Genomic DNA, 72,089 nt, shown 5'->3' with positions numbered 1-72,089 from the left:
TTTTGTTTCATTTCTCTTTTTTCTTTCCCTTTAATATTTGGGTAATTTTTGTCTTCATTTATATTAAATTTTCCTTTAATTTATTTGTTTGTCTACAGTTTTCCATTATTAGCTTGCTTGTTTATGGCTCTTAATGGAATGCATTTCACTTGAATTTCAGTGTTGCTCTTTTAAAGTATCCCACTACTTCCCTCATTTTTCAAGGCTTTTTTAACCACGATTTTCTTTTTGTTACTTCACCCTCAATAAAAATTGCCGAGGGTCAACAGGGACAAGCCAAATTTCTTTAGCCTCCTGGGTAAATAGAAGTACTGGTGTTTATGTGATCGCACGAGGACAGGCTATTCATGATTTTTATCCTTAGGAACTTGAAGCTAAGCTCGTAAGCATGTGCACAACCATGCTTCCTGAAGTGAATGACCAGCTGTTCTGTTTCGTTGACATAGATGGAAAAGTTCACGAAAGGTTGATGCTGATGAAAATGCTCACCTACACTTGTCCTTTCTGCCCCCATTTGGTCCCATCCCACCTTAAACCTGTCCTATCATGTATCTAATTCCAAGTGCCTTTTAAATGCTGTTAATGATCTTAAAAAGGACTAAAAAGGAGTAAGGATATTGTCAAATTAAAAATAAATGTAAAATCTCAAGTCCAGATAGTGCCTGTACATAATCAGAGAAACTGAGAGAAGAAAGCAAAGATATTGTTTCATACACAGATGATAATATTGCCAGAAAATTAGTGGACGGTTGATAAATTTACCTCACTGCAATAGAGGCATGAGAAAGGATTATAGACCAATCAACTTAAAATATCTGTTATGGGAACGAAATTGTTGCATTTATTTATGGCATATCATTGTTACTGGCAATTTACTGTTATTGCTTTCTCACTGCCCCATGAAGGTAATGTAGATCTATTTTATAAAACCTCCATAACTCTTCTGATGAATGTCCTCCTATGTTGCTGCTCAGATGCAAGATTTACACCCAGTGAAGATGAAGGAAAAATTTGTTTGCGCTAAAAGTATAAGGGACCTGTGGTGATGAAGTTCCATTATCTGTCCTTCTTAGGGTAGTGATCTTGGGCTTTAGAGGAATTACTGGGATAGCTTTGACAAAGGCATTTTCTACCAGGTATACAGTGCAGCTGTTATGTTGCTAGAGGGCGGTAAATAGATTCTGATAAAATTGGCTGTTTTTCTGGATGCTTTTGTGTTTCTTCACTGTTACTCTACATTGAACCAAGCAATTGAGAGTCATGATTCATGTCTCAAAGATTGCGGATATTAGAAATAATGGCGTTTATGATTATATACATACAATACTCTTGTAGCCATAGTGTTCACCTAGCTATTCTATGTAAGTTCTGGGTCTGTTGTAATGCCATAAGGCCATAAGATATAGCAGCAGAATTAGGCTATTTAGCCCACTGAGTTTGCTTCACTGTTCAAACGTGGCTAATTTTTTTTTAGATTCTGTTCTCCCACCTTCTCCCTATAACACTTAAACCCCCCCCCCCCCCACCAATTGAGAAACCATTGCTCTTTGCCTTAAAGGCACCAAATGACGTGGCCTCCACAACACTCTGTGACATCAAATTCCGCAGATGGACCTCTGCCTGACTGAAGAAAAGCTTCTGCAACTCAGTTTTAAAGTAACATCCCATTATTCTGATTTAGGTCCTGGGATCCTAAATCCTCCAACCAATTGAAATGTCCTTTCCACTTCCATTCTATCAAGTGGAGATAGTCACTGCCCGAGATGGACATTAGCTCATAATGGGAATTTGTCGGGATCTTATATTGGAGAAAGGATAGTGAAGACACTGCTGAAGATGTTTGGGCCTTGGACACCACCTTGAGAAACACTTCTAGTGATGTTTTAAGGATGAAGATTGACCTCCTCATGGGAATTCAAAGTTCAAATTAAAATTTATTATCAGAGTACATACACCACACACAACCCTGAGATTCTTTTTCTGCAGGAATACTTAGCAAATACATAGAACAGTAACTGTAAACAGGATCAATGGACAACAAACTGTGCAAATGCAGATAACTAATAATTAGCAATAAATAAAGAGCATGGAATAACAAGATAAAAGAGCCTTTAAGTGAGTGTAGTTATCCCGTTTTGTTCAAGAACCTGATGGCTGAGGGGTAGTAACTGTTCTTGAACCTGGTGGTGTGAGTCCTGAGGCACTTGTACCTTCTACCTGATGGGAACAGCAAGAAAGAGCATGACTTGAGTGGTGAGAATCTTTGATAATGGATGCTGCTTTCTTACAAAAGCGTTTCATGTAAATGTGCTCACTGGTTAGGAGGGTTTTACTCGCAATGTACTGGGCTGAATCCATTACCTTTTTTAGGATGTTCTGTTCAAAGTCATTGGTGTTCCCATACCAGGCTGTAATGCAGCCAGTCAGCACACTTTCCACCGCACATCTACAGAAGTTTGCCAAGGTTTTGGTGGTATGCCCTATCTCCAAATATTCCTGAGGAAGTAGAGGCATTGTCATGCTTTCTTCACAATTATATTACACGATGGGTCCAGGATAGGTCTTCTGAATTTTGACTCTAGCTAGAGAAGATTTGTGCCCTGATTCTCACGGACTTCCATTTTGCCAGGGCTCCTGAATAGCAGACTTGATCTAGCGAAGCATTAATCTCGAGGGCAATCATTCTTAACTCACCTCTACAATTCAGTCTCTTTGTCCACATACGAAGCGAGGCTACAATAAGGTCTCAGGTTAGATATATGAGCTCTTAACAACACCTGATGTGTGCAGTGGTGACATTATTTCAAATAAACTTATAGAGAAGGATCTTCCAAAATATAAACAGGAATAATTTATATGTTTTGAAAACTCAGTTCATGCTTGACTAAACTGATGCTGTGATAGTATTGGCTTCCCTGTCTGCAAAGTCCGAGACTCAAATCCTTATCTGATATAGGCATCTATGTGTACCTACATTGCAAGAGCTAGCTAACTTCCCTGTCTATCCTCTGTGGTGAGGTTTTGCTGCCAATACCCACTGCTTGAGTGGTGGGTACCCCTCCATACAAACGAGCAGATATTTCCAGCTTGTTGTGACTGGGATTGAAGTCACTGGAGAGACACAGAAGCTGGTTATGCAGAAGTCTTTATTTTTCACAAGAAGCAGACATCATTGTGGAGACACTCTCAACAGGGGCTCATAAACCCAAAGTTACTTAATATTTTTATACCCTTAAGATCAAAAGTAATAGTTGCTGATACAATACAATTCCAATAGTTACAATGACATAATTTCCTTCAATAAATTAGATTGGTAACGCTTCCTTTGATTTACATATCTAGAGTAAAAGGTGCCTCTGAATGTTCAAACAACTTCATCACAAGGTAATTCACACAGATATTCTAAAAGCTTACTAGAGGTAGAAATCCCAGACACCCAAAATTAATGTTGTCAGGTCAGTCGCAGATTACACAAATATCATAAGTATACAAAATTTATTGATTGCCTATACCTGTGACACTGAGACACAGTGATAAATAACTTAGCCATGTTGCCTGGTTTAATGCAAGCCAATTAACACAACCCCACTGTCTTAACACTTGGCTATTGCATATGCAATCTCTTAGTTTATGCAGCAGCCTGTACTTTTAACTTCAATTTACTGCTTGTAGTTTACAAAAAATGGAAGGCTAATTACAAGCTTCCTGAATTTATTTACACTTACAATAAGAACTGAAGACTGGTTCTTGTTTGAATTACTATCTGCTATGTTCACAGAACTCCATAATGCTTCCTAGCACAGCCAACAAAGTCATTTAAACAGTTATTTTATTTTTAATGGTACACATTTATAGTCAGACAAATAATTGTTAATACACATTTAACACGCAGAGGGGATTTTTAATTTACAAAAGATTTCCAAATTACAAAAGATTTACAAACTATAAAAGTATTTCTAAATGCAGGGAAAAATTCTTATGAACTGGAAAAACAAAGCAATGATTTGTAGACTAATGAGTCATCCTCACAGAAACTAAAAACTGAGGAATGAATTCTAGTTCTTCTATCTGTAAATCCCTTTTCCTGTTGTTTTTCTTATCATTTCTAACAATCTACAATGTTGCTGATATTTATACTGTTTTCTACTAGATAATTTTATTTGCATGTGACTTTTTCTGGAATCCTTTCCTGGGATAATGTAAGTCACACAGATGATCGTCAAAGCTTCTTCAACAGAGATCCCATACATCCACAACTAATGCTGTGAGATAGATAGATAGATAGATAGATAGATAGATAGATAGATAGATAGATAGATAGATAGATAGATACTTTATTCATCCCCATGGGGAAATTCAACATTTTTTCCAATGTCCCATACACTTGTTGTAGCAAAAACTCATTACATACAATACTTAACTCAGTAATAATATGATATGCATCTAAATCACTAACTCAAAAAGCATTAATAATAGCTTTAAAAAAAAAGTTCTTAAGTCCTGGCAGTTGAATTGTAAAGCCTAATGGCATTGGGGAGTATTGACCTCTTCATCCTGTCTGAGGAGCATTGCATCGACAGTAACCTGTCGCTGAAACTGCTTCTCTGTCTCTGGATGGTGCTATGTAGAGGATGTTCAGGGTTTTCCATCCTCTACATAGCAGAGGGTTGACCTCCCCCCCCCCCCCCCCTTAGTGCACAAACGTCCTTCTTGTAACCATGTTTGATGTGCTAAGTGACATAACTCCATTGTTTTGCATTTGGCTAATAGAAATGTCTCCTGGTCACTTTCCTTTTACAAAGCTATGCCTCCAATGTCAAACTGATTGTTCTTTGAAATTTATATTGAGAACTGGGGATTGGTTCTTGTTTACAACATAAAGCTGAGCAAAGAATATTTGTTAAAGGTTTAACTTCATCACCAACAACTTTGAACCTTTGGAAAGGTCATACAGCTGTGCTAGAAAGTTGAGTTTATCCACAGGGCTCTTGGGCCCTGGAGAATGAATATCCATCACAATAACAACTAGGCAGCAGAGTGATCCCAATAATGCCACTGAATCACAGCGCCAGAGATTCAGCTTCAATCTTGATCTTGGGTCCTGTCTGTGTGAAATTTGCACACAATGAAAATGTGTGTTTTTCCTCATTTTAGATAGATAGATAGATAGATAGATAGATACTTTATTCATCCCCATGGGGAAATTCAACATTTTTTCCAATGTCCCATACACTTGTTGTAGCAAAAACTCATTACATACAATACTTAACTCAGTAATAATATGATATGCATCTAAAATCACTAACTCAAAAAGCATTAATAATAGCTTTAAAAAAAAAGTTCTTAAGTCCTGGCAGTTGAATTGTAAAGCCTAATGGCATTGGGGAGTATTGACCTCTTCATCCTGTCTGAGGAGCATTGCATCAACAGTAACCTGTCGCTGAAACTGCTTCTCTGTCTCTGGATGGTGCTATGTAGAGGATGTTCAGGGTTTTCCATAATTGACCATAGCCTACTCAGCGCCCTTCGCTCATAGGCCACTGTAAATTGCTCCTTGTGTGTATATGACTAGTAGGATCTGGGTTGGGGGTGACGATGAGAATGTGGGGAGAATAAATAATGGAATTAATTTAGGATTAGTATAAATAGGTGGTTGAAAATAGGTACATACTGCAGGGCTGAAGGGCCTATTTCCACATGGTTTGGCTCCATGACTCTATGACTCAGTGATTCTTTGAAGAGACAATGGGAGATGCAGGCACATGCAATGCTAGAAATATCCAGCCCTTGAATTTTCAAAACATGACTTTGTTAAGGATTCAAACAAGTGCTGATCATGAGGTTATCATTCAAATTATCAGAGGATAAGTAATTACATCTAGATCAAATGTAAAACATATAAAATCAGGAATGAGGAATGAATGATAAATATCCAGATTTTTGGTAAATAATGCAACACTAGCTTTGATGCTAGTATTCAAAATTGAAAATTGTTTTGATTCAGGAATAAATAGCTGACCAGCATCTGTAGATAGTGTCAAACAGTTATAAATGGTACCTTACTAGAAGCTGAGAAAGAATTTAATATGATACAAGACTACATATACATTGCAGGTGAACTCTTACAGTGGGAAATGTGAAATGGTCTTCTACTGTGGCAGAAAATAGAAAGATGGAAGGGAAAGGCAAATAATTATAGGGTGCACAAATCACCAGAAGTAGCATAGCTAAGCAAGCACCAAATGCATCAGCAAATTACTGGGAATTATTTGAGGAGATGTGGAAGTCAGAATCAAAAAACAGCAAATGTGCTGGACTAGCTTGTGTTTCATTGAGGGTGACATAGCCAAACCTTCAGCAAAGAAATGTGACAACAGAACTGCATGGAGACTGAGTGTGAATGGTGGGTCAGATCAACTACACCCTGGCCCAATATTAAGCATATACGGTAGTATGAGTCCAGTGTACTCCACATCGTGAAACAAAATCTAAAAGCACTGTAAAAGCACACACATCAGTTTGAAGGACTAGACCAGAGCTGAAACTATCAGGAAAGATTTAACTGCTTGGACCACTTTTTTCACACTTTCTTAAGGGAAAACTTGAAGATAAGAATGGACTTCAGAGTTTTCATTAGGAAAAATCTATTTCACAGATTGATTCCACCACATGGGCGAACACAACTCGTATTTTAGAAACTGGGTAACAACACAGATCTGGAGTGGATACTAATAGACATCAGCCATTCCAGAAGAGGCAACACAGAAGAGACAACATCTTGTTATAAAACAAAGATGCACACTTGTTCTGATAACAAGTTAGTAAAGGATTTGGTGGGCCTTCAGAATGAAGCATATGCATTCATCGAAGTTAATTACTGATTATGCAGTGTCTCTTTAAGTTGGATGCACAGAGCACTAGAGAAACTCAGAAGGTCAGGCAGCATCCATTGAAATTAATAAACTGTTTCAGACCAAGACCCTTCTTCAGGGCAGAAAAGGAATTGGGAAGATGTCAGAATAAAAAGGTGGAGGAGGGGAAAGAGGATTGTTAAAAGGTGATAGGTGAAGCCAAGTGGGTGGGAAAAGGTAAGGGGCTGGAGAAAAGGGAACCTGATAGCAGAGGAGAGATGACTGTGGGAGTACAGGAAGGAGGAGGGACACCAGGAGGTTAGGCAGGTGCGAAGAGCTAAAAATTCAGAGTGGGGAATAGAAGTAGAGGTGAAGGAGAGATAATTTTTTTACTGGAAGGAGGAATTGATATTCATGCCATCAGGTTGGAGGCTACCCAGACAGAATATAAGGTGTTGCACCCCCAACCTGAGGGTGGCCTCTTTTTGGCACAAGAGGAGGCCATGGACCAAAATGTTGGAATGGGAATGCGAGTAGGAATTAAAATGTTTGGCCTCCGTGAGGTTACACTTTTGGTGTATCGGAGGTGCTTGACGAAGCAGTCTCCCAATTTAAGATGGGTCTCACCAATATAGAGAAGGCTACCTCGGGAGCACGAGATTCTATGGCAACCTCAGCAGATTTGTTGGTGAAATCTCTTCGAGTTTATGGACATGGGCTGGAGATATCCAGCTGGAGCCCAGTGATGAGTGTCTGGCCAAAAGTAATTCCTCAAATTATTGAACTCAATATCACGCAACATCTGATAACTAAGATAAAGATTTCTTTTATAAAAGAAAATGTCGTGCAATGGAAGCTGAAGCTCATACCACCATGGTTCTGATGAAAAGTACAGGTACAATGTCTGTGGTAACAAGAAGTCTATCCAGCACCAGATAGAAGACTGGCTTAAGTTGTGTGGCAATCATCTCTCCAGACTGCAGGATTTCTACTCCCTACACTGTCACTGCAGCATTGCCTATGGTGATGTCAATCTGCCAGATGGCCTAGACTATTGAAGCCCATTCTGAGACAGTGCAGTCTAAGGTGGGAGCCACAGCACAGAAACGCATTGTTGAATAACATCAGAACTGCTCTTTACTAGATCTTATTTACGTATTGTTACGTATTGTTGAATAGAGAGAACCAAAAAACCAAAAAAACTGAACAGCTTCACAGTTCTTATATATTCATTGAGTTTTCTGTTAATGAAGAATGATTGTGGGAAATGTTCCCTGTGCAAACGGCATTTGTTTCATTTTGATCTGCATGGGGAGTGACTTTTGAGGATTCATATGAACTGCCTTATCTCAGTCATGAAAGTTTGAAGCACTGGCAATCTGAAGTGAGATATTGGAGGAAAATCTCTGAATAGAGCTCATCAGCTAATGAGAAGCAGCATTCTACTGGCAATAGATCTTCAACTTGGAATCTTCAGACCATCTCAATATTCTTCATAGCATTCTCTCCAGACTTTCAAGAATCACTAGAATCCAGAATAATTTCAGAGGACTGGAAAATTGCAGATAACACTCTACTCTTTATGAAGGGAGGGAGTCCAAAAGCAGGAAATTATAGCCAAGATAGACTGACATCAGTGGTTGGCAAGATATAAAGGATAGGTTTGTGTTACCTGAAGTCACATGATAAAATAGGCCAAAGTCAGCATAGTGTCCTTAAGTGGAATTTTTGCCTGACAAATCTGTTGAAATTCTTTGAGGAAATAGCAGGCAGGATAGACAAAGGAGAGTCAGTGGATGTTGTTTACTTGGATTTTCAGAAGACCTTTGACAAGGTACCACTCATGAGGGTGCTTAACAAGATAAAGGCACATGGCATTACATGAAAGATACTAATGTGGAAAGAAGATTGGCTGACTGGCAGGAGGCAGAGAGTAGGATTAAAAGGGGCTTTCTGGTTGGCTGCTAGTGACTAGTGGTGTTCCACAGGGGTTGGTATTGGGACTGCTTCTTTTCCCGTTATTTGTCAATGATATAGATGACTGAATTGATGGCTTTGTGGTCAAGTTTGCAGGTGATACAAAGTTAGGTGGAGGGGTAGGGGTGTTGAGGTTCTAAGGTCCAATTTAATGTCAGAGAAATGTATAATGTCAGAGGTAGCAGGAAGTCTGCAGAAGGAGTTAGACAAATTAGGAAAATGCACAAGGAAGTGACAGATGGAATACACTGCAGGGAAGTGTATGATTATGTGCTTTGGTAGAAGGAATAAAAGCATAGACTATTTCCTAAACGGTGCAAAGGGACTTCAAAGGTTCAAAGGTTTAACAGTACAATTTAATGCCAAAGAAATATATACAATATACATCCTGAAATGTTTTTTCTTTGCAACCATCCATGAAAACAGAGGAGTGCCCCAAAGAATGAACGACAGTTAAATGTTAGAACCCCAAAGTACCCCCCCAGCTCCCCTCCCTCCTGTGCGTAAGTGGCAGCAAGCAACAACCCCCCCCCCCCCCACTCCGGCAAAAAATGCATCGGCACCACCACCGAGCACTCAAGTGTGAGCAAAGCAATAGCAAAGACACAGACTTGCAGTTACCCCGAAAACTTCGCATTTCACCCAGTATTCGATATACTGCAGGTTTTCTCACTCCCTGATAAGGGAGAAAGAGGTATCTCTGTTTTACCAGTGAGCAGGGAGACATAACAAAAAAATCACTGGTTTACGATGTTAAAAATCCGTTACGTCACTTTTTTAGAGCTCTGTGCCTGAAAATCACAAAGATCCCGGGTCTCCAGGCACACAGTATATATCCAACTCCCCCAAAGACACACAGGTCTCCTGTCATGACGCCGATGTCAAGAGCCCCGAGATTTTAGGCTTCCGAATTCGAGCCTAACTTTTAGGCCGAGCCTTTGGAATGCTGAACGACAATGGCCGGTTATGAAACCCCGAGAGCGGGTCCCATTCCCGCAAAGAACCGGAGTCAGCGTGTAACTCCAGGTCAGAGTCTTCAAAAGAACCCTGAAAGGGAAAAATAAAGATATTAAAGATGGAAATAGAGCTGTTTCCGAAGATGTAAACCAAGGAGATACTGTTAGGCGCCATTAACTCTGCCTTCTTTGGCAGTCCCTGTGCAGGATTCCCTAAAGATTAATTTGCAGCTTGAGCTGGTGGGAAGGAAAGCAAAAGCAGTGGTTGCATTCATTTTGAGAAGACTAGAATACAAGACCAAGGATGAAATGCTGAGCCTTTATAAGACATTGGTCAACCCATACTTGGAGTATTGTAAGCAGTTTTGGGCCCCTTATCTAAGAAAGGATATGCTGGCATACGAGATGGTCCGGAGGAGGTTCACAAAAACGATTCAGGCAATAAAAGGGTTAATGTATGTGAAGCATTTGATGGCTCTGGGCCTGTACCCACTAGAACTTAGAAGAATGAGGGGTGATCTCATTGAAAACTATCGAATATTGAAAGGCCTAGATAGAGTGGATGTGGTGAAGGTGTTCCCTATAGTGTGTGAGTCTTTGACTAGAGGGCACAGCTTCAAAATAGAGGAATATCCATTTCAAACAGAGATGAGAAAGAATTTCTTTATCCAAAAGGTGGTGAATCTGTGGAATTTAATGCCATGGATGGTTGTGGAGGCCATTGTTATTGAGTGTATTTAAAGTGTAAGTACATAGGTCTCTGTTTAGTCAGGACATCAAAGGTTATTTGGAAAAGACAGGAGAATGGGGTTGAGAGGGAAAATAAATCAACCAAATGGACTATTCTGTTCCTATGTCTTATTGTCCTATTTTCTTATGGACTGCAGATCCTGGTGATGTTCTCTGGCACTCGCAGATACAATGTATTCTAGTAACAAATATGTTGGAGGAAGAGAGAAATTTCAATTGCAGGAGGAAACCAAGGTTACATAGCATGTCATGTGCTGAGCCTCATATCTTGCTCCTCTGGCTAATTGTTGAAGAATACTCAAGAATTGGGTAGAAGGAGCTCATCAGCCTGGGAAGGCAGTCCATCTAAGAGAGGGAAAACTCTGATTTCAAACATCCGCTGCCTTGCGGCCATACCCACTCATGGGAAAGGCTTTGGGAGTAAACCCTGAGGACAAATCTGGAGCTGGAGTCTCTAAGGCAGTCCGACATTGCCTTCAACCTCGTTCTGGCAACTCCTGCGACGACACTGGTGCCAAGCTGTATCGGCCCTTGCCCTTCCCTTGGACAACATCGGTGTTGTGGAGAGGGGAGACTTGCTGCACGGGCAACTGCTGGTCTCCCATACAACCATGCCCAGGCCTGTGCCCTGGAAACCATTCCAAGATCAAATCCATGGCCTCGCGAGACTAACAGATGTCACCAGTCAAGAGGACCACACAATTCTATTTTCTATATTTAAATGATTTCCTGATGATTTTTAAGAGGCTCCAATATCCAACAAACCATTTGGTTATTGTAACCACTTCTCATTTACATTTTTGTTTAGGAAATGTTTTGCTTTCTCTATCATACATGAGTGTATTAATTCACTATATATTCATGTATTATTTTGAATCTTTCTGTCATATTATTCAGTCCCTTTGAATGGTCACCTATGTTACTTCTAACCCATTCAAATGCTTTTCATCATGCATTGACACCTAAACTTAATGATGCATTGGCGTGTCTTTTATCTTTCATACCACACATGTAATCAGGAGCTGATTGATGCATCTACTTGCAATTGAACCAGAGACGCAAACATGAGGGTAAAATAAAGTCAGTTGAACATATCATGAGTCTCAGATTCAATCAGATTTTTATCATTAATCTAAATACGCATTGATAGTTAAACCTTAAAGGCTTCTTAATGTTCTCAATGTTTGCTTGCAAGAACAGGAAAACAGATTATTATCTGAATGGTGGCCGATTAGGAAAAGGGGAGGTGCAATGAGACCTGGGTGTCATTGTACACCAGTCATTGAAGGTGGGCATGCAGGTACAGCAGGTGGTGAAAAAGGCAAATGCATATGAAAAAGGCATTCATAGCACAAGGATTTGAGTACAGGAGCAGGGAGGTTCTACTGCAGTTGTACAAGGCCTTGGTGAGACCACACCTAGAGTATTGTGTGCAGTTTTGGTCCCCTAATCTGAGGAAAGACATTCTTGCCATAGAGGGAGTACAAAGAAGGTTCACCAGATTGATTCCTGGGATGGCAGGACTTTCATATGAAGAAAGACTGGATCGACTAGGCTTATACTCACTGGAATTTAGAAGATTGAGGGGGGATCTTATTGAAACGTATAAAATTCTAAAGGGATTGGACAGGCTAGATGCAGAAAGATTGTTTCTGATGTTGGGGAAGTCCAGAACGAGGGGTCACAGTTTAAGGATAAAGGGGAAGCATTTTAGGACCGAGATGAGGAAAAACTTCTTCACACAGAGAGTGGTGAATCTGTGGAATTCTCTGCCACAGGAAACAGTTGAGGCCGGTTCATTGGCTATATTTAAGAGGAAGTTAGATATGGCCCTTGTGGCTAAAGGGATCAGGGGTTATGGAGAGAAAGCAGGTACAGGGTTCTGAGTTGGATGATCAGCTATGATCATACTGAACGGCGGTGCAGGCTCGAAGGGCCGAATGGCCTACTCCTGCACCTATTTTCTATGTTTCTATGTTTTTATGTTCCTGAAACCAAGGAAACATCTCTACAGATCTTTCAGATGTAGAGCACCCCTTTCCTTAAGCTGCTTATCAGAGCCTATGACTGCCTGCAACAAAAGGATCTTATTTTGCTAAGTTGACTTCCAATTGTCAAGTTTATTGACATAGGCACACTATACATACACAGGATATAAATGCCATGGAAATTAGATTACTGCAGCAGCACATTACATTACATTATAAACACAAGTTAACATAAACTTACATTAACATAACTTATACAAAACCCACATGACAAAATATATATAACATCACTAACACAAGCTAAGAGACAGAAAAAGAAATATTGTCCAAGGTAGGTTTAAGGTTCTTCAGGTCAGCACAAAGACATAATGGCAGTGGAGAAGAAGGTGTTGTTGAACCTTGAAGTATTGGTCTTCAGAATCCTACACCTCCTGCCTGTTGGCAGCTTTGAAAGGAGGGCATAACCAGCATGAGATGATGCCTTCCTGAGACGTGTGGATGGGAGTGATGTGGGAAGAGCTATGTCCATGATGGAGCTGGCAGAGTCCGCCACTCTCTCTTTAGACTCTTTTGTTCCTGTGCATTGGAATTTATATTACATTCCATGATGTGACTAGTCAGAGTGCTGTTAGTCAAGATCTTCAGTGGCATGCTGAATCTTCTTAAACTTCTCCCAAAGTAGAGATTGGCATGCCTTCTTCATGGTTTCATCTTTGTGCTGGGCCCAGGACAGATCCTCTGAGATGTTAATATCCAGGAAACTGAAACTCCTCACACTTGTACTGCACAGCCTTTAACATGGATATGCCATGTGTTTGCCTGGCTCTCTCTTCCAAAGGTCCACAATTGGTTCCTTGGTTTTGCTGATGCTGCGGGCAAGGTTGTTCTTACCAGCAGGCCTATCTCATTCCTGCATGCCACTTGATCACCATCATTAATTCTGCCAACAACAATAGTGCCTTCAGCAAATTTGTAGAAGCCACTGGGGAGTAGAGCAGGGAACTAAGCGTACAGCCCTGAAGTATGCCAATGATGGCAGTCAGAGAGGAAGTGACGATACTTCCCAGTCAGGAATTCGAGGATCCAATTGCAGGGGAAGATATAGAAACTGGACAAAAATTGGGTTAGTCGGGACATTCCGGAGTTCGAAATGCAATTGCGGTGCTGTTCCATGGAATGCGTGGGCTTTCTCTGGGTGCTCCAGTTTCCTCCCACAGTCTAAAGAGATTCCAGGTAGTTTAATTTCTCATTGTAAATTGTCCTGTGATTAGGTTGTGGGGCTGCTGGGAAAGGTCTACTTCATGCTGAGAAGAAGAAGAAAGCCCTTAACTCCGAGCAGAGTCATCAGGACGCTGTCGTGACAGCGTTTTTTTTAGCAGGCTTTCCTGTTTTTATGAGGCTGAGTTGCTAGCTCGACGCGCAACCCAGCACGGATGGAAAGCGTGCAAGGGAACCGGCTGGATTCGAACTCAGGAGCCTTTGCTCCGAAGTCCGGCACTGATGCCACTACACCACCAGCTGGCTGCTTCATGCTGTATCACCAAATAAATAAATAAATAAAACTGTTCGTAAAAACTCCCATATGCATCTTTTCTCAAACGACCCTGGTTCATCCAAAACTCTTCCATCCCTATTCTAACTTGTATCATTTCCACACTCACACAGATCTAATTGCTCTTGTCACCAAAACATATTGTTCTTATAATTTACTAACTGTGATATCTTGAGGTGTAGCACAGTGGAGTTCTGTTCTACAATATATAGTTGCTTAGATTGAAAGAAAAGCTTTTAATCACAAATTATTCCTTCTAGAATTTACTCTCCCTTTAATTATGCAACTTTCCCCACAATTTTCCATGCAATTAAAACAGTATGCACTTATCCTTCTATATTTCTGCTGCAGAAAATGAATTGTAAACTGTAATTTCCCAGCCATGGTAATGCTTTAGTTGTTGTCTGACTGTTTCCATGATCCTTTTAATGTCACTCACAGCTTACAATTAAATGCCACAGCAATAAACAAAAAATCTTCCAGTGTCTGACCCTTGTCGCATTTATCAGAGCAGTGTAACTTGTACTGCATTGTACAATATATACTGTAGCTACGATGCGTGTGGTTTCAATGACCACGCCTTGCAGTTCTAATGCACTAAGCAAGTTTTGATTGTGGATTTATTTCACAATATACTACTTATTTAGTTCTGTCTCAATCAAATGTGGCTTTAATCAGTGGTCCCTGTCATTAAAGAAACATTCCAGTGAAGATTACAGAAATAGCTGTTACAATCCATATTCTTGAATCTTCTCATAGAATCATAGAACCAAAGAAACATACAGCACAGCATAAAGGTTCTTTTGGTCCAACTCATCCATGTCATTCTCCATGTTGGCTTCCTCTAATTGCATTTGCCACTTCCCATTTTAATTGTACCTGCCTCCACTACCTCATCTAGCCGCTTATTCTAGAAATCCACCTCCCTCTGTTTGAAAGACTTTTCTTTTCTGGTGTGGTATACTTTAATTTCTCTCTCCTCTCTCATCTTCAACTTGTGCCCTCTAATTCTAGACTCCTTTGCCCTGGGGAAAAAAGATAGTGATTATCTGTCCTAGCTATGTCCCTCGTAAATTTGAAAAACCTCTGTAAGGTTGCCCATCAGCCTCCTTTGTTTCGATGGGAATAAACCCATACTATCCAATCTGTCCTTATATCTACATGGATTTGTAGAGTCATAGAACACCACAGCACAGAAACAGGCCCATTGGCCCATCTAGTCTGTGCAGAAATGTTATTCTTCCTAGTCCCATCAACTCACACGTGGAACATCATTCTCCATACCCCTCCCATCCATGTACTTATTCAAACTTTTCCTAAATGTTGTAATCGAACCCACACCCACCATTTCTGCTGGCAGCTTTTTCCATACTCTCACCACCCTGTGAGTGACGAATTTCCCCCTAAGATTCCCCTTAAATGTTTCACCTTTCATCCTTAACCTATGAACTCTAGTTTTAGTCATACCAACTTCAGCAGAAAAAAGCTTTCTTGCATTTACCCTATCTATATCCCTCATTTTGTATACCTCTGTCAAATCTTTCCACATTCTCTTGTACTCCAGAGAGTGAAGTCCTAATTTACTCAGCCTTTCCCTATAACTCAGGTCGAGGCCCAGCAACATTGTTGTAAATTTTCTCTGTACTCCTTCAATCATTCTGATACCTTTCCTATAGTTAGGTGACCAAAATTGCACATGATACTCCAAACTTCTATGCCTGCTTTGAAAGGAAGAGCATCACTACAGCTATGAAGATCCCTACTGCATTCAGTGAGCCTGAGATCTCTGTCTCAATGTTAGACTATCTTTAAGAAGGGTGAACCCTTGCCAGATGGCAGGCCCTGGTGAAGTATATCTGGTAAGGCTCTGAAAACTTGTGCCACCAACTGGTGCTCAAGGACACTTTCAACCTCTCAGTGCTACTGTTGTAAGTTCCCACTCGCTTCAAAAAGGCAACAATTATACCAGTGCCGAAGAAGAGTAATGTGAGCTGCCTTAGTGACTATCGCCCGCTAGCACCCACATCTGCGGTGATGAAATGCTTTGAGAGGTTGGTCATGGCTAGAATGAACTCCTGCTTCAGCATGGCCTGGACTCAATGCAATTTGTGTATCACCACAATTGGACCAGGGCAGAAGCAATCTCCATCTCAATCTCTTCACGCAGCCTTAGATCACCTGGACAATACAAACAACTATGTCAGCATGCTGTTCGTTGACAATAGCTCAGCATTTAACACCATTATTCCCATAGTCTTGATCAATAAACTACAGAATCTGGGCCTCTGTACCTCCCTCTGTAATTGGATCCTCGTCTTTGTAACTGGAAAACCACAATCTGTGCAGATTGGTGATAATATCTCCTCCTCGCTGATGATCAACACTGACGCACTACAGGAGTGTGCACTTAGCCCGCTGCTCTACTCTCTCTATACCCATGACTGTGTGGCTAGGTATAGCTCAAATACCATCTGTAAATTTGCTGATGGTGCAACTGTTGTTGGTAGAACCTCAGGTGGTGATGAGAGGGCGTACAGGTGTGAGATATACCAGATTATTGAGTGGAGTTGCAGCAACAGCCTTGCACTCAATGTCAGTAAGATGAAAGAGGTGATTGTGGACTTCAAAAATGGTAGGATGAGGGAACACAAACCAATCCTCATAGAGGGATCAGAAGTGGAAAGAATGAGCAATATCAAGTTCCTAGGTGTCAAAATCTCTGAGGATCTAACCTGTTCCCAACATATTGATGCATCTATAAAGAAGGGAAGGCAGTAGCTATACTTCATTAGGTGCTTGAAGAGATTTAGTTTGTCACCTAAAACACTCAAAGTCTTCTATAGATGTACTATGCAGAGCATTCTGACTGTCTGCATCACTGTCTAGTATGTAAGGCTACTGCACAGGACTGAAAGAAGCTACAGAAAGTTGTAAAATTAGTCATCTCCATCTTGGGTACTAGCCTCCGCAATATCCAAGACTTCTTCAAGGAGCAGTGCCTCAGAAAGGCGACGTCCATTATTAAGGACCTCTATCACCCAGGGCATGCCCTCTTCTCATTGTTACAGTCAGGAAGGAGGTACAGAAGCCTGAAGACACACACACAGTGATTCAGGGACAGCTTCGTTCCTTCTGCCACATGATTCCTAACTGGAGATTGACCCTATGAACATTACCCCACTCTTTTTTAATATATATTACTTCAATTTTTGATCTACTTTTGATTAGTTTAATATACATACTCACTGTAATTGATTTACTTATTTATTACTTTTTCTTTATATATTATCATGTATTGCATTGAACTGCTGCGGCAAAGTTTACAAATTTTACGATACATGTTGCTGATAATAAACCCGATTCTGCCTCTGAAATTAGGCCTCATCAATATCTCATACAACTTCAACATAACATCCCAATTACTGTACTCAGTACTCTGATTTATGAAGGTCAATGTGCAAAAGCTCTCTTTACAACCATATCTACGTGAAACATCACTTTCAAGGAATGTCCGCTTAAATAAGTAAGTCAAGGTTAATTATAGTTGCAAATTATTGTCTGTGAGTCACATTATTACCCAATCCCTATCCCCTGATTCAGTGTAATACAGTGTTAAGAATTCAAAGTCAAAACTAAATTTATTGTCACCATATATAACTCTGAGATTCGTTTTCTTGCGGGCATTCTCAGTACATCGATAGACCATAATAGAATCAATGAAAGACTCCAGCCAACAGAGCAGGCTGACAACCGATGTGCAAAAGACAACAAACTGTGTAAATACAAAAGAAAAAATGAATAATAAAATAAATAAGCCATAAATATTGGGAATATGCGATGAAGTGTTCTTAAATGTGAGTCCACAGGTTGTAGGAACAATTCATGATGAGGCAAGTGAAGTGAAGTTAAGTTCTCACTGGCTGAAGTGTCTGATAGTTGAGTGTTGTGAGTGCTGAGGCTCCTGTACCTTCTTCCTGATGGTAACAGCGAGAAGAGAGCATTTCGTAGGTGGTGGGGGTCATTGATGAAGGATCCTGCTTTCCTGTAGATGTGCTCGATGTTGTGGAGGGCTTTACCCATGATGAACTGGGCTGTATCCGCTGCTTTCTGTAGGATTTTCCATTTAAGAGATAGGTGTTTCCATACCATGTTGTGATGCAACCAATCAATATACTCATCACCAGACATCTGTCAAAGTTTGTCAAAGATTCAGATGTAGACTATATCTTTGCTACAGTTTGGAGGTCTGTATATAGCTCCAATCAGGATCTTTTTACCCTTAAGAATCTGCAAGGCTAAAAAAAACCCTTATGGGAGTTATATACAGATCTCCAAACAGTAACAAATTTGTGAAGTACAAATTACAACTGGAGATATAAAATGCATGCCAAAAGGACAAATATTACAATAGCCATGGGGAAACTCAATACAAAGTAGATTGGAAAAATCAAGTTGGTGCTAGATCCTATGAATTCCTTCAAGATGGCTTTTTAGAGCAGCTTGTGGGAGAGCCCACTAGAGGATCAGTTATTCTGGATTGCGTGTTGTGCAATGAACTGGAATTGATTAGAAAGCGTAAGGTAAAGGAGCACTTATGGGCCAGTGGTCATAATATGATAGAGTTCACCTGAAATTTGAGAAGCAGAAACTAAAGTCAGATCTATCAGATTTACAGTGGAGTTAAAAGAATGCATGAGAGAGGAGCTGACCAAATTTGGAAAGGAACACTAGTATGGATGACAGCAGAGCAGCAATGTCTGGAGTTTCTGGGAGCAATTTGGAAGGCACAGGATACCTACATCACAAAGAAGATGAAGTATTTGAAAGGCAGGATGATGCAACTGTGGCTGACAAGGTAAGTCAAAGACAGCATAAAAGCCAATGAGAGGGCATATAATAAAACAAAAATTAGTGGGAAGTTAGAGGATTTGGAAGATATAAAAACCAAAAGAAAGCAACTAACAAAATCTGAGGTGCAAAGGGACTTGGGAATCCTTGTACAGAATTCCCTCAAGGTTAATTTGTAGGTTGAGTCAGTGGTGAGGAAGGCAAATGTGATGTTAGCATTCTTTTCAAGAGGACTAGAATATAAAAGCAAGGATATAATGTTGAGGCTTTATAAAGCAGTAGTGGGGCCTCACTTGGAGTATTATGAGTAGTTTGGGCCACTTATCTAAAAAAAGTGGTGCTGACATTGGAGAAGGTTCAAATGAAGTTCACGAAAATGATCCCAGGTTTGAAGGCTTATCACAGGTGAAGCGTTTGATGGTTCTTGGGCCTGTACTCACTGGAATTCAGAAGAAAGAGTAGAGATCGCATTGAAACCCATTGGAAAAACCTTGATAGAGTGGGTGTGGAAAGGTTGTTTCTCATGGTGGGGGAATCTAAGACCAGAGGACACAGCCTCAGAACTGAGGGACGTCTACTTAGAATGGAGAAGAGGAGTAATTTTTTACCCAGGGAGAGGTGAATTTGTGGAATTTGTTGCCACAGGCAGCTGTGCAGGCCATCATTGGGTATATTTAAGGCAGAAGTTGATAGATTCTTGATTAGTCATGGCATGAAGGGATAGATGGAGATGGCAGGAGACTGGGGCTGACAGGGAAGTGGATCGGCCATGATGAAATGGTAGAGCAGACTCAATGGGCCAAATGGCTTAATTCTACTCCTATATCTTATGGTCTTGTGATATTATGTCATGCTGAATCTTCACAAGCTTCTAAGGCAGTAGAGTCACTGCCATACTTTCTTCATAATTGCACTTATGTGTTGGGCCCAGGACAGGTAATCTGAAATGATAATACCAAGGAATTATAGTTATATGAAGCTGCAAATCTCTTCTTTGTCTAATGAGCCACATAGTGTCGAAGCAAAGATTTATTTTCTTTAGAGATACGGTATGTAAATGGCCCTTCTGGCCCAACAAACCATACCACCCAGCAACCTAACTATTTAACCCCAGCCTAACTATGGTGCAATTTACAATGACTATTAACTGAATCATCTTCGGAAAGTGGGAGGATACCGGAGCACCTGTGTGCTCATAAGAATGACGTACAAGCTTCTTACAGGTGGCATCTGAACTGAACTCCAAACTCTGATGCCCCGAGCTGTAATAGCATCATGCTACCACGGCAAGAGCTTCCAATTTGTCAAGGCTATCTTTATGTAAAATACTTACAAATTATGACTCTATGCCGTAGTGCTCCTTGGCTCAATAAAAATATCCTAAATGATTACGTTGTGGCGACCCACTTCCCAGCGCACTCGAACCGGCTCACAAAGCGGCGTGCGCCGGCATTGAGGCCGTTCGCAAAAAAGGTGCCAAGCCTGCTTCACCAGCAAGGGGAACAGCCCGCGCGCAGGACGGGACTGTGAATACGCATTCCCGCCCGGGGAGGGCGGGATCAGGATGGCTTTAAAGCGAGGCCGCAAAGTTTGAATAAATCTCTTTTTGCAACTGCAGCTCACCGACTCCGTGTCATTAATTCAGCGCTACGTGTAGCACTCCGCTACAATTGGTGACCCCGATGGCCCAAACGATATTTGGACTGGAGATGAACGACGCCGCATCTGTTCATGCAGTTTCGTTAAACGCTGCGACCTCACCTATGGTTCCAGCAAGCAGAGGCCCAATTCCACATTCGGCAGATAACCCCGGATGCCACACGTTACTACTACATGGTGAGCTCCCTCAACCAGGAGACATCCGCCCAGGTTGAGGAGTTCATACAGTCGCCCCCAGAGGACGGCAAATACACAGAATTCAAAGCCTTGCTCATAAGGACTTTCAGACTCTCACGGCGCGAGCGGGCTGCCCGCTTACTGCACCTGAATGGTTTGGGAGACCAGCCGCCATCAGCTTTGATGAACAAGATGCTGTCCCTGGCCGGAGGACACAAGCCCTGCCTCATGTTTGAGCAGGCATTCCTGGAGCAGCTGCCCGAGGACATACGCTTGCTGCTGTCCGACGTGGATTTCAGCGACCCCCGGAAGGTGGCGGCCCGGGCGGACTTGCTGTGGAACGCCAAGAAGGAGAGTGAGGTGTCTGTTGCACAGATCACCAGGCCACACTCCCAGAAGCAGACCAGACCAAGCCCAGCCGCAGAGCTCACTAACCCCAGAGGCAGTGGCGAGGAGGCCAATGAACAATGGTGCTTCTACCACCAGCGGTGGGGCGCAGAAGCCCACCGCTGTAGCCCGCCCTGCAAGTTCCCGGAAAATGCCAGGGCCAGCCGCCGCTGATGGCTATGGCAGCTGGCCATCGGGATAGCCTCCTGTGTGTCTGGGACAAGCGGTCGGGACGCCGCTTTTTGGTCGACACCGGAGCCGAGATCAGCGTCTTACCTCCGACGAGTTATGACACCCACGACAGAGCACTGGATCCCACCCTGATGGCCGCGAATGGCAGCACAGTAAGGACCTACAACACCCGTACAGTGCGGCTGCAGTTCGGATCCAGCCGGTTCACGTGGGACTTCACACTGGCCGCTGTAGCCCACACTGGCCGCCGTAGCCCAACCGCTCCCGGGAGCGGATTTTTTGCAAGCTCACAGCCTACTGGTCGACCTGCCAAGGAAGAGACTGGTCCACGACAAGACCTTTCAAACGTTCTCCCCGGGTGAAGCCCAGTTGCCGGCCCCACACCTAGACTCCATCACGCTGTCCGACAATGACTTCACCAGACTTCACTCGTCACCCCTTTCGGCCTTTTCGAGTTCCTCCGCATGCCGTTCGGCCTAAAGAATGCCGCACAGACGTTTCAGTGGTTAATGGACGTGGTGGGACGTGACCTGGACTTCACTTTCATCTATTTGGACGACATCCTCATAGCCAGCAGCAGTCGTCAGGAGCATCTGTCCCACCTCCGTCAACTCTACGCCCGACTGAATGAATACAGCCTGACAATCAACCCAGCCAAATGCCAGTTCGGGCTCAACACTATCGACTTCCTGGGCCACAGGATTACTAAAGACAGGGCAACCCCTCTGCCTGCCAAGGTAGATGTGGTCCGCCATTTCCCCCGATCCAACACAATCAAAGGCCTTCAGGAATTCGTGGGTATGGTGAATTTCTACCACCGCTTCCTCCCTTCAGCTGCCCGAATCATGCACCCCCTGTTTGCCCTGATGTCGGGTAAGGGCAAGGACATTACCTGGGATGAGGAGTCCGCCACCGCTTTCATTAAAACCAAAGAAGCCTTAGCAAAAGCTAGTGCACCCCAGAGCGGACGTCCCTACCGCCCTCACAGTGGACGCATCTAACACGGCAGTCAGTGGGGTGCTGGAACAACTCAGCGAGGGTCACTGGCAACCCCTGGCGTTTTTCAGCAAACACCTACGGCCACCCGAGCTCAAATACAGAGCTTTCAGCCGGGAACTGTTGGCGCTATACCTGGCAATCCGGTATTTCAGGTACTTCTTAGAAGGTAGGCCCTTCACCGTGTTCACGGACCACAAACCTCTTACCTTTGCGTTCACGAAGGTGTCCGATCCCTGGTCGTCCCGCCAGCAGTGACATCTGTCCTACATCTCCGAATACACGATGGATATCCGGCATGTCTCAGGAAAGGACAATGTCGTGGCGGATGCCCTCTCCTGCCCTAACATCCAACCCCCGCCCCAGGCGTTGGCGGAGGTGCAGCAGGCAGACGAGGAGATCCCTAGTTACAGAACCACAGTCTCCGGTTTGCAGCTCCAGGACCTCCCCGTAGGCCCAGGTGAGAGGACCCTACTCTGTGACGTCACCACCAACCAACCCTGCCCTGTTGTTCCGGCAGCCTGGCGGCGGCGCATTTTCAACTCCATTCATAACTTAGCGCACCCCTCCATCAGGACAACCGTCTGGATGGTAGCCAACAGGTTCGTTTGGCACAGACTCCGCAAGCAGGTCAGTGAATGGGCCAAAACGTGCACGCACTGCCAAACAGCCAAGGTGCAGCGGTACACCAAAGCTCTGCCGCAGCAGTTCCACCCCACCCGCCGGCGTTTCGACCACATTCACGTGGATATCGTGGGCCCCCTGCCAGTGTCGCGCGGAGTGCGGCACCTCCTGACTATCGTGGACCGGTTCACAAGATGGCCAGAGGCGATCCCGCTCACCGACACCACCTCCGAATCTTGCACCCGGGCACTGATTGCCACCTGGGTGTCCTGCTTTGGTGTACCAGCCCACATTACCTCCGACAGAGGCGCCCAGTTCACCTCCAGCCTGTGGTCAGCTATGGCCAACCTTTTGGGGACACAGCTGCACCACACCACTGCCTACCACCCACAGTCGAACGGACTGGTGGAGCGTTTCCACCGTCACCTGAAGTCGGCTCTCATTGCCCGCCTCAAAGGGCCTAACTGGGTGGACGAGCTTCCCTGGGTCCTGCTCGGAATCCGCACGGCGCCCAAAGACGATCTGCACACCTCGTCGGCCGAGTTAGTGTACTGCGCACCCCTGGTCGTCCCAGGAGAGTTCATACCAGCCCCAAGGGGACAAGAGGAAGAACCCGCAGCAGTCCTGGGCAGACTACGTGAGAGGCTCGGTAACCTGGCCCCCATACCCACTTCACAGCATGGGCAGAACCCGACCTGCGTACCCAAAGACCTGCAAAGCTGTAAGTTCGTTTTTGTACGGCGGGGCGGACATCGGGCACCGCTACAGCGGCCCTACGAGGGGCCGTTTAAGGTGATCAGAAACAACGGGTCCACATTCGTGCTAGACATTGGGGGGAAAGAGGAGGTTTTCACGGTGGACCGACTCAAACCAGCCCATGTGGACTTGGCGCAGCCGGTCGAGATTCCGGCACCGCGGCGTAGAGGCAGACCTCCCAAACAGAGTCCGACCCAGACTGAGGACATTGGGTGGTGTATTGCCGGTTCTGGGGGGGGGGGTTATGTGGTGACCCACTTCCCAGCGCACTCGAACCGGCTCACAAAGCGACGTGCGCCGGCATTGAGGCCAGTCGCAAAAAGGGCGCCAAGCCTGCTTCACCAGCAAGGGGAAAAGCCCGCGCGCGGGAAGGGACCGTGAATATGCGCCCCCTACAGCATTCCCGCCCGGGGAGGGCAGGAACAGGAAGGCTTTAAAGCGAGGCCGCGAAGTTTGAATAAATCTCTTTTTGCAACTGCAGCTCACTGACTCCATGTCGTTATTTCAGCGCTGCATGTCGCACACCGCTACAATGTGTTTCAATAATACTTAGTGCTTTTGTAATCAATATTTACCTCTTCCAAAGCATCAATTTTACATGACTTGAGAATTCCACTCTCATCTCAAGCCTGTGGTTTCTAACTGAGCTCCATTGTCAATATAATGAAACCTCAAGAATGTCAATTATACTCTATGGTTCAGATAGTTAGAAATCAGTTCCTACCGAAAACCCCTTCTAAAGCTTTGTAGGCCTCAATAATTGCTCAGGGATACTTCATTTCTCATAACTTAACTCTAATAGAACCCTGCAGAAAAGTGGAGGCAATCCAGTTATATCTCATTCCAGTTGTTTCCTAGAATCTCTTGGTTGCATGCAAGTCTTGTCCTGAGGCTAGAACCAAAGACAGCTGTTTGCTAATTGATAGTTCCTTTCTCTTTCGGTAATTAAGGAAATGCAATACTAATGAAGACTGATTTGTCAAAGGAGATAAGGTTTTATCGAATTTGTAAGGCCAAATGTTACAAGCTTTTTGACTGTAAACAGAGGAATTGCTTTTTCCAGGGGTGGGCTTATGGGGGAGTCTTCAGTAATAATGGGTAAGTAGGTGGTGCCATGCGTGCCACCTATCCTTTAACAGCAATACCAGCTCACTTGGGTGAGATAGGTAATGTGCCTTTATAATTAACCATTTGATGATCTATGAAAATCCAGTTCGAGTAAAAGTTCCTGACGGTGGAAATGTGAAACAAAAGATGGGAGTGTTAGGAGGACTCAGCTGATGAGGCAGCAATGGTCAGGGGAGAAACCTGGTTTGACGTTTCAGGTCAAGGAGTCTTCATTAGAACTAGAGATGTGAGAAAACATTGAATTTTAAATTACAGAGTGGGGTGAGGTATAGGGATGCCTGTTATAGGTCCAGATAAGAGCACAGTAAGAATTACTTTAAAGGCTAGTAACCACAACAAAATGCCAGATAATCAAATTGAAACATAATTATAACAGTAAGTTGAAGCGATGTTTATATAAACATGGGTCTACCTGAAATTGTAAAATTTAGTATTGTTACAATTCAGTAACAATGAATATAGAATTGAGACAGGTGTTTATAAACAAATAAAACATTTATTAAACACTGCTAAAAAAAACCCCAAAAGTAAACAAATGACTAACTTAACTGGAAGTGGACTGCTATACGGCAGCTCGAACAGTTGTTAAAACGAGAAATGCAAACACAGTTCTTAAAAGTGGTAAATGCAAAAGTCCAAATGATTTACACAGTCAATTAGCAGGGACTTTCCTTAAAGTAATAAATTCTCTTACGACGTGACATTACTGCTGATCCTAGCTGAAATATGCCTTGCCCAAAGGATTTACGATGAAGGGAATAAAAATGGCTTAAATGGACTGACCTTTTCCTTTTGGCGAATAGCTCACTGCCCCAGTCCTTTCTGCTCTTACAGCAGGGACTATCGTGGGTGCAGGTTACTAATTCCTTCCGAATGAGGATCAAACAAGGTCGATCCTGTATTACCGCCGTCAACACCAGCTTTTCTCGATCCTTCAGCTTCCCGAACTTCGATAATTCTTCAGTCTCCGACTGGACTTTAACTGGCAGCGATTTTTAGAACTGCCGGCACAACGATTCTTACAGTAGAAATTAAAATTCCTCTTTTAAATGAAACTGCATCATAAAATCAAATACGCAGCAGAACGGAGTCACTGATGAATTAAGCCACGAACCGAACCTGCGTCACAGCGAGGCGCGCTCCTTTTATACCTGTTGAAACAGGTCATCACATGATCTCTCACTGGCGGGAAAATTACATCACTCCACCATCACAAGACCATTACATCATGGTCATGTGACAGTCACAAGATACCCACGGGGTATGTAACAGTAATAAATACTTATAGACTCAAAAGTCCTAATAAAGTGTTTTGGCCAAAAACGTTGATAATTCCTTTCTCCCCACAGATGCTGCTCAACAAGCATATTCTTTGTTTCATTAATTCCTGAGTGTTGCTACGTGCATAGCCAGAGGATGAGCATCCTTGAGGTTGTGTTGGTTATTGTCGAAACATTGTGGGAGGTTGGCCATAGAAATGGATGTGAGGGTGACAGTTCAACATCATGCTGGGTTTGGACTTCATGAAGATGCAGATCTACTATATGTAAATAAAGCTGATGTCTCTGCTGAATACTGATTGTTTGGGAATCTGAGTGGGTAAGATCAGGAAGAATAATAAATGGTGTAGTACTTGAGGGACACATGAACTTGGAGAAATTAAAAGAAAAGAAGTATGTAGAAAAGTATTTATAAAGTTTAAAAAACTGTTAAAGTTTCTTTGATGGCTGATAGAAAGTAAAGATTGAGGGCTATGATGCAACTTTTAATCACAATTCACTACCTACTCAACAAGTGACTTTATTTTTGGGCAACACACATAAAATGCTGAAGGAACTCAGCAGGCCAGGTAGCGTCTATAGAAAAGAGTACAGTCAACATTTTGGGCTGAAACCCTTTGGCTGGACTCTTTTAACTCTTTTCTATAGATGCTGCCTGGTCTGCAGAGTTCCTTCAATGTTTTGTGTGTGTTGCTTGGATTTCCAGCATCTGCAGATTTTCTCTTGTTTGTCATTCTTGTGTAGGCTGTGATGTCCATTGAAATCTAACCCAATGCAAGCTACCATGGGAATCTGGAAAATACGGAGGGAATAATAATACCTGGAGCTTGATAATCTGGTAGTGCAATATCAACAAACATCAGCAAAGCTGCTGATGGTCACTTTAATTGACCCATGAGCAGGACTTCAGTCCTGCCTAATGCTTGCTCCATCAGGAAGAGTCTGTAACATTCATAAGTTGTGTATTTGTGTTGGGACATCATGAACTGATGTCAATCTTATATGAGAGTTGAATGCTGTATGATAATTACCATGTGCACACACAGATTTCCTCAAAGGGCAAAAAGGGAAATGAATGACATCCCTATGCCAGCCCACCAAACCTCAAATAATATCGCCTTTGGGAACACTTTAAATTAACTAGCACATTAACAGGAGATAAAATATTGAAAGGTTATTGCTTCTCTCTGCACAGATGTGGTCTGGCTTGCTGAGAATTTTCTGCTTTAGTATCATGGAGGAATAGCATTGCAAATAAAGCATAACACTTAATGCACGGATACAAGGAACTAAACAATAGATTTCTTTTCTTAATAAAAAACCTAAATAAGTCCAACTGATGTGATGAAACAGATAGGAGAGTTTCAGTAATAAAGCTTCTTCATGGAAGGGAAATTCCACATTTAACATAGACCTTTCTCCCATCGCAAAACTCCACCACACCATTACAATTACTCAGCTGAATCACATCTCTCTCGCACACACACACACACAAACCGGAAATGAGTAATAGTGAGCAATAAAATCAACAAAGTCTGAAATGTGAATTTTTGGCGTAGGAAACTGTGATACACCCAGAAACTGGATGAGACATGGAAATCAGAAACATCAAAGCTTTGACCTACCCCAAGTTTGGCTGAGATACCAAAACTATCTCCGGCCAACAATACACAAGCTATAGCTGTCCTCAAAACTCCAAGAGAGGAGAATAGTTGACCAGGCTGTTCACGGGTAAGGGGATCACCTGGTATCAGTTTACATGATCAGGTATCTTCTACAGTATATGAAATGGGGTAGTGTGATACAGAGACATTACATGCAAGCCTACTCTTACTTGAATAGGTTACCATCCCTGGTGATCCTCTAAATATTTCTGTCTAGCAGGAATTAGTAACAATGAGTCAAAGAATTAAAAATGTAAACATTGCGCAGTGTATATGAAAAGAACAGAAACAGTCCAACTGGTCAATAACAATAATCAGGCAAGATTTTGTTTCTCATCCTGTTTCCTGACTCTTTGACCAATTCTGAAGGTTCCTAACCTTTCTCCCTATATACTTGCCTTGTGTCATTTCCCTCTGTTCCTACATCCTGAGCAGCTGCATCACTGTCTGGTTCAGAAATTGCACCATCTCGGATCGCAAGACCCTGCAGCGGATAGTGAGGTCAGCTGAGAAGATCATCGAGGTTTCTCTTCCTGCCATTACGGACATTTACACTACACGCTGCATCCGCAAAGCAAACAGCATTACGAAGAACCCCACGCACCCCTCATACAAACTCTTCTCCCTCCTGCCATCTGGGAAAAGACACAGAAGCATTCGGGCTCTCATGACCAGACTATGTAACAGTTTCTTCCCCCAAGCTATCAGACTCCTCAGTACCCAGAGCCTGGACTGACACCAACTTATTGCTCTCTACTGTACCTATTGTCTTGTTTATTATTTATTGTAATGCCTGCACTGTTCTGTGCACTTTATGCAGTCCTGGGTAGGTCTGTAGTCTAGTGTAGTTTTTTTCTGTGTTGCTTTTACATAGTTCAGTGTAGTTTTTGTACTGTTTCATGTAGCCCTATGGTCCTGAAAAAACACCTTGTTTTTACTGTGTACTGTACCAGCAGTTATGGTCGAAATGACAGTAAAAAGTGACTTGACTTGACTTGACTTGACATGCCATAATCTGGTTTACAATGAGCCACTGCTGTCCTCTCCCACTTTATTGCCATTCTTCCATGTTCAGTTCACTCCCTTGGAGCCAATAGGAATTTTATGAATACATGCAGGAAAGAACTTAGAAAGCTAGTAGGCATTCCACCCTATGCACACTACTAAACATGAGAAAAACCATGAACTGGGTAAATGATTAATTACAACTGTGACAACACAGAAGTCACTTGAACTCAAGGGTAGGACTCGTGAAGTGCAGTGGCAAGTGTTGATTGGTTCAGTGGTTTCAGCTGGTACTAATGTATTGGTCTACTGACTGCAGAATCTATATCAGAGGAGTGGGTATATTCCTACTAATGACATACTGTAGATAGAAAGAGGGATGAGATTCTGCAAAGTTAGGTGCTATGTTAAAGGATAGGAACTCCAGGGTTGTGATCTCAGGATTGCTACGTGCTAGTGAGGCTGGAAATTGAAAGATCATACAGCTTAACACATGGCTAAGGAGTTGGTGTAGAGAGGAGGACATCGCATTTTGTCTCATTTAGCTCTCTTCCAGGTACAGTGGGACCTGTACAGAAGAAATGGTTTGCACCTGAGCTGGTGGGGGACTAATATCCCAGTGGAAAGGTTTGCTAGTGCTGCAGGGGTGGTGGGGGGGGGGGAAGGTTTAACCTAGGGTTTCAGAAGCATAGAAACTAAAGTGTCATGCAGATAGTAGAGAGGTTATAGAGACATATATTGTTAAGACCTCAGACAAAGGAGTCAAAAAGTTGAGCATGGTGTGAGTGATGTTCTGAGCTGTGTATATTTCACTGCAAGAGGAATTGCAGGAACAGCAGATGTGCTCAGGGTATGAATCAACACATGGAATTATGATATTGTAGCCAATAGTGAGGCCTCATTGCAGGAGGGACAGGACTGGAAGCTCAATATTCTGGGGTTCCATTATTGTAGACGCTACAGAGCTGGAGGCATTGGTGGGGGGGGGGGGTGTAAGTACTGAGGGAAAATGTCACGGCTGTGCTCAGGACAAACTGGAGAACTTACCTAGTGAGGCTTAATTGGTGGAACTGAAGTATAAGAAAGGTATAATCACATTAGTGGGGCTATATTACAGACTCCCCAACTGCCTGCGGGATTTAGAGGAACAAATTTGTAGAGAGAGCACAGACTATTACAAGGAACACAAGGTTTTGATAGTAGGTGATCTTAACTTTCCACATATTGACTGGGACTCCATACTGTAAAAGGACTAGATGGGATAGAGTTTGTCAAATGTGTTCAGGAATGTGTCCTTAATCAGTACATAGAAATCCCAATGAGAGAGTGTGCGATGCTTGATCTACTATCAGGAAGTGAGACAGAACAGGTGACAGAAGTTTGTGTAGGAGTACATTTTGCATCTAGTGATCATAATGCCATTAGTTTCAAAGTAAATATGGAGAAGAATAAGTCTGGTCCATGGGTTGAGATTCTAAATTGGGAGAAGCCCAATTGTGACGGCATCGGAATGGATATGGCAAGGACAGAATGCTTTCTGGCAAAGGTGTACTTGGAAAGAAGGAGGCCTTCAAAAGTGATAATTTGGAGAGAACAAAGCCTGTATGTGCCTGTCAGAATAAAAGGTAGAGATAACAGGTTTAGGGAACCTTGGGTTTCAGGAGATATTGAGGCCCTGGTTAAGGGGGAAAAAAAAAGAGGTGCATAGCAAATGTAAGTGGTAGGAACAAATGAGATGCTGTACTTATGCAGTATAAGAAATGCAAGAGAACACTTAAGAAACAAAACGGGAGGGCAAAAAGAAAACATGAGGTTGCCCTGGCAGACAAAGTGAAGAAGAATCCTAAAGGATTCTGCAGATATGCAGAGCAAAAGGATTGCAAGAGATAATATTGGTCCTCCGGAAGAATCGAATGGTGTTCCATGTGTGAAGCCAATGGAGACAGGAAAGATCTTAAATGGATTTTTGCATCTGTATTTACTCGAGAGATGGATACAGAGTCAATAGAAGTGAGGCAAAGCAGCAGCGAGGTCATGAACCCTACACAGTTTACAGAGGAGGGGGTGTTAGCTGACTTGAGGAAAATTAGGGTGGATAAATCCCCAGGGCCAACCTAGGTGTTTCCTTGGACTCTGTGAGAGACAAGTGCAGAAACTGGAGAGGCCCTAGCAGAGATTTTAAAATCATCCTCAGCAGAAGGCAAGGAACTGAAAGATTAGGGGATAGCTAATGTTGTTCTGCTGTTTAAGAAAGGATCTAAACTAAACCAAGAAATTATTGGCTACTGAGCCATTTATCAGTAGTGGGAAAGTCATTGGAAGGTATTCTAAGGGACCAGCAATATGAGTACTTGGATAGACAGGAATTGATTAGCATCACGTCTAACCAAACTTACACAGTTTTTTGTGAAATTTGCCAGGAAAGTTGATGAAGACAAGGCAGTGGATTTTATCTACAAGGACTTTACCAAGGCACTTAACAAGGTCCCATATGTGAGGATGGTCAAAAAGATTCAGTTGCTTGGCACTCAAGATGAGATAGTAAAGTGGATTAGACATTGGCTCTGTGGGAGAAGCCAGAGAGTGGTAGTAGAGGGTTGCCTCTCTGACTGGAGGCCTGTGACTAGTGGAGTGCCGCAGGGATTGGTGCTGGGTCCATTGTTGTTTGTCACCTATGTCAATGATCTGGATAATAACGTGGTTATCTGGATCAGTATATTTGTGGATGACACCAAGATTGGGGGTATAGTGGACAGCAGCAACTATTAGTGCTCGTAGCAGAATCTGGACCAGCAAAAAATACAGGCTGCAAAATGGCAGACGGAATTTAATGCAGACAAGTGCAAGGTGTTGCACTTTGTTAGGATAAGCCAGGGTAGTCCTTACACAGTCAACAGTAGGGCACTGAGGAGTGTGGTAGAACAGAGGGATCTGGGTTACTGGTCCATAATTTATTGACAGTGGTGTCACAGGTAGATAGGATCGTAAAGAAAGCTTTTGGCACATTGGCCTTCATAAATCAAAGTATTGAGTACAGGAAATGGGTTGTTATGTTGAAGTTGTATAAGACATTGGTGAAGCCTGATTTGGAGTATTGTGTCCAGTTTGGTCACCTTCCTACAGGAAAGATGTAAATAAAGTTGAAACAGAACAGAGAAAATTTAACAGGATGTTCACAGGACTGGAGGACCCAAGTTATAAGGAAAGATTGATTAGGTGAGGAGTTTGTTCATTGGAATGTAGCAGATTGAGGGGAGATTTAGTAGAGGTGTACAAAATAATGAGGGGTATCGATAAGGTAAATGCAAACAGGCTTTTTTCCATTAAGGTTGGGTGGGGCTACAACCAGAGGATATGGGTTAAGGGTGAAAGGTGAAAAGTTAAACAGGAACATGAAGGGAAACCTCTTCACTCAAAGGGTTGTGAGAGTGTGGAATGAGTTGCCACTGGAAGTGATGCATGCAAGCTCGATTTCAACGGTTAAGACAAGTTTGGACAGATACGTGGATAGTAAGGGTATGAATGGCAATGGTCGAGGTGCAGGACAATGGGAGTAGGCAGTTTAAGTGGTTCGGCATGGACCAGATGGGCTGAAGGGCCTATTGCTGTGCCGTACTTTTCTATGACTGTGTGACTCTAGAGCTTTGTTGGGTTGCTCAGGCATGGTGAAATCTCTGAGGCCTCACTGACAGGCCGAATCATGAATGGTACCACATTTTGGGTTCAATGAGAGGTGTGCTGCAGGAGAGAGGCCCACGTGTATCTAGGTAAGTATTTTAATGTTTGCTCTCTGTTGTCTTAACAAATGTAGTTTTAAGTACATATTTTGAGTCTGTGTCTTTCTTCCAAAGACCGGACCACCCCGAGCTGTAATACTGTCACGCTAACCACTACGCTACCGTGGCACCAGGCAGGGAAACAAATGGGTAAAAGGCGAGTAAAGTAAGCAAGTAAAATATTGGAGATCCCACTCCAGTGAGGTAGAGCAGAATGAACGAAAGACAATGGTCAGTCCTTGGGCAACCTAGTCTATGTTTCTCCCACAACACTCCAAAAGGCACATTGCACGGGGAATATGTTGGACTGGCATAGAAATGCTGTCAAGGCTGATTCAGTTCAGGAAATGCTCTGTCACTTTTCTTGAGTAATGCAAATAGATCCAGAAACAATTCTTAACATGTTTATTTCATGCCACAGTCTCTGTAGACCTCTGCATTATTACAGATCTAACCTTGTCTCCTTAGTCAGGGTGCCAACCGATTCTCAAACGCTTTGCAGAATACCATTGCAAGCATTGATTTCACTGCACTTTCAATAGCTTGAGTCACCTGGGTGGCTAATCCCTAGCAACCAGGCCTAACAGTGCTCTTCTCAATAATAAAAGTCCAGGGTCCTGCTCAGCAAATTATAACTAGAAACTTTGAAATAATATTTGCTTTTGTTCCTCTCACCATTTGAAAAATGTACTTTAAAATTAACAACAAACTCACAAATCATGCATTTATTATTTGACCTCATTTATGTTTAATTATCATACAACTAAATTTAGCATTACTCATTAAAGTTTCTATCAATCCTTCAGGCTCCAGCTCCCAAATCCTCCCCTCCCACACCATTAAAATTAGGCTTAGGTTTATTAGGTAAAGGTTTATTTGCTTCACTTTTTGAGTACTGGTATAGTTCTACTAAACAAAACGTGTCAGATCTGTAGGTAACACACACAGCAGGAACGTTGGTGGAATGCAGCAGCTCAGGTAGCATCTATAGGAAGAAGTATAGTCGACGTTTCAGGCTGAGACCCTTCGTCAGGACTAACTGAAAGAAAAGATAGTAAGAGATTTGAAAATGGGAGGGGGAGGGGGAACTCCAAAATGATAGGAGAAGACAGGAGGGGGAGGGATGAAGCTAAGAGCTGGAAAGTTGATTGGCGGAAGGGATACACAGCTGGAGAAGGGAAAGGATATTGGGACGGGAGGCCTAGAGAGAAAGAAAGGGGGAGGAGAGCACCAGAGAGAGATGGAGAACAGGCAAGGAATGATTGTGAGAGGGGCAGAGAGAGAAAAAAAAGAGAGAAAAAAAGGGGGAGTGGGGAAATAATAAATAAATAAGGGTTGGGGTAAGAAGGGGAGGAGGGGCATTAACAGAAGTTAGAGAAATCAATGTTCATGCCATCAGGTTGGAGGCTACCCAGATGGAATATAAGGTGTTGTTCCTCCAACATGAGTGTGGCTTCATTTTGACAGTAGAGGAGGTCATGGATAGACATATCAGAATGGGAATGGGATGTAGAATTAAAATGTGTGGCCACTGGGAGATTCTGCTTTCTCTGGCGGACCGAGCGTAGGTGTTCAGCGAAACGGTCTCCCAGTCTGCATCGGGTCTCACCAATATATAAAAGGCCACACCGGGAACACCGGACGCAGTATACCACACTAGCCGACTCACGGGTGAAGTATCACCTCACCTGGAAGGACTGTCTGGGGCCCTGAATGGTGGTGAGGGAGGAAGTGTAAGGGCAGGTGTAGCACTTGTTCCGTTTACAAGGATAAGTGCCAGGAGGGAGATCGGTGGGAAGGGATGGGGGGAACGAATGGACAAGGGAGTCACATAGGGAGCAATCCCTGCGGAAAGCAGAAAGGGGGGGAAGATGTACTTGGTAGTGGGATCCCGTTGGAGGTGGCGGAAGTTACGGAGAATTATACGTTGGACCCGGAGGCTGGTGGGATGGTAGGTGAGGACAAGGGGAACCCTATCTCAAGTAGGGTGGCGGGCGGATGGGGTGAGAGCAGATATGCGGGAAATGGGAGAGATGCGTTTGACAGCAGAGTTGATGGTGGAGGAAGGGAAGCCCCTTTGTTTAAAAAAGGAAGACATCTCCTTCATCCTGGAATGAAAAGCCTCATCCTGAGAGCAGATGCAGCAGAAATGGAGGAATTGCGAGAAGGGGACGGTATTTTTGCAAGAGACAGGGTGGGAAGAGGAATAGTTCAGGCAGCTGTGAGAGTCTGTAGGCTTATAGTAGATATCAGCAGATAAGCCGTCTCCAGAGACAGAGACAGAAAGATCAAGAAAGGGGAGGGAGGTGTCTGAAATGGACCAGGTAAATTTGAGGGCAGGGTGAAAATTGAAGGCAAAGTTAATGAAGTCAACAAGCTGTGCATGCGTGCAGGAAACAGCGCCAATGCAGTCGTCGATGGAGCAACGAAAAAGAGGGGGACGGATACCCGTATAGGCTTGTAACATGGACTGTTCCACAAAGCCAACAAAAAGGCAGGCATAGCTGGGAACAATTTGGGTGCCCATGGCTACACCTTTGGTTTGGAGGAAGTGGGAGGAGCCAAAGGAGAAATTATTCAGAGTAAGGACTAATTCCGCTAGATGGAGGAGAGTGGTGGTAGAGGGGAGTTGGTTAGGTCTGGAATCCAAAAAGAAGCAAAGAGTTTTGAGAGCTTCCTGGTGGGGGATGGAGGTATATAGGGTCTGGACATCCATGGTGAAAATAAGCCGGTGGGGGCTAGGGAACTCGAAATCATTGAAAAAAATTCAAAGCGTGAGAATTGTCACGAATATAGGTGGAGTGTGTTTCAACCATAATATAACTTTCTTCATCTCTGCAGTCTGTACGTTAAATGCCCTTTTACAAGCTGCAGAACAAGTTAAGTCCTATTGGAAAGAACTTTGTGTGATTTCAGTTAACTTTCCTGATCTTATTTCAATGGCTCTAGATCTCAATTGCAAAAGTTTTTCTGTGAAAGAATGACTGCCCAGAATTAGTGTCAAGATTTTGTGTGGAAAGTTCAGTAACATTAGAAATATGTTAGACTGTAGGTTTTCACAGTGCCGCAAAAATGCAGATTTAAAAATAAAGGAGTTACACCCATAGATTACGTTTACCATTGTGGGCATAGGGAAAAGTTTCTTTTGCCGTGGGATAGAAATTCAAATGTCTCTGAGAGCCTTCCAAGTGTAGAACAGAACACAAAGGGCAATTGTCATGAAATGCTGCTCTATAAAGAGAAAACAGAATAGAGATAACTTTACTCCAAGATTATTTATTCATTAGGAGCAATTTACTTTATTGCCGAAATGGTGTAAACTCAAAAATGTGTCTTTCTGCTCCGAAGAGCCAAGTTGATGTTTCCATTTCCTGCGCTAGTCATTTTAGCGACTAAATTAAGCTAACATTGAATGAAGCTGCTTTACTAATGCCAAATCATGGTGAATTCTTGGCCTTCCGTTATAAAAACAGGAATCATTTGGAGCTGGCTTGAAGATGGTCGGTGTAGTCTAATTTCACTTTTGTCACTTGCTGAGGAGTAAGAATTTTAGCTTTCTTTCCAAGAGTCCTTTTGCACAGTTCAGTGGTTTTGACTACCATTCCATAGAGGTTCATCAAAAATCCAGTCACCTTATACTTCCTGTGCGAGAAGCACATTTCTAGAAATTTGTTCAGAGCCCTCTGTAGATTAGATGTATTTTAACTTACAAAAACCAAAAGAAACCTCTTGATGAAGGGTCTTGGCTCAAAATGTTGGCTGTTTACTCTTTTCCACAGATGCTGCCTGGCCTGCTGAGTTCCTCCAGCATTTTGTGTGTGTGGCAAAGATGTGTGATACTTGTTTTGAAATCACAAATATGAAATTCTTCAATACAGCCAGTCGGAAATTCACACATAATCTTAAATAGTGCACTCTCGTCTACTTTGCTGTTAGCTATGTGGGTCCCAATGCAATTTCATATGGACCAATGTATCATTTGTGTACCAGCTAACCTGTTTTAGAGTTCAGTCCTACTCTCTCACCCACTGCTAATCCTTAGGGCACTAATGCTTATTTGAAGAACATTACCCTGCTCAGACATGGCGCAGATACCTAGGTATCTGAGCTCTGCTAACTATCCAACATCGAACTGCTAATCCCCTATCTGGTGAGACCACCAACCTCACGTTCTTTACTGACCTTCACCCTGACCTGACTTGTTTGAACAGCTACTGCCAGATTAACTGGAGAAGTGGAACATACAGTTCAGTTCTTTTGTTTTTCTTTTATCTTTAAAGACCTGTGCAATGTTGGCAAGGCCAGCATTAATTGACCTTCTTAACTCCTATTCAAAAGCAGTAGATGCCTGGAATGGACTGCGAGGGAGACTGGTGGATGCAGATTTGATACTGGCATTTAAGAGGTAGACACAAGAAAATGATGAGAATGGAGGGACATGGATCATGCTACAGGCAGAAGAGGATTTGATTTTTTCAGCATTGTATTCAGTGTAGTCATTGTGGGCTGGAGGGTCTGTTGCTATATTTTATAATTGCACTTAGGTGATAAGCAAGGATGTTGCCTGGACTGGGGAGCATGCCTTATGAGAATAGGTTGAGTGAACTCGGCCTTTGCTCTTTGGAGCGACGGAGGATGAGAGGTGACCTGATAGAGGTGTACAAGATAATGAGAGGAATTGATCGTGTGGATAGTCAGAGGCTTTTCCCCAGGGCTGAAACGGCTAGCATGAGAGTGCATAGCCTTAAGGTGCTAGGAAGTAGGAACAGGGGAGATGCCAGGGTAAGTTTTTTACGCAGAGAGTGGTGAGTGTGTGGAATGGGCTGCTGGCATGGAATGGGTACCTGGAAAATAAAATTGAAGACATCAGTGCAAGTTTGCAGTATCAAAGGGACATCAGGGACTGCTGTGTACTTTGTTTCATGGATATATGGCTTATCTCCACCAATTTGGATGCAGTGCTGCAGCCTGAAAGCTTCACCATACATTGAAAAGACATGACACCTGACTCTTAAAAGCAGAAGAGGTGGAGAACATTTCGTGATTAACCTATCATGGTGCACAGACGTGGCAGTTCAGCCTCAACCCTGCTCACTTGTCCTGGTACATCAAGCAGTCAAGTGTCATCCATGTTGTCCACCGAGGAGCTTTCTGGAAGTGCTGTACCACTGTACCAAGTGCTCAGGCCAACGTCAGGCAGGCACTAGAGGAGCTGAGCACCATGATCAACAATCATGAAACAACACATCCTTATGCCTTCTCAATCACTGTGGAGAATTTCACCTAGGACAACCAAAGAACTATTACCACCATATCACCGGTGGAGCTAGAGGAGCCAACACACTTGATCACTGTCACGAATGCCTACCGTGCCATCACACACCCGTACTTTACAAACTCTGATCACCTGGCTGTACTTCTACCCCCAGCGTACAGGCAGAGACTAAAGACTGTACCACCAGTGGTGAAGACCAACAAGGTATGTTCAAGGAAGGTGGAGGAGAACTTACAGGACTGCTTTGAGTTGGTGCACTGGACAATGTTCAGCAATTCATCTTTGAATCTGAATGAATACGCCACAATTATCACCGACTTCATTAAGACATGTGTGGACAGGAGTGAGCCTTCGAGAGCACATTGGACATACCCAAACCAAAAGCCATGGATGAACCAGCAGTTTCGCAACCTTCTGAGGGCTATATGTGGCATTCAAGACCAGTGATCCAGGACTGTACAAGAAGTCCAGGTACGACCTATGGAAGGCTGTTTTAGGAGTGAATTGGAGAGGTTGAATCGGATGCATGTCTGATAAGGTTTATAGGCTACTACTTCTTGCAAGGTGTAAACTAACATTAATGGCTGTGATGCTTCACTCCCAGATGAGGTCAATGCCTTTTATGTATGTTTGGAAGGGGACTATAAAATTACATCTTTGAGAATCCCTGCAGCCTCTAGCAATCCTGTGATCTCTGTCTCGGAGACTGACGTCAGAACATCTTTCAAGAGAGTGAGGTGCTGATGGTGTACCTGATAGGGCAATGTAAACCTGTGCCAACCAACTGGACAGAGTGTTCAAGGACATCTTCAATCTCTCACTGCTGCAGTCAAAGGTTCCCACCTGCTTCAAAAGGGTGTCATTCATACCAGTGTCCAAGAGGGCTAGGGTGGGCTGCCTTAATGGCTAATACACAATTGCACTCACATCTACTATGATTAAATGCTTTGAGAGGCGAGGAGCACCTCACCCTTTTGAAAGATTTTCTGGCGTGAGTCTCACAAATAGAAGTCACAGGACTGCTAGATGCTGTAGAGATTCTCACAGTGGTAATTTTATACTCCCCATCAAAACATACACGAGAGGTTATCCAACTCCTGGATAAGGGAGGACTTGGACCCACTGCAATTTGCCTATTGCCACAATAGGTCCACAGCATATGAAATCTCACTGGCTTTCCCCTCGCCTTGAATCACCTGGACAATAGCAATACCTACATCAGGTTGCTGTTTATTGATCAACATTCAACACCATCAAACCCTCAGTACTAACGAACAAGCTCCAAAACCTGGGCCTCTGAACCTCTCTCTGCAACTCCATCCTTGACTTCCTGATCAGAAAACCACAGTCAGCATGGATCAAAAATAACACCTTCTCCTCATTGACAATCGACATCAGCGCACATCAAGGGTGTGTACATAGCCCACAGCTCTGCTCTCTCTACATCCACAAATGTGTGGCTAGGTACAGCTCAAATACCATCTATTAATTTGCCAATGATGCAACTATTGTTTGTAGAATTTCAGATGATGAGGAAGAGGCTTACAGGAGTGAGATAGATTAGCTGGTGGAGTGGTGTATTAACAACAACCTTGTTGCACTCAATGTCAGTAAGATCAAGGAATTGATTGTAGATTTCAGGAAGGTAAGTCGAGGAAACACACACCAGCCTCTTTAAGGGATTCGCAGTACAAAGGGGGGGCATCTCCAAGGATCTATCCTGGGCCCAACACAGTGATGCAATTATAAAGAGGGTATGACAGAGACTATACTTCATTAAGAGTTTGAGGAGACTTGGTATGGTTGCTGCAAATTTCTACAGATGTACCATAGATAGCATTCTAACTGGTTACATCATCTTCTGGTATGGAGAGGCAATTAGACAGGATCAGAGAATGCTGCAAACTCAGCCAGCTCCATTGTGGCCACTAGCCTCTCCAACACTGAGGACACCTTCACAAGGCAAAGCCTCTCAAAGGTGGCACCTATTGTTAAGGACCCCTAACACCCAAGGCAAACCCACTTCTCATTACTGCCATCAAAGAGGAAGAATAGGAGCCTGAAGACACACACTCAGCCATTTAGGAGCAGCTCCTTCTCCTCCACCATCAGATTTTGGAATGGACAATGAAGTCATCTCTATTTCATTTTCTTCTTTTGCTCTCTTTTTGCGCAACATTTAGTTTTTAATATATTTCTTACTGTAATTTAGTTTTTGTTATTATTATGCATTGCAATGTACTGCTGCTACAAGGCAACAAACTTCATGACATATTCCAGTGATATTAAATCTGATTCTGATTCTGATTATTTGAGTTACTGTCGTCTTCCTGTCAGCTTGAAAAAGGCTGGTCATTCTCCTCTGACTTCCCTCATTAGCAAGGCGGTTTTGCTAACAGAACTACCACCCATTGGATGTTTTTGGTTTTTGCTCCATTCTCAGCAAACTCTAAAGACTGTTGTGCATGAAAATACCAGGAGATCAGCAGTTTCTGTGATACCCAAACCACCCCATCTGGCACCAACAATCATTCCACCGTCGAAGACAGTTATGTCACATTTCTTCCCTATTCTGATGTTTTGTTTGAACAATAACTGAACCTCTTGAATAAGTGCCTTGAGCATGCTTTTAAGCATTAAGATGCTGCCACATCCTTGTCTGATTGGATATATGCATTAACAAGCAGGTAAAATGGCTACTGAGTGTAGTCTCCCTGTGGTGTTGGGTAGGTAATTCCAAGATAAAGGGAAAAAAACTGGCTGTCATGCTACAGCCATCAATGGTAAGTGATTAGTCATTCTCTCACTGGGCTTTATTATTGACTGGTACTGTTGTAGTGCAGATGCCATTTGTCCTATCAGCACATATCTAAAGTGTTGCTGCATGCGGCCATCCCCTGATTATTTTGCTGAGAACCAGAGAATGGGGTTAAACATTGTGAAATTGGTAGCAACATCACCATTTTTGACCTTATAATGTACAGTTGAGATGGTCATTCCAAAGACACTGCTGTTAGGAGCTCCTGCATAAAATTCCTGGGGGTGGAATGATTGACCTCCTACATCTACAACCGTACAACAAGGTCCTGCAAAGAATAGCGAGGTATGCTGTAAACATCAGCGGGGTCTCTCTCCCCACTCAGGGCATATACCAGAAGTACCGCATATGCAGAGCTTCAAGCATTATTAAAGATCTCTCCCATCCTTTCCACAATCCCTTTGACCACCTGCCATCAGGCAAAAGGTACCACAGCTTAAGAAACAGAACTGTCAGGCTGGGTAACAGCTTCTTCTCCCAGGCTGTTAAACTTCGTAATACCCTGCTGCCAGCCAGCATGCACACCCTGTCTGAAAGCCCTGCAGCACACACCCACCCCCCAAGACACCCCAACTCACAAACACACTTTCATTCCGCACCGGTCGGTCTCTTTTCACCTTTTATTGCTGCAATTTCACATATCTATATGACTGCTTGATTTATTATTACAGTGCCAGTAACATACTGTCCTACAGAAAAATCCACCTGTCAGTCTTCAGGCCATGCCACTGAGGGACTTGTGCTAATGTTATTTTGTGACAGTATGTGCTGGATTGCAACTATACTGTATGTGCTGTGTGTGACTATAGCCACTGTGTTTTGCACTTTGGCTGCAGAAGAACAATGTTTTGTTTAGCTGTATACATGTGTTTGGTTAAATGACAATTATAAAATTATTATAAACATTTGACTGCCCTTGATGTTGAGAAGCAGAACTAATGTTTAGTGATGTTGCCTTTTCAATGGATTACTATACACTTCCTTCATAAGATCAAAAGACCTTAAGACATAGGAGCAGATTTAGGCCATTCAGTCCATCAAGACTGCACTGCCATTCCATCATGGTTGATTTATTATCCCTTTCAACACCAGTCTCCTGACTTCTCCACATAACCTTTGATGCCCTTACTAATCAAGAACCTGTCAAACTCTGCCTTGAGTATACACAATGATATTGCCTCCATAGCTGTCTGTAGCAATGAATTCCACAGAATCACCACCCTCTGGTTAAAGAAATTCCTGCTCATCTCTGTTCTAAAAGAACGTCCTTCTATTCCAAGGCTGTGCCCTCTGGTCCTAGACCTCCTCACTGTAGGAAACATCCTCTCTACGTCCACTTCAAATGCACCGATTATTGATTTCATTTTCATGTTCTTCCTCAGTAAAACTTTTGTTTTGCCTTTTATTTATGGTGAAGATCACTGTATTTTGCATTTGAACTCAGGCATCAATCATAGGCCAATAAGCCCACCATAGCATACAGCTTCTGAATATTGAATGCTTAGTTCTGCTCAGTAGTTGACATTCTTTCCACATGCAATAATGTAGCATTATTCAGAACAGTAAATTGAGATTATGTCATTTACATGATATTCCTTGAATATACAATACCATCCTCTATTGTGACAACTGGATAGGAGACAAGTTAAGGAATTTTGGAAACACTTTCAGCAAATTTAAGAAATAGTAGGAACTGCTATATAGCAAATAGAGTTGTGAATGCACTTCTCTGAGAACATAATATTTTAGGTATTAATCCCTAAACCCAACGACAGTGAAAAAATTCAATTCTTAAGCTGTTTGGGAAGAGGTCCATTAAGAACTAGTCCTTATATTATCAGTGCAAGGCCTGAGTACTGTGGCCATATAACCCCCTAAGCCTAATGCACCATTTACAAAGATAACATCAGCATTGGACCTATCATAAATGCCGTGTCCATTTAGCAACCTTTTCTGAGCACTCACACCTCGACCACTATTGAATCCAGTTGAATCAATTTTACTCCTGAACAATTGGTACTGTGATCTAATTATTAAGCTGATTTTATCTATAATAACTAGGGTTCATCACGTTTTTAAGCAATTGTAAAGTGCTTCATTCATGGATTATTCTCTCGGCGAAAAAAAAAAGTTTGGCAGCTGTGTCATGACCAGATTCAAGCCATCTATCACCGAGGTGGGGATCACAGGGAATGAGTCATATCTGAATAAGGCCAAACTTGGGCAAAGTGGAAAGAGCAGTTTATGTATGTAGAAAAGTTTAAAATGCAGAGTTTTCTGTTTGAGGGTGTTTATAAGTTCCTAATAATTGAAGCAATGCTGCTCTCAAGCTTATAAAATCTACATAAGTAGAATGGAATTGTTGTGAAGCAGTGAAATTACTTCAATTCATGAGTGCGTTGTACTTGTTTTTCACACTGCCCCAACCGAACTGCCCCAGCTGCGGAATGATTAATGCTTTTCGTAAGCTCTCATATATGTCAGACATCATCTCCTGTGGCTTTTTAACTGAAGGAAAACATCTGCTAAATAAACTGAAATCTGTCCCAAGTAGTTTTAGTGAAATTAATGTGGAATTTTTATTGGTAAACACAGGGCATGATGTGAAAAATAAACAACGAATTGAGGACAATATTGAAACTATCAAAATATACTTAGAAGCTGATGTATAATAAACAGACCATGTATTCACTTCTAAAGTATTTTGTTGTTATTTCATGTGTTAACATATATTCTGGTAGAAAATGACTTCAAAATGCTCTCAGTAAAAGTTATAGAAAATGGTAAAATTTGTAGGGGCAGCATGGTAGTGCAGCAGTTAACGTAAGGTTATTACAGTGCCAGCTGTAAGTTTGAAGTTTGATTCCTGCCGCTGTCTGTAAGGAGTTGGTATGTTTTCCCTATCACCATGGGAGCTTCCTTTGGGTGTTCTGGTTTCCTCCCGCATTCCAAAGATGTACGGTTAGGGTTAGTGTGTTGCAGCATATGCTATGTGGGTGCCAGAAGCAAAACAACTCTTGCGAGCTGCCTAGCACAATTCGACGCAAATGATGCATTCCCCTGTATGTTTCGATGTACCTGTGACAAATAAACCTAATCTTTATCTCTCTAAAGGACTATTCTAACTCTATCAGCCCAGCAATAACATGACTATTGGAGCTCCAGCATCACTCAATTCCCTTTCAGTTCCTTTGTGATGAGCTATGTTAGAGCATCCCATGACTGTTTCAAGCTGTGGAGATCCACTTGTTGTGTACTTTAAAAACAGAGATGAATGAATATGTGGTATTAAATTAATTGAGGAATATTGAGTCAGTATAGGAAATTTCCACTGAGGTAAGTGATTAAGCATGCTCTTATTGAATCACTGAGCAATTGCAATATTTGTATTCTTATTATTGCATATTACATAGTCAGTGAAATACAAAGAATCATTTCACTATTCTAATGTATTAACGAACAATTTGCTGAAAATTAACCCTGAAAATGCTAATTTTAATGTTTTAGACATCTTTCTGGGACTCTGAAACTGCATAACCCTTTCAAAACTCCACACCCCTATAACTCAAGGTTCCTCAGTGCCACAGTCATCTTCTGACCCACCGCTGTCCTGCTTGCTACTGACAGTCTAATTAACATTTGCTTCTCAGCCCAGTATCTTTTCTGAGGTTCTATTTCAACCTATGGAGAATTGCACTGCTACTCCATAGTAATGATGATCATTTAGGCACAAAGAGAAGCTGTACTTACTGACAAGTACCTTTATTGTCTCAATTAACAAGCACATGAGTTCACAAACTAACTAACTTTTGTACAGATCTACTAGGTTTCCCTGACCCTCCATGAACAGTCAGAGAATAGGTAATACTCAGAAAAAAGAGTCAGCGCTGGCCAAGCATTCATTGTGGTCCCGATCTAATCTCCACATGTCTGACATGGGATCTTTTGCATTCGCGATGGTTGGTCCATGGAATTGTTGCCGCTTTGCATTTGAAATCACTCACTTTTATACACTCCTTATAAGCTCAAATGCTGTGTCTCAATCTTGATGGTTCTGGCCTGTCTGCCTACTGTGTATCAGCTTCCCATTGGCTGGGGTCCAAGCAAGCACCAATTTATTGCCCTTCTGCAAGTGAAAACTCGTAATTAATATCTCTTTGTTCTAAATCAGAGCAGACCAGGCAGCTACTAGGCTCGAGTTACTCAGGTCAGACATAGACACCCTATTCATAATCCTGCATGTTCGATCGTACCAAAGAGCACCTCACAAATAACTTCTAATTTGAAAATTATTTCTAATTCGGCAAATTATCAGGAGCATCACTGTGTCCATTTTAAGACACTTTGATAGAGCTATTCCTGAGCAAAACCAGTTCACAAGTCAGCTCACTAAATGGAGGCTATAGAGCAAATTCACAAAATGTTGGCCTCCATTCCATAAACCTCATGGCAAGAAAAAAAGACAATTGGCTTGTCTATTTCCACTGTCCTTGACTCATTCAAATCCACTGATTAGTAGATTGTAGATATTTCTGGCCAACAATATTAAAAAGTAAATTTTAACACCAAGAGAACAATGCTAACTCTGTCTACCCCTGGTAGAGAGGGTAAGGCAATGTGGTGCAAGCAGATGTAAAATTCTATTTTACACACCACTTCACTTCACTTTTACTTCAAGAGCAGTAAATACAATTGAAATGACCCCTTTAGTGTGAGAACCACATTACAATTGTACTAATATTTATAAAGATAAAAATTAGCTTTATTTGTCACATGTACATACATAGAAATATAGAGTAAAATGTGTAATCTTGCTACAAATAAAAACAAATGAGTAAGATCAGAATTACTGCCTTTATGCTAGTTGTGTTGTGAACTAAGGCAGTGCACCGGGAGAAGTTTAGTAAATAAATTAGCATATATTAGTTAATTGAAGGTATAATTTTTTTCAAAATTGTTAGTGACAAGTAAAAAAATCGTAAGAACATTTGAATCTGTTCATAGATTTATAATCATTTTTGATTCCAGATTCAAAACAAATTAAGTTAAATACCCACAATATTACATTACAGTTCTTTGTTAAGTCAACAAGATTGTGCCTCTCGGTGCAGAGAATGCATCGAAGGCTTTATCACTTGCAGTAGTCATTCAGCACATTTAATTTCTGTACTTTATCCCTAAATGTCCATCACGGAGGGTCAATTAACAGGTCCCTTATGAGCATGTTACCCACATTAAAGGGAATTCCCCTGGTATCAATTCATCAAGTGACAGAAACAGGAATGTAAATACTGAGGTAAGAGTGGTTCATTCACTTTTCAACAGATGTCTACCATTTCTTATTGCCTGTTACATCAGTGACCTGTATTTGATGAATGCTATTCTGCACGTTTAGTTTTAGTTTTGCTGCCATGAAGATGATTATTCTCCTGTACGAAACACAAGCCAGGTTTCCAGTAATAGTTTGTGTGTTTAATTTCAAGGATTCTTCACTGGACACTGGAGATTTCTTTCATAAGGTTTGCATTATATTTTTATCTTTACTCATTTAGAGGATGAGCATTTTAGTAATATTGCCAGAATTAACATCCATTCCTAATTGGCTAAGGGATGGAAATGATTCACGACAATCCATCTGGAGAAAAGACTCCCACTGAGCTCTTGGAAAGGGAGGACCAAGATTTAGATGCAGCAAGGATGGAAGACTGGCAACATTAATCAATTTTGGGATATTACGTAAGTTAGATGGAGTTTTGCCAGTGGGGTGTTCCAATGTAGGTAATGTCTTCTCCTCCTGAGTCAATGGATCGTAGCCTAAACTCAGTCCCTTTTGAATTTGGCATGTGCCGAACTGGTAGCAAAGGGAATGGTGTCTTGGACAATATTCAGCTTCTTGTTGGACTTGCATTAATCCAGCCAGGAAGTATTCCATCACAGCTGTGTCTTGACCTGATGGAAAGGCTTTGGAAAATCATTTGACACACAATGCGTATCCCCCTGGTCTGTTCTTGTTGCTGGAATATTTATCTAGCTCATTCAGTTCAGTCCCTGGTCAATGGTGACATGGAGAAAGCAGATGGTGCAGCCTCAGTAATTGTAATGCCTCTGACTATTGAAGAGATAGTCAGTGGTTCAACTCCCCCTTGTTAGATGAAGTCAGGATTGGCACTTGCCCTGGCATAGTTACTCAATTTTCATCAAACTACAGCAAGCATGAGGTGTTTCGTTTACTGAAGAGATGTTAAATGAAATGAAGTACCGTAGAATAAACTGATATTTTAATGGAAAGCAACAACTGGTGTATTTTGTTGATGGTTAGGAAGGAAAGTCATCATCAAACTTGGTCACCAGGATGACAGATATCCAACAGCAACCACAACCATCCTCACAATGTGATTTATGGCACCAATTATTAGAGTGTTCTCCATTGACCTTAGATGTACCAAGCTTCTTGGTGACAGATTCCAGCAAGTAATTCCTTGATGTCAGGAGTAGGTACCATCAACTTGTAGATTCCAGCACTTTAGTCCACATGTACACCATAATTGTCAAATGGTATGGAGCCCAGTGTTTCAGCAAAAGGCAAACTGAGCAATGGTGAGCTGATTACTAAGGAGCAAAAATTACTTGGTAGCTCAGGCAGTAACACCCCAAATCACTGTTTGAAGACTGCAGTCAATTCAGTTGTTAACTGGAGTTGCATCCCAGTGTTCTAGGGATGTTTTCCATTGTATGTCAAACTCAAGGCCCGCGGGCCAAATTCGGCCCGCGGTGGAATTATCTTTGGCCCGCGAGATAATATCTAATTACTATTAAAGCTGGCCCCAGTAATCGAAGCGCCTATGGCGTATGATATGGCTAATGCTGAGTTTATTCAGGTACCAGGTTTTCAGGGTTTTTAGTGTTTATTCGGCAGTCTTCTTCATAAGAAACGGAATTTGTAAAGTGAAACACTTTGTAGTTATAGCAGAGACTGAGACACATGAGAGCAGGCTGAAAAAACGGAGGCAACGAAAGCTGCATTCTCACGCGTCCGACTGATCCGGCCCGCATGAAGCTGCATTTTGCTCAATCCAGCCCGTGACCTAAAATGAGCTTGACACCCCTGCATTAAGCCTCTTCTACATGCATTCATATCGCTTTGAATCCCACTGTATTTGTAATGTAGAAATTGACTCCTAATTCAGTGGATTCTGCTAATTATTTTGAATGTGTTAAAGATGGTCTAAGGAGTGGCAGATCAACACTCTGATAACTTTACACTGTATATCATAAACACAAGGAAGTCTGCAGGTGCTGGAAATCCAAAGCAACACATACAAAATGCTGGAGGAACTCAGCAGGTCAGGCAGCATCTATGGAAGTGAATAAATCATTGACAGTTCTGTTAAAGGTCATTTTTCAGGACTGAAAAAGAAGGTTGAAGATGCCAGAATAAAAAGGTGGGAGGAGGGCAAGGAGGATAGGTAGAAGGTGATAGGTGAAGCCAGCTGGGTCAAAGGAAAAGGACTGGAAAAGTAGGAATCTGATAGGAGAGGAGAGTGGACCATAGAAAAAAGGTCAAGTGGAGGGGATCCAGGAGGAGACGATAGGCAGATGGGAAGAGGTAAGAGGCCAGAATGGAGAATAGAAGAAGAGGGGAAGGGAAGGAAAAAAGTTTTTTGTCCGGAAGGAGAAATCGACGTTCATGTCATCAGATTAGAGACTACCCAGGTGGAATATAAGGTGTTGCTCCTCCACCCTGAGGGTGGCCTCATCTTGGCACAAGAGGAGATCTCGGGCTGACATGTTGGAATGGGAATGAGATTCTGAATTAAAATATTTGGCCATCAGGAAGTTCCACTTTTGGCCGATGGGGCGGAGGTGTTCAGCAAAGCAGTCCCCCAATCTACAAAGGCCAATGTGAAGCTCCACTTCTGGCAGGAGGAGTGGAGGTGTTGTATACTGTATTGTGCAATAGACTGTATAATGTACTCCTCAGTGTTTGCAGTTTTAAGTGAATTTGATTAGCTGCAATTTTCCTTCTGATTCCATGCAGAGATACTTTACAGAAATAGTAAACAGAGATTATGGTTACATTTGTTTTTCTAAATCTACTTTTTTCTTTGCATGTATTTCTTTGTTAAAACGGCATCATAAAAGCAACACTGGAAGTAAACGTTGAAAGAAAAATCAAATCCAATTAAATTGATTAAAAAACCAGTCCAACTGTCTGGTTGTGCTTGCTAAAGTAGCATTATGAAATGAAAATATTTACAAACTAGTCCATGGATAGAATAACAAGTTGCAATTATTTTCTGATATTGCAGCATTAAAAGAGCAAAGATGCTTCACAAGAATGTAATCATACATAAATCCAAATAAGGAGACACAAAGATTAGTAAAGTAAGTTTTAAGGGTCACATTGGAAAATTCCTGCCACTGTCTGTAGGGACTTTGTACATTCTCCCTATGACTGTGTGGGTTTTCTCCGACACTCCAAAGATGTAGTAGTTCCTAGGTTCATTGATCAATGTAAATTGTCCCGTGATTAGGCTAGCTTAAATCAGGGATGCTGGCGACATAGCTCAAAGGGCCAGGAGGCCTATTCTGAATCTCAATAAATAAAAAGTAGATAGATAAATGAACAAATAAATAAATAGATAGATAGATAAATGAATGAGAAAGATGGAGAAATAGAGTGGCTTAGGAAGGGAAATCAAGAAGTCAGTTTCAGGACAACTATTTTATATTAAAAATGTGAGGGAGTTAGACAAACACAGAGCTTTTGGAGGGTGGTTTGAGTGTAGAGAGTTTTGGATACAGGAAGAAAATAAGTTTTGAAAGTGGCCCAGTGAGGAAGTGAATCAATATGCCTGAACAAGAACTGAGCAGGTGACTGAACGGGAGTGACTGTGAATTGGGGGAATAGAAGTGCAGATCTTTGTTGAATTCAAGTTTCAGTAAGTTCAAGGATGAAGGACTATTAGAATAGTTAAGTAATGTAGGGATAACAGCAGAAAAATGGTTGACTTTTGCAACAGATGTTCTGAGATGGGGACAAAGGGCAATGGAGGGAGAAGTAGGTAGCTGGTGGACTATGGAAAAAGAAACATCAGGAAGAAAATGAGAATGAACACTTGTAAATTTTGAGTTCAGATTCAAAAGACTACTCTACGTTGTGAAGTCTGATATGGTTTCCATTTTACTCATTAGCCATTCTTCTACATTTTTGAATATAATTGTTCATTTAATGCACTCAAAGAACAGTTAGCATCCTCAGCTTGGCCTTATTGGCTGTGCAGGACTGGCCAACCTTACATCTAGGAGTTTTAAATGCCAAACACTAGATTTATTTTTCAACCAGCTTTGGTATTGAACTTACTTACTGCACTGAAAATTCAATGTTTAAATCATTCAGTGCTTTGCTTTTCAATTTTGCCACATGGATAGATATTTTAATTTCCTCTTCTTTGGTAATTTTTCTGCTACATAATGAAAATGGACACTTGTCAGTACAATTGTATCCATCTTAACCCCATTGTGACTTTAACTTGGTTGTTTACATATATATGTGCAGTTTATTTATTTGTTTATTGAGATACAGTGCAGAATAGGCACTGATATATTCCCTGATATATCCATCTGACACTCTTCATTGTCTCAGCAGCTTTGATAGGGGATACAGTAGGTCTTATGCCAGGAACCTCTACAGTTCTGTGGTTCCAAACACTCTCTGCTGACCTGTGCTAATTACAAGCATATTTAAAAGCACTGAAATTTGATGACAATGGATACTTCTATTCGGTTGCTATAAATGTAATAGTTAATGATATTGGGGAACTATTGATACAGTCATTAGCTTTCCACTCTGGCATAATAGAATAAGAAATTCATTGGTTCTCAAACAGCCACACTGTGAAATTCTTTGATTTGACTGGTGAAATGCATATAAACTTCCAATGATAAATGATAAGAATTATTTGCAATTTTGCCACATATAATGATTAAGAGAGTTACAAGCTCAGTCTCGGTTAAATCACAATACAATATAGCAATGTGAATTTCTGTTTTGGTTACATTACATTTAAATAATTTATTGTCATGCACTTTTGTTCACTTTCAGCTGGAGTGAGGCAGTGCAAGCTCATCTCACTTGACACTTTGAATGACAATCAGAGGGAGGAAACTTACATTCTCTCTGTCTGGACTGGACTGGACTTGAGTCTAGATCCTAGACATGTAAAGACAGCACTGTAGCTCCCACTTAATCCCTGGTGCATCATCAATTTTGTAGCAGAATTGTAAACTCATTTTTATATAGGTTTTTACAGCAAAAATGTTTTAAAATATGACACACTGTAGTGGTTATGATTAAAGGCCTGTACTTCTTTGCAGAATTATTTAAGTACTTTCTGTTAAATGTACATTTTATAAAGCTTTGGCAATAAGTGTGTCACGGTGAGCGCTGGCAGTGACTGAACCCAGGTGTGGAGGAACAGCAGACTCCCATGTAGAGATGGAAACAAATGGTTCTACATAGGAATTCCAATGGAGGATTGGGGGCACAACACTGTGAGACAAATCATTCTCAACACAAACGACTCTGCAATAAACACTAATCAGGAGTCCACTTTAACTAATCACAGAATGCAGAAAACCCCTGCCAGTCACAATTAACTTGACAATCTTAAACAGAAAGCAGAAGGGTTTAGCGACACTAATTAAGACAACACTTAGTAAATACAGGTGCCTGAGAAATCAAGAAACCCAAAGCTCTACAGCTCATCACAGAGGCCTGTGGCACTCATGACATTACCTCCCTCCCTAAAGTCCGCACCTGTTGACCCAAGGAGCCCTGGGATACTTGAGACAGGGCTGCAAAATTCAAAACAGACCTGATGCTTTCGAGACAGGGCTGGAAAACTTGAAACAGACCCAATGGTCTCAAGACGGCTGGAAAATTTGGGAACATTGCATATAACTTGGAAACATTGAATACTGTGGGAAGACTAATGAAACCTATCAATCTAAAGAAATCTTGAATGTGGACCGGAGAAGCTAGGAACATTCACTCAGAATGTAGACTCAGGGCATTTAGAACATAGACTCGAACACTTGGAACACAGACTCAGGACAAGAAATGATTAAAGAAGGCACCATCACCTCCAGCTGACTCAATGCCCAAGTGGCTGTTGTATCTCTGCTGTGTCCATTGATCGCGGGTCTTTCTGTCATGATGACACAATGGAGTGACACCAGAAGACAAATCATTCTCAACACAAATGACCCGGCAATGAGTGCTAATCAGGAGTTCACCTAAAACAATCACGGACTGTGGAAAACCCATGATAGTCACAATTAACTTGAGAAGATTAAACAGAAAGCACAAGAGCTTAACGGCTCCTGCTAAGACAACAATTAGTAAATGCTAGTGCTTGAGGAACCTAGAAGCCTAACACCCTACGGCTCGTCACAAAGGCCCGTAGAGCTCATGACAAAATGTTATATAATTAACTCTTGATGAAAATGATGACTTTTAAAACCCAAGCACCATTGTATTCAAATTCACCCTAGATATCCATAATGGATTTTATGGTTGACACTTAGAATTTTAAATTTCATATTATCAGGATGAATTATGATATTTCAAAGCACCATTCCTATTTGACATCACTTCTGCTAAACTTGTTAAGGCATCATTGGTGTTCCAGAGGCATTCTACAGTAATGTGTTGTGTTTTTCCAAACCAGCAGCCCTAGGTGAACCTGAAAATTTGCAATCTGCTGAGGACTAGATCTATAGTGTTCAACACCGGTGATCCAGAATCCTACAAGAAGTCCAGCTGCAACCTACAGAAGGCCATCATAAGACTGAAAAAAAAAATCCATGTTAAGTTAGAAAGACAACTGGATGCACAACAGTTGTGGCATGGTTTGCATGTCTTTACTTCCTGTAAGGCAAAACCTATCACTATAAATGTCAGTGATGTTTCATTCCCTTTTGAGCTCAATGCTCTTTATGCACACTTTGAAATGGAGAATTACACTTTATCTGTGCTAATTCCCATAGCATAATATTGTGATTTCTGTCCTGGGGAATGATATCAGAAGATTCTTCAAGAGGATAAACCTCCAACGATGTCTGGTGCCGATGGTGATTCTGGTTGGGTATTGAAGATCTGTGCTAACCAGCTGGCTGGAATATTTAAGGACTTCTTCAACCCTCTCAGTGCTATGGATTGAGGTTCCCACCTGCTTCAAAAGGGCAGCAGCCATACTAGTGTCCAAGAAAAGTAGGCTGAGCTACCTCGATGACTGTAGACAATAAGCAGTCACATCTACTGTGATGAAATGCTTTAGTGATAGTTAGAATTATCTCCTACTTGCAGAACAACTTGGATGCACTGTAATTTGTCTACTGCCACAACTGGTTACTATTGAAATTGTGAAGACCAGTAACAGTGGGCAGGAGCAAGTTATTAGACAGATTGGTTGAATGGTGTGTATTTTAATGTTTGGAATATAATGTGCAAGGGTGATGAATTTAGAGTGTGAATCATTACATAGAACTATGATGTGACCATTGAGAGGTGGAGAGTAATGAAATCTTAATTTTCCAAGACTTGGATGTTTTAGGAAAGATAGAGAAGGAGGTAAATGCTGTGGGGTGGGTGGGGAATGGGGAGTTGTGCTATTAATCAGGGACAATATCACAGCTACACTCAGAGGTGATTTCATGGAGAGCTCATTCATTGAGTCTAGATGAGTTTATATGGGTAGAACTCAAAAAATAAGGAAGGTGCAACAAATCTGATAGGGTTAAACTAAAGACCTCCCAATAGTCAACAGGACATTGAGGAATAAATATGCAGGCTGATGGGAGGAACAGGTAAAAAAACAGGGTTGTTGCCATGGGTGACTTCAACTTTCTAATATAGACTGAGTCTTCCTTAGTGTAAGAGATTTAGATGTGAGAGATTTTATTAGGTGCATCCAGGAGGGTTTCTGAAATCAACATGGAGATAAACCAATGAAAGGAGGGGCCATACTGGACCTGGTGTTGGGTAATAAGCCTGGCCAGATGGCCGAACTTACAGTGGAAGAACAGTTAGGGAATAGAGAACACAACTCCTTTAAGTTTTAAGATGGACATAGATAAGGATATGCATGAGAGTATTACATTGAGGCAAGGTAAATTTTGGGAAGTTAATTATGAATCGCTCTTTTTTGGCAAATTCACATCTGATATGTGAAGGGTGCATAAGGACCAAATGTACAGAATACAGGACAGGTATGTTCCAGTGAGCAGGTAGTACAAGGATGGCAAGGTAAGAGAACTATGGATGTTGAGAGAAGTATTGAATTTAGTCAAGAAGTAAACAGAAACATATAATAAAAAGAAGAAATCCTGCAGATGCTGGAACTCCTGAGCTGCAAACACAAAATGCTGGAGGAACTCAGCAGGTCAGACCACATTTATAGGGAGAAATAAACAGTTGAACGTTTTTGGCCAAGACTCTTCATCAGGACTGGAAAGGGAGAACAATCCAGAATAAGAAGATGGGGAGTGAAAGGAGTACAAGCTGGCAGCTCATGGGTGAAACCAGCCGAAGAAGGGAAGTGGTTGGGGAAAGGGGTGAAGTAAGAAGTGGGGAAGTGATATGTGGAAGAGGTAAAAGGGTGAAGAAGAAGGAACCTGATAGGAGAGGAGAGTGGACCATGGTAGAAAGGGAAGGAGGAAGGGCGCCAGAGGGAGATGATGTGTAGATGAGGAGAAGAGAAGGGATAAGAGGGGAGACAGAATAGGGAAAGGAAAAAGAGACAGGTAGTAGCAGAAATTATTGGAAGTTAGAGAAATCGATGTTCATGCCATCAAGTTGGAAGCTACCAGACAAAATATGAGTGTTGCATCTCCAATATGAGAATGACCTTATTGTGGCAGTAAACATGCTATCAGATTGAAGGCTAAGGCAAAGGAAGAATATGTAAGGTTTAGGAAGCAAAAAGGAAACAGAACCCTTCAGAGTTATAACAAAGCCAGAAAAGAACACAAGAAGGGAATTGGGAGAGCTGGGAGGGGCCAGGAGAAGTCCACGGCAAGTAGGATGAAAGACAATCCCAAGCTCACATTTAGAGCAAGTGGTTACTGAAGGAGTCATAGGACCACACAAGGATAAAGGAGGGAACATAAGCTTGGGGGTGGAATATGTGGGTAAGGTCCCAAATGAGTAGTTTATATCCAGGGAAAAGGATAGAGAGGATGAGGAAATTAGTGTGGGATATGATAATATGCCAGTACATTTTGAGAAAAAGAAGGTTGGGTCTCTTAAAGAACATTAATGTCGCTAAGTCCCCAAGGCCTGATGGGATGTATCCCAGGCTATTGAGAGAGGCAAGAGATGAGATTGCTAGGGCCTTGACCAATATCTTCATGTCCTCTCTTGCTGAGGTCCTGATGGACTGACAAGTAAATAATACTGTTCCATTATTCAAGAAGAGAAATAGGGTAATCCTGGAAATGCTAGATCTCCTGAAATACAATACTTCACACTTATCCGTATTGTAATCCATTTGCCAATCCTCAGCCCACATAATTAGCTGATCAATATCACCTATAGATTTTCAAAACTTTCTACATTATTTCCAACTTCACCAATTTAATCTCATGCATAAAGTTACTCATCATATATCCACATCCAAATTGCTGATATAAATGACAAAAAAGCTCTCAGCACTGACCCCTCTGGTACACCACTGGGTACATGCCTCCAGACTGAGAAACAATCCTCAACCTTCATGCTCTGCTTCCTCACACTCAGCCAATTATGAACTCAATGTGCTATCTCCCCCTGGGTCCCATACAATCTAACCTTCCAGACTAGCTTGACACGAGGGACCTTGTCAAAATGCTTGCTAAGGTCCAAAGACAGCATCCGCTACCCTACCCTCATCTACTCTATTGGGTACCTCCTCGAAGAACTCCAAGGATAACTGCAAATAAGAGAACAATATGTGATGGAACAGCATGAAATGGCATGTCACACAATATTAATTTCCTTATCTGATACACTCTATCAGTGGGGGAGAGCTGGATAAAGCCAGGCATGTTATCACTGAAAAATCATATTGGTATCAAAGGGCAACGAGTCCTAAAGATTATTTTATTTGTCATGTGGACACTGAAACATACAGAGAAATGCATTGACTTATGTTCTAGTCATAGATTGCAGAACATACAAAGTGCTGCACAGAAGCAGGTCTTCAGCTCACTATGTATATACAAAACATGACGCCAGTTTAATTTCATCTCCTACACATGATGTTTGTGCCTCTGCTCCCTGCCTGTTCATGTGCCTGTCTAAGTACTTCTTGGACATTGCTATTATATCTGCTTCTGTCATTAACACTGGCAGCAAATTCAAAGCACCTAGCGCTCTCTGTTTTAAAAAAAACCTAGCCTCGCACAACTCCCTTACACTTTACCGCCCTCACTTTAAACCTATGCCCGTCAACGTTTGAAATTTCTGTGAAGAAGACACAGACTATTGATCCTGTCCATGCCTCTCACAATTTTATATACTTGTACCAGTTCACTCCTTAGCTTCCCGCATTCCAGAGAAAGCAATCCATCCTACCCTCTCCCTATGGCTAATACACTCCATTCCAGGCTACACCCTGCAAAACCTTTCCTGCACCATCTCCAGAGTCTCCATATTATTCCCGTAGTTTGCCAACTAGAATTGCACATAACCAAACTTGGCCCAACCAAAGTTTTATACAGCTGCACTGTGTCCTTCTGACTTTTACACATTCAATATTGCGAATGATGGAGGCAAGAATGCTATATGCTTGCTTTCCCACCCTGTGCACATATTGCTTTGGGCATGCACCCCAAGATCCTCTGTATGTCAGTGCTTTTCAGGATATGACCATTTACTGCATATTTCCGTCTCCCAAAATACCACGCCTCTACTTTGTCCCAAACAAATTCCATCTGCTGTTAACCTGCCCAAATTTCCAACTGATCTATATCCTTCTGCACTATTTGACAGACTTCCTCACTATCTACAACTCCATCAATCGTACTGCCATTTGAAAACTTACAAATTAACAGATGTCTTTCAGTCTTGATGATGGTGGAAGTTCAGACAAAGAAGAGAGATTACCTCAACTGGAGAAAACTATGCTGCACACACCATCAAGGCAATTTCTGGTAATTCCCTCCCTTTCCCTTCCTCCATCCCACTTTCACTCTGCCTCCTCTTCCAGCTGCCTATCACCTCTCTCATGATTCTGCCTTCTGTTTTCTTCTACTACCCATAGTGCTTTCCCCTTACATCCCTTCTTCACCTTTCCTGCCTATCCCCTCCCTGCTTTCCCTCCCCCACCCCTCGATCTTTCCTCTGATTGATTTTTCACCTGGCACCCACCAGCCTTCTCCTTCCCACCCTCCCCCCACTTCTTTATGGTGCCCCTGCCCCCTCCTCCTTCAGTCCTGACGAAGGGTCTCAGCCCAAAACATTGACTGATCGTTTCCACGGATGCTGCCCGACCTGCTGAGTTCCTCCAGCTTGTTTGTACGTGTTGATTTGACCACAGCATCTGCAGTGTACTTTGTGTTTACCATCAAGACATAATTTTGTCTGCTTTTACCATGGAAATGTTCTGACACCATAGGTACATGCTTTCAAATGGGCACAATTCCCTACACACGTTGCCTTTGTTTAGCATGATGGAGTGGTGGCTATCACATTTCTTTACAGCACCACTGATCACCCATTGGCACTTCATTCCCACCCTTGCCTGTAAGGAGTTTTATGTTCTCCCCAAGAATGCATGGATTTCCCCAGGATGCTTCAGTTTGCTCCCACATTCCAAAGACGTATGGTTAAGGTTAGTGAGTTGTAGGCATGTTCTTTGGCATCAGAAGCACAACAACACTTGCAGGCTAGCCAGTACAATCTTCGGTGCTTTGATTTGACGCAAACAACACATTTCATTCAACGGTTCAATGCATATGCGACAAATAAAGCTAATCTTTAAATCTCTTCAAGAAAAATTGGATAAAACGAACACCAAGTACTCAGTGTTTCATCAAAAGTTCTGCCTGCATATTCTCGTTAATATGGGTAAGATCTGGAAATTTGGAAAACATTCCTAATTTCCAGATCAATTTAAACTGCTGCAGTCTGGTGATTTGTACCAAATTAAATGTAATTGTGAATTCCAATATAAAAACAAGTTGAATGTACTGATTAATCAGCTCTACACTTCAAAGTTGTAATATAATGAGGGAAAGCAGTTAATTGCCAGATGCAGTGAAAGGTAACACACACACAGATGCCTTTCAGAATATAATTACTGACTATTTAGATTCCATGCATGATGGTTCATTCCACACACTGTGATTTGGCTCTGCTAGGATCAGCTGTCTGAATGCTTAATTAAAAGTTCAAGAAGTATTTTTGTACATTTTGTTATTGATAGAATGGAAACTCTACATGAAATCTGTAATTAGTCCTTCAGCTCAAATGCTGTCTGTGTCACAAAAAAATTGTTATAATAGTGTGTATATTTGTTTATATTAAAGTCTGTGCTTTCTGTAAGTTAGTAGGATATTTTTGCATTCTGAATGTGAATTTATACTTTAATAGATTTTAATTGTTGGGTAAGAGTTCAGGATTACAGTCGGGTTAGTCATAACATTTGCCACACTATACCAGCTACGGATTAGCAAAGTCTTGATTTTAAAATTTGTATTCTTGTCTTCAAATCCTTCCATGATTTCAGGTCCTCCTATCTCTGTAACTTCTGCTGCCCTATAAACTTTCTAGATTTATTGACCTCTAATTCTTATTTTCTGAACATCTCCAAATTTAATCCTTCCACCATTGGCAACTGTACCATGAGATGCAAAGATTTTAAAATCTTGAATTCCTTCCCTAAATGTCTTTCTTCTTTTAAGATACACATTTTAATGCAATCCTTTTGCCCATTGCCCCAATGCTTTTTATCCTTTTGTACTCTGGCATCACCAATGTTTCTATAGAGCAGCCTGGGGGGGGGGGGGGGGGGGAGAGGAGTTTATTGCTAAGAGTATTGTACATATAGAAGTTGTTGCTGTATTTGTTTCCAGCCATGGTATAAGTATACCTGTTCACTATTTTAAAATTTTCCAAGTCATATCACATAGAATGGCATTTTATACCATCATTCCCACAATCCTGATTGAGAAGTTGCAGAACGTGGGCTTCTGTACCTCCCTCTGAAATTGGATCCTCGAATTCCTAACCAGAAGACCACAGTCTGTGTGGATTGGTGATAACATATCCTCCTCGCTGACGATCAACACTGGCGTACCTCAGGGATGCGTGCTTAGCCCACTGCTGTATATTCTATATACACATGACTATGCAGATAGGTATAGCTCAAATGCCATCTATAAATTTGCTGATGATACTACCATTGTTGGTAGAATCTCAGGTGGTGACGAGAGGGCATAAAGGAGTGAGATATGTCAACTACTGGAGTGGTGTCGCAGCAACAACCTGGCACTCAACATCAGTAAGACGAAAGAGCTGATTGTGGACTTCAAGAAGGAACACATGCCAATCCTCATAGAGGGATCAGAAGTGGAGAGAGAGCAGCTTGAAGTCCCTCGGTGTCAAGATCTCTGAGGATCTAACCTGGTACCAACATATTGATGTAATTATAAAGAAGGCAAGACAGCAAGAGAGCGGCAATACTTTATTAGGAATTTGAATACTTCCCTCCAAAACTTTTCAATTTTAGGGCAAAACCAAAACATATGAATTAAAGAGGCATCAGCAGAGTTACATTTATTACAAAGTGGAGAAACATTCGGATAAAAACTGGACAGCTTCTGTTTAGAAATGTAAGCTCTATGAACCACTTGAAATTGTAGAAGAGAATGACGAGCACAGAAAGATGATTTATTAACCCGTTTAAGAATTTTATTCCATCTATCATCAGAAATCTGACAATTTAGATCATCCTCCCAAGCTTTTTTTATTTTATCTAAAAAGTCTTGTCTAGATTCAATCAACAAGTTATAGATACCGGTAATAGAACCATTAACAAAAAGTTTTAAATTTAAACGATCGTCCAGTAAATTTTTATCTTGACCTGTAGGAAAAGTAGTTAATTGGAAACATAAGAAATCTCTAATTTGAAGGTATCTGTAAAAATGTGTTTTTGGGAGTGCAAATTTAGTTGACAATTGGTCAAATGAAGCAAGAGATCCTGAGATAAACAGGTCCCAAAAGCACTTAATACCTAGTTCATCCCAATCCTTAAAGACTTTGTCAGTCATGGAAGGGATAAAAAAAATAATTAAGGAGAATGGGAGATGATAATGAAAAATTCACTAAACCAAAAAATTTCCTAAATTGAGACCAAATCCTTAAAGTTTGCTTAACAATTATGTTATCTGTTATTTTATTTGCTGAAAAAGAATAATATGATCCAAGAAGAGAGACAATAGAGTAATTTTTTACAGAATTAACTTCTAAGGAGACCCATGATGGGCAAAAAATTGAAAAGGTTTGGCGGGAAGAATTCCATACCTCCTCACAACTTTTTAGGGTCCAATTTGATCCAAATCCCCTTACTGCCTTGTTTGGTATTATTTCAGATGAAGATATAACTTTAAATACTTCTAACCTACTGGTTTTAGTTTTTACCTCTCTTTTAGCAAGGAGAGCAATCTTGCTTAAATGGAAGGAGTCTACCCCTCCTACACATCTTCAATGGCTACGTGATATTATGTCTTATTTAAATTTAGAAAAGATCCGCTGCTCAGTCTTAAATTCGAAACAATCTTTTTATGATATCTGGGGACCTTTCCTAAATTACTTTTCCTTCCAATTTATAAAGTTTAACAGTGCACAGACTTTTATGTATACTTTTATCTTCTCTTCTTAAGCGAATATGTTTTCTTTTCTAATTTATCCATTATCATCCATCAGCTTTTTTCTTTGGTAGTTGGTAGGGGGTTGACTTCTTTTATATATATTTTTTTTATGATGTATGACCTATCTTTAAATTTTTGATTACAGAGTGGTATACCTTTATGTGTTATGCTATAACATTTTGATCAATTTTATCACAATATATGAATATACACAAGCTATGTTGAGATGTATCTATGTGTTGCACTCTGTAAATCTTGTTCTTTTCTCTTCTGAATAAAAATATTGTAAAAAGAAATAAAGGAATTTGAAAAAATTTGGCATGTCAACAAATACACTCAAAAACTTCTATAGTTGTGCCGTGGTGAGCATTCTGATAGGCTGCATCACGGTTTGGTATGGAGGGGCTACTGCACAGGACCAAAAGAAGCTGCAGAAGGTTATAAATCTAGCCAGCTCCATCTTGGGCAGTAGCCTGCAAAGTACCCAGGACATCTTCAAGGAACAGTGTCTCAGAAAGGCAGCGTCCATTATTGAGGACTTCCAGCATTCGGGACATGCCCTTTTCTCACTGTTACCTTCAAGTAGGAGATACAGAAGCCTGAAGGCACACACTCGGCAATTCAGGAACAGCTTCTTCCCCTCTGCCATCCAATTCCTAAATGGACATTGAATCTTTGGACAGTACCTCACTTTTTTTTTAATATACAGTATTCCTGTTTTTGCACTTTTTAAAAAACTATTCAATATACGTAATTGATTTACTTGTTTATTTATTATTAAGTTTTATTTTATTTATTATTTTTTTCTCTCTCTCTAGTAGATTATGTATTGCATTGAACTGCTGCTGCTAAGTTAACAAATTTCATGTCACGTGCCGGTGATAATAAACCTGATTCTGATTCTGAAGCATCCAATGCTTTAATTTCCAGTACAGTTTTTTTTAGGAGTTGCAACAAATTGTATCTAAAGAGGATGTTTTGATTCAATCAGCAGGCTGCGAGGTCAAGGCTCACTCAGGAGACATAAACTACATTTACACATTAGTGCAACGTTCCACAATTATGGTCTAATTGCTGTCATCTCAGCAAGGCCGTCTTTTGCATAAAATGTTACATTGAGCCTCTACTTGTCCGCTCAAGCTGATGCAACAGTAGCTGAGCGAAAGAGCATTTCTTTGTGCAAAGCAACGTGTTATTTTATTTATCACTTAATTAACCTCACTAAACCAAGCCATTTATTCTTTATCACATTGTTGTGATTCAAGATTAACAAAACTTCAAATGTATTTCATTGGCATTTGTACTTTGGAATGTTCTGAAAGACCCAATATAAATCAAATTTCTTTTTCTCTGTTTTCTTTGAGTTTAACTCATACCCTGATGAATCTGTTACCTGCCACCCCTGTAACTCCTGCTCTCTGCATTCAGAAGCAATCAGTGAGAGTGTAGGTCTTTTTTATTCTTAAAGGCAGAGGATATTATTGACAAGAAAGGTGAATAATTTTGATAGTTGGTCTTTATCCCTTACGAGATGATGCCACAATATACTGTTGAAGTGGTAGGTAGCCAGTAAGGAGTTCCTTCCTCCCTAACCTTTGCCAGTTCTATAGCATCAATGAGCTTCAGCTCACCGTGCATGCTTGTTGTTGTTCAGGCATTAAGTCGAGTGTGACTCTTCGTGACCTCATGGACCATAGGGTCCATAGGGCTCTCATGGCAAGATACAGAAGCAGATTGCCAGACCTTTCTTCCGCACAGACACTGCTGCTGCCCATGTTGGGATCCAGTTGGCAGTGGAGAAACTCGTCACCCTCCAATCTTACTACAGAAGAATGAGTGTGAGACTAAGAATGTACTGAGCTACATATAATGATCACCCCTTCCCAACACGCCATTTTGTTCACTTTGATGGGGTTATTGAACTAACTCTGTACACCCCAGTGTTTGATAATCCTGCCAGAGCTCAGCTCTTTACTGTCATGCATTGTTAAAAAAGGCATTAATAACTTTATTTTGTTACTTCAAGGGTCAGAAATTCTCTCTGCCTACAGTATCACTTCTATGTATGAAGCCCTTTACGTTCCCTTACATCCTGCCAACATCAAGGAGCAGAACTGCAAAACTGCAAAGAAAGCACTAACAACCCAGCAATCCTTTCACTTACTCCTAGTTGGATATTTCTATGAAATCCCCAAATGTTATTAAATTAGACAATGTAAAATGATCATGACCAACAGATTTTCGGCTTGTGGATATCCAGGCCAATAAATAGTATTAATATCGCACATTCCAATTTTTATATTGTTACTCAGTGTCTCACTAGGGCTCAGTTTTAAGGTCTATAAAGGCTTTTTTTTTTAAATCTCTCATCAGCTAGGAGTCTGCACATATCATGTGAAGCCAGTCTCCTCTTACTGTGCTGCTGGAAAGACTGACAGGAAATCCTGATAGATCATTATTCCACCCAGGTGCAGCAGCTGTGCACTTCAGGTTTGTTGATCATAGGGCACCCACCAGGAAAAATTGGCCCTTATGCTACCTTCATGTGCTTACATATTAAGAGAGTACTAAAATGTGCACTACAAATCTTTCAGGTTTGCCTGTTTCCAAATAATTTAACTATTTGGCTGCTTATATAAAATCTTGCTTGCTTAAGGAGAGCTAATTTCAGGATTAAGGTACGAACAAATTTTCTCACCAATGCATCGTCAATCTCCAAGTCGTCCCTTTCCTTCTCTATTTTCATGTCTGGATAATATCTATTAAATGCCTGCAATAGAGCCACTTCAACCACACTTCTTCCTATTCCACTTCATGTAAGGACCCTCTCTTCCATTCCCATCTCTGTCATCTTATTGTTGATTATTTTACCTTCTGTGTCAGTGTTTCTAATATGTCTTCTCTTCAACAAAGGATTCCCCTCCACTATGTATGGACCACCATTCCAAACCATTCCATTTCGCAACTATATACCCCCTCCCAGTTTCTCCCCTACTGAACTGTATCAGTCCCTTACCATTATACTTCACTCCATCAACTTACACATTTAATTAATCATCCACTACTATCTCCAGTATATCCAGCATGATGCCAAAACCACATTCCTTTCCATTCACCTTTCAGCATTAAGCTGAAACACTCTGGTCTGTACCCTAAGTTCCCACCTATTTTCCCACAGTTAAAAAGTCCAAAAGTTCAAAATAAATTTAGTATCAAAGTATGTGTATGTCACCATATACAATCCCAAGATTCATTTTCTTTCAGTCACTCTCAATAACAGAGTAATAACCATTATAGAATCAATGATGGAATGCACCAACTAGGTTTTCAGCCAGTATGCAAGAGACAACAACCTGTGCAAATACAAAAAGAAAGAAATAATAACAATAATTCAATAAGCAATAAATATCGAGTATATAAGATGACGGGTTCTTGAAAGTGAGTCCATAGGTTGTGGGAACAGTTCAGTGATGGGGCAAGTGACATTATATGAAGTTATCCCCTCTGGTTCAGGTGGTTGATAGTAGAAGGGTGATAACTGTTCCTGAATCTGGTGGTGGGAGTTCTAAGTCTCCTGTATCTTCTTCCTGATGGCAGCAGCGAAAAGAGAGTATGAACTGGGTAGTGGCAGTCTTGAATGATGGATGCTGCTTTCCTATGGTAGTGTTTCATATAGATGTGCTCAAAGGTGGGGAGGGTTTTACCCATGATGCACTGGGTTGTTGGATTCAGCATAATTGGTTATTTAATTAAACAGGTACATATCATATGTTAATTACATATGTCATCACGCTGCCACGTATTATGTGTGTGCCTCGCTTAAAGAAAGCACAAAGTTAGGCCCACATTTTGGATTCCTGAGTCTTCCTTTGAATTAGATTAATGTTTTGAAGTTACAAAGCACAACAAAGAGGCTCTGGAGAAGATGCAGTAGAGGTTTGCTAGGATGGCAAGTGCTGTGAGGAGAGGTTAAACAAACTTGTGTTGGAAAATAAATTATTTTCGAGCTTCTAGCTGGGTAGAGAGATCCATTATAACCAATGACAAAGCTCAGAGTTTGTCATTGAAACGTCAGTAATAATCGAGACCTGTACGCGGCTGGAAGCCTGAGAAGAGTTCATTTGTCATATACGCCAGGGAAGCACTAGATTCTTTATTTTAACTTAGGTTGTTTTCTTAGGAGCAGTGGAGGCTGAGGGAGAGACCTGATAGACGTTTATAAGATTATGAGAAGCATAGATAGGGTAGATAGCTAGTATCTTTTTCCCACAGGGTCAAAATGTCTAAAACTAGGTATGCATTTGAGAGGGGGTAAGTCAAAGGAGATGTGAGTGACAAATGTTTTACACAAAGAGTGTTGGGTGCCTGGAATGAGCTGCCAAGGATGGTAGTGAAAGCAAGTATAACCAAGGTGGTTAAAATCTTCTGAGATTGGCATAATGATTGTGTAGAGAATGGAAAGAAATGGACATGGTGTAATCAAAAGGGATTAGCTTTCTTAGACATCTAATTCACAGTTTATTGAGTTCAGTTCATGTTTGTGGGCTGGAGGGCTTGTTCCAGTGTTGTACAGTTCTTGTTCTTTGCGAAAGATTTATTTGTGCTCTTCTGAATTGTCTATGATGCCTTTGTTGCTGAACACTAGAGATATCAAACTGGACAATTGCACTATTGGTTGACATTAGTCCAGTTCTTGGGTTTGCAGTCACTCAAAATCTTATTGCTCCAGACCAATATGTTGTTCAGAAGCTCGAGAAATAGCACTTCACAGCTTTCTGGACTCATTTTTGAGTTTAGAAATGTAACATCATAATGACGGAGTTTATTTTCTCCAACAACACCTGTTAATGATTCACATTTACTCTTTCACCTCTGTAATTCTTTATCCGCTCCTTGTCTCAGCACTTTAAAACAAAATGATTTTGCATTTCTAACTGCCTCTAGTTTTTGTTGCAGATTCACCTGAAATATTTATGTTTCATTCCACAGATGCTCTCTGTTTCAGCAACCATAGCATTTTGTTTTTTAATGTATGGATAGCATGCTAAAGAATAAGTTACAGAGTTCATGTGTCATCAAACATTATCAGTTCAGTACGAGAAGTCCCTGGGTTACCTAAGATTTAGAGTCATAGAAAAGAAGATCACAAAGGCCCATCTAATCTGTACCAAACTAGTAATCTGCCTAGTTCCATTGATCTTCAACGGAACTGTAGTCCTTCCATCCATGTATCCAAATTACTCTTCAATGTTCAAATCAAACCCACATCCACCACTTCCACTGGCAGCTTGTTCCACACTCTCACCACACTCTTAGTGAAGAAGTTTCCTCTCATGTTCTCCTTAAACATTTCACCATTCAACCTTAACCGATGACCTTTGGTTCTAGTCTCACACAACCTTAGTGGAAAAAACCTTCTTGCATTTGCCTTATCTATACCCCTCATAATTTTGTGTACTTCTATCTAATCCCCTCTCATTTTTCTACACTTTAGGAAATAAAGTTCTAAACTATTCAACTTTGTAACAGAGGTTCTCAAGTCCTAGCAAAATCCTCATAAATTTTCCCTGCACTCACATCTTTCCTGTAGGTAGATGACCAAAACTGCACACAATACTCCAAATTAGGCCTCTCAAATATTTTATACAACTCTAACATAACACCCAACTCCTGTACTCATTAATTTGATTAATGAAGACCAATATGCCAAAAGCTTTCTTTATGACCCTATGAACATGTGTCACCACTTTCAAGGAATTATGAATCTGCACTCCTCAGTACCCTATTGATCACTATGTAAACCCAACTCTGGTTTGTCTTCCCTAAGTGCAACACCTTACACCTGTCTGCATTAAACTCCATCTGCCATTTTTCAGACCATTTTTCCAGCTAGTCCAGATCCCATTGCAAGCTTTGGTAGTCTTCCTTGCTATCTACTACATCCCCAATCTCTCATCCACAAATTTGCTGACCCAGTTTACCACATTATCATCTACATCATTGATTTAGATGACCAACAACAAGGGACCCAGCACTAATCCCTGTGGCACACTCCCAATCTCAAGCCTCCAGTCAGAGAGATGACCATCTACTACCATTCTCTGGCTTCTTCTGAAACGTCAATGTCTAATCCAATTGTTGTAAATCATCTTGAATGCCGAGCGATAGAGCCCTCTTGAACAACCTCCTATGTGGGACGTTGCTAAACTTCATGTAGATTATGTCCGTTTCCTTGCCTTAATCAACTTTCCTGATAAGTTCCTGATAAAAGACTCTATAAGATTGGTTAGACATTACCTACCACACAGAAAGCCATGTTGACTACCCCTATCCAAATACTTATTTATCTGGACCCTCGAAATACCTACCAATAATTTACCCACTAGTGATATCAGGCTCACCGGCCTATAATTTCCTGGTTTATTCTTAGAACTCGTGGTAATTTAACAAGGGAGCTTTGCGTGCGTTTGTCCATTGTACATGGCCTGTCAGTGGCTATAACTGGAGCACCAATCATGAGATAGATAGCAGGGAAGGTGCATGCATAAAAAGGAGACATTGCCTAGCAGAGCGGTCATTGCCGGACTGATCTGAGACAGGGTGGTAGAGCTTCGGCGATATCGGATCAAGGTGAGGTAAGTTATCTGTGAAGAATAGAAACAGGAAGTATGTCTGTGAGGTTGGTCTTCTGTGCTGGGTGTCAGGTGCAGGATGTCCGGGAGACTCCCAACGGCCACATCTGTGCCAGGTGCGTCGAGCTGCAACTCCTCAGGGACCGGGTTAGGGAACTGGAGCTACAGCTCGATGACCTTCATCTGGTCAGGGAAAGTGAGGAGGTGATAGAGAGGAGCTACAGGCAAGTCGTCACACCAGGGCCTCGGGAGACAGATAAATGGGTAACAGTCAGGAGAAGGAAGGGCAGGAGTAAGGGGCTAAAGAGTGCCTCTGTGGCTGTCCCTCTTAACAATAAGTCCACCTGTTTGAGTACTATTGGGGGGGGACAGCCTACCTGGGGGAGGTGACAGTGGCCGTGCCTCTGGTGCAGAGTCTGGCCCTGTGGCTCAGAAGGGTAGGGAAAGGAAGAGGATGGTAGCAGTGATAGGGGACTCTGACAGGTGATTCTGTGGACACAGGGAAGAAACACTGATGGTAGTTTGCCTCGCAGGTGTCAGGGTCTGGGATGCTGGCTCACAAACAGAGAAAGCTTGTAGACAGTGCAAGAGGGAGGATAGGCAGGTGGTAGAGAAGGGATGCACTCAGACCGATGGTTTAAGATGTGTCTATTTTAATGCAAGAAGCATCATAAGCAAAGTGGATGAGCTTACAGCCTGGATCAGTACTTGCAGCTATAATGTTGTGGCCATTGCAGAGACTTGGATGGCTCAGGGGCAGGAATGGTTACTTACAGTGCCAGGCTTTAGATGTTTCAGAAAAGACAGGGAGGGAGGCAAAAGAGGTGGAGGATGTGGCACTGCTGATCAGAGATAGTGTCATGGCTGCAGAAAAGGAGGAAGTCATGGAGAGATTGTCTACGGAGTCTCTGTGGGTGGGAAGGAACAGGAAGGGGTCAAAAACTCTACTGGGTGTTTGTAATAGATCACCCAATACTAACAGGGACATCGAGGAGCAGATTGGGAGACAGATTCTGGAAAGGTGGAATAACAACAGGGTTTTTGTGCTGGGAGATTTTAATTTCCCAAATATTGATCGGCATCTCCCTAGAGTGAGGGGTTTAGATGGGGTGAAGTTTGTTAGGTGTGTTCAGGAAGGTTTACTGACACAATATGTAGATAAGCCTACAAGAGGAGAGGCTGTACTTGATCTGGTATTGGGAAATAAACCTGGTCAGGTGTCAGGTCTGTCAGTGGGAGAACATTTTAGAGATAGCATTAGAGAGCGATAGGATTAGACAAGTTAGGAAAGTGTTTAATTGGAGTAAGGGGAAATATGAAGCTATCAGGCAGGAATTTGGAAGCAGAAATTGGGAACAGATGTTCTCAGGGAAATGTATGGCAGAAATGTGGCAAATGTTCAGTGGATACTTGTGTGATGTTCTGAATAGGTACATTCCAAACAGACAGGGAAAAGATGGTAGGGTACAGGAACCATGGTGTACAAAGGCTGTTGAAAATCTAGTCAAGAAGAAAAGAAAAGCTTACAAAAGGTTAAAAAAGCTAGGTAATGATAGAGATCTCAAAGATTATAAGGCTAGCAGGAAGGAGGTTAAGAATGAAATTAGGAGAGCCAGAAGGGGCCATGAGCAGGCCTTGGTGAGCAGGATTAAAGAAAACCCCGACATTCTACAAGTATGTGAAGAGCAAAAGGATAAGACATAAGACAATAGGACCAATAAGTATGACAGTGGAAAAGTGTGTATGGAACTGGAGGAGATAGCAGAGATACTTAATAAATACTTTGCTTCAACATTCATTATGGAAAAGGATCTTGGTGATTGTAAGGATGACTTACAGTGGATTGAAAATCTTGAGCATATAGACATTAAGAAAGAGGATGAGCTGGAGCTTTTGGAAAGCAGCAAATTGGATAACTCACCGGGACCGAATGAGATGTACCCCAGGCTACTGTGGGAGGCGAGGGGGAGGAGATTGCTGAGCTTCTGGAGATGATCTTTGCATCATCAATTGGTCTAGAAGAGGTTCCGGAGGATTGGAGCATTGTAGATGTTGTTCTCTTATTCAAGAAAGGGAGTAGAGATAGTCCAGGAAATTATAGACCAGTGAGTTTTACTTCAGTGTTTGTTAAGTTGATGGAAAAGATCCTGAGAGGCAGGATTTATGAACATTTGGAGAGGCATAATATGATTAGGAATAGGAAGCATGGCTTTGTCAAAGGTAGGTCGTGCCTTATGAGCCTGATAGAATTTTTTGATGATGTGATTAAACACTTTGATGATGTGATTAAACACATTGATGAAGGTGGAGCAGGAGATATAGTGTATATGGATTTCAGCAAGGCATTTGATAAGGTACCCCCGTGCAAGGCTTATTGAGAAAGTAAGGAGGCATGGGATCCAAGGGGAACTTGCTTTGTGGATCCAGAATTGGCTTGTCTATAGAAGGCAAAGAGTGGTTGTAGATGGGTCATATTCTGCATGGAGGACGAAGACCAGTAGTGTGGCTCAAGGATCTGTTCTGGGACTCTTTCTCTTCCTGATTTTTACAAAGGACCTGGATGAGGAAGTGGAGGGATGGGTTAGTAAATCTGCTGATGACACAAAGGTTGGGGATGTTCTGGATAATGTAGAGGGCTGTCAGAGGTTACAGCAGGACATCGATAGGATGCAAAACTGGGCAGTTAGGGTTCAACGAGATAAGTGTGAGATGGTTCATTTTAGTAGGTCAAATATGATGGCAGAATATAGTATTAATGGTATGACTCTTGGCAGTGTGGAGGATCAGAGGGATCTTGGGGTCTGAGTCCATACAGTGAATTGGTCTTCGTCAACCATTCGATTAAGTTCCAGAGCCGAGAGGTAATGTTACAGCTGTGTAGGACTCTGGAGTACTGTGCTCATTTCTGGTCACCACACTACATGAAGGATGTGGAAACTATGGAAATAGTGCAGAGGAGATTTACAAGGATGTTGCCTGGATTGGAGAGCATGCCTTATGAGAATAGCTTGAGCAAACCTGGCCTTTTCTCCTTGGAGTGACGGAGGATGAGAGGTGACCTGATAGAGGTTTATAAAATGATGAGAGGCATTGATCATGTGGATAGTCAGAGGCTTTTTCCCATGGCTGGATTGGCTAACATGAGAGGGCACAGTTTTAAGCTGCTTGGAAGTAGGTACAGGGGAGACGTCAGGGATAAGTTTTTTAATGCAGAGAGTGGTGAGTGCATGGAATGGGCTGTTGGCTACAGTGGTGGAGGCAGATACAATAGGGTCTTTTAAAAGGCTCCTGGATAGGTACATGGAGCTTAGAAAAATAGAGGGCTATGGTTAATCCTAGGTAATTTCTAAGGTAAGGACATGTTCAGCACAGCTCTTTGGGCTGAAGGGCCTGTATTGTGCTGTAGGTTTCCTATGTTTCTATGTTTCTAACCTTTCTTAAACAACAGAATAATATTAGCTATCCTCCAATCCTCCAGCACATCACCCGTGACTAAGATCATTTTCAATACCTCTCCCAAGGTCCCAGCCTCCCACAGTGTCCAGAGGAACACCTTGTCAAGCTCTGGGGCTCTATCAACTCTAATTTGCCTCAAAACTGCCTGGAAAATCCCAAGCCCAGCTGCAAAAGGAGGAGGTTTGGCCAGGGACAGCAACCCCATCCTGCAAAAATCCTACAGAAATGCCAGCAGAAGCTCCAAGGTCTTCATCCCTGGGAGAGGAAGGTCTTCGTAGATCGGCTACAGCTAGGAAAGCTGGAAAGACTGGCCCAAGACAGAGCGCTCTAGTAAGCTACAGTCAGCAGTCTATGCCCCAGTAGGTGGATGGGAATTTGTTTTAATACAGCAATCACCTCCACCTCTGTAATCTGAATATGGTCCATACCTCACTGCTGCGTTATCTCACTTCTGTAGACATTGTGTCCATCTTCTGAATAAATACAAATGTAAAAACCCTTCTAAGATCTTCTCCCTGTCTCTATTGGTTCCATGCATCGATGCATCTGATATTCCAGAGGACCGATTTTGTCCCTTATATTTTTTTAATCATAATCTATCTGTAGAAGCTCTTAAGAGTCTCCTTTAGTTTTCCTGCTAGAGCAACATCACACCTTCTTTTAGCCTTCCTGATTTCCTTCTTAAGTGCATAACAAGCTTATGTATCTTGCAACAGTCTGTGATCTCTTTACAAATTTGCTCCTCTAAATCCACGGACTGTTGGGTGATCAGTAATATAATTCCATTAACGTAGCCAGACCTTTCATATTCCTCAGTTTCACTTATAAAACCTCACTAGATGAGCTCTCCATTCTGTCCTGACTGAGCACTGCCGTGATGTTTTCCCTGACTAGTAATGCAACCCTCCCCCTTTAATCCTTCCCACTCTATCACGTCTAAAACAACGGAGCCCTGGAACCTTCAGCTGCTATTCCTGCCCCTTTTGCATCCACGACTCACTAATGGCTACAAGCTCTTAATTCCATGTGCTAACACATGCCCTAAACTCATTGGGCTTTCCCACAGTATTTCTTGCATTTGAATATACACAACTCAGAACATTAGTTCCACTATGCTCAAAATATTGTTTCCTGACTTCATAACTTCATATGTAGACTTATCCACATTTTTCTCCACAACCGATCTACTATCTGCTCTTGCATTATGGTTCCCATCCCTGCAACTTTAGTTTAAACCCCCGCACCCCCATCCCCCTGTGCTCTTCTGTTCCTGAAAACTGACTGTAAGAAAATTTCTTCATTAGACAATAATGTATGTTTTCTAGAGTAAACCATATCATGTTGCCCTACATATAAGATAGAGGAGCAGAATTAGGCCATTTGGCCTATCATCTCTGCTCCGCCATTTCATCATGGCTGATCCATATT

Source organism: Hemitrygon akajei, chromosome 8 (assembly GCF_048418815.1).
Source record: "Hemitrygon akajei chromosome 8, sHemAka1.3, whole genome shotgun sequence".
In the NCBI taxonomy this organism is placed as follows: Eukaryota; Metazoa; Chordata; class Chondrichthyes; order Myliobatiformes; family Dasyatidae; genus Hemitrygon; species Hemitrygon akajei.
The sequence above is the reverse complement of the archived record's forward strand: the minus strand, read 5'-3'. Positions refer to the sequence as shown.